Here is a 54,718-nt window from a genome sequence, read left to right as displayed (position 1 = left end):
TGTGCAAATGGATCATCCTCATTAATATATCTACTGTATGTCCATGGAAATGCATAAGGTCTGTTACTAATGTCACATCTTCGATGGCCATGTTTGAATTTTACTATATTTAGCTCATTCAACTTGTATTCAGCTTGAATTCTTAACAAATTATACTTCATCCAACACTACTTTATACTTGATTCAACACTACTTTATACTTGATCCAACACTACTTTATACTTGATCCAACACTACTTTATACTTGATCCAACACTACTTTATACTTGATTCAACACTACTTTATACTTGATCCATCACTACTTTATACCTTATCCAACACTACTTTATACCTTATCCAACACTACTTTATACCTTATCCAACACTACTTTATACTTCATCCAACACTACTTTATACTTGATCCAACACTACTTTATACCTTATCCAACACTACTTTATACTTCATCCAACACTACTTTATACTTCATCCAACACTACTTTATACTTCATCCAACACTACTTTATACTTGATTCATCACTACTTTATACCTTATCCAACACTACTTTATATCTTATCCAACACTACTTTATACTTCATCCAACACTACTTTATACTTGATTCAACACTACTTTATACTTGATCCAACACTACTTTATACTTGATCCAACACTACTTTATACTTGATTCAACACTACTTTATACCTTATCCAACACTACTTTATACCTTATCCAACACTACTTTATACCTTATCCAACACTACTTTATACTTCATCCAACACTACTTTATACCTGATTCAACACTACTTCATACTTCATCCAACACTACTTTATATCTTATCCAACACTACTTTATACTTCATCCAACACTACTTTATACTTGATTCAACACTACTTTATATCTTATCTAACACTACTTTATACCTTATCCAACACTACTTTATACTTGATTCAACACTACTTTATATCTTATCTAACACTACTTTATACTTCATCCAACACTACTTTATACTTGATTCAACACTACTTTATACTTGATTCAACACTACTTTATACCTTATCCAACACTACTTTATACCTTATCCAACACTACTTTATACTTCATCTAACACTACTTTATATTTCATCCAACACCACGTCATACTTCATACAGTATGTGTTTCTTACATTTCTCAACAGAAATGTGAATTTTCTGGCAAAAAAATCAAAAATCATCCAGAAAACAATAGAATGCAAACCTTGAATGCAATCCCCCTGACAGCTGTGGACAAGGCCTTACACGTCTTTAGGTCGAATGTAATCTGACTCCCAAATTCTGTGTAGCATTGGCCTCAGCTCTCAGCTCCTCACACCTGAGAGAGCTGGACATGAGCTACAATCACCTAGGCCGTTCAGGATTTACGCTACTGTCTGCTGCACTGAGAGATCCACACTGTAGACTGGTGAAACTCAAGTATGTAGATATTTGTGTCGACAGTATTCATGTGACATGAATTTTAAGGGTAGTTATCGTTATTGAAATTGTGCCAAACAAACTTTTAACTGATGTTGTTTAGACCTAGACATTGATAGTATAACTCCCATAATGGTAAGAACAGTAGTGTGATAACTGTTTGTTGACCTCTTTTCTTTGCCTTTTAATGTCACAGACCTCTTTAAGGTTGGCTACTATTGAGAGTTGTCACTAATAGGACAGCAGGTATTGGGTGGGACATCGGCGTGTGTCTTTGTGTATGTGATACTGAATGACGATTCATTTTTTTCTACTTTTCTCTACAGTGTGGCCCATAATGGAAAGTTCCGGTTCCAGAAATCTAAGTCTTCATGACTGCAGTGAAAAATAACGATGACAAGTTACAGAATATCCAATGAAATATGAGGAGCGTGGAGGCTCAGAAGACAGATCTGTGTCCACAAAAACTTTGAATCCAAAGAATCCGAGGGGATTCTAGGTATCCTAGATACCGTCTCCTGCCATTGTGACCTTGAGTAAGGTACTTAACCCTAAACGTACAGTAATACTACTACAGTATACTTCTCAACACCTACGGTACTTGTGTTGTGCCTCTTAAGTGGTCTGGTTTCTGGAATCTTTTGGAATTTGTCAGAGGTTTTCTGAAAAGCGTTATTTGAGATTATTAAGTGACATTCTCTTATTTGTCTTGGTCTTCCCCATCAGATGCCTGTGAGCTCACACTGGACCTAAAAACAGCACACAGACTCCTCTCAAAACAATTGGAACAATTGGAAAGGGGATTCATCAGAGAAAATGACTTTACCCCAGTCCTCAGCAGTCCAACCCCTGTACCTTTTGCAGAATATCAGTCTGTCCCTGATGTTTTTCCTGGAGAGAAGTGGCTTCTTTGCTGCCCTTCTTGACACCAGGCCATCCTCCAAAAGTCTTCGCCTCACTGTGCGTGCAGATGCACTCACACCTGCCTGCTGCCCTTCCTGAACAAGCTCTGTACTGGTGGTGTCCCGATCCCGCAGCTGAATCAACTTTAGGAGACGGTTCTGGCGCTTGCTGAACTTTCTTGGGCACCCTGAAGCCTTCTTCACAACAATTGAACCGCTCTCCTTGAAGTTCTTGATGATCCGATAAATGGTTGATTTAGGTGCAATCTTACTGGCAGCAATATCCTTGCCTGTGAAGCCCTTTTTGTGCAAAGCAATGATGACGGCACGTGTTTCCTTGCAGGTAACCATGGTTAACAGAGGAAGAACAATGATTCCAAGCACCACCCTCCTTTTGAAGCTTCCAGTCTGTTATTCAAACTCAATCAGCATGACAGAGTGATCTCCAGCCTTGTCCTCGTCAACACTCACGCCTGTGTTGATGAGAGAATCACTGACATGATGTCAGCTGGTCCTTTTGTGGCAGGGCTGAAATGCAGTGGAAATGTTTTTGGGGGATTCAGTTCATTTGCATGGCAAATAGGGACTTTGCAATTAAATGCAATTCATCTGATCACTCTTCATAACATTCTGGAGTATATGCAAATTGCCATCATACAAACTGAGGCAGCAGACTTTGTGAAATTAATATTTGTGTCATTCTCAAAACTTTTGGCCACGACTGTAATGTATTCGTCACATGCTTCGTAAACAACAGGTGTAGACTAACAGTGAAACATTTGACGTTGCTGCGGGGAGGACGGCTCATAATAATGGCCGGAATGGAGTGATGTGTTTTATACCATTCCATTGACTCCATTCCAGCCATTATTATGAGCCTCCACTGGTGTTGAGCCTTATTTGCATATTTCCCAGCGTCCCTTTCGAGTGAATTTTAGAGTTACAGTATCACCCTTGACTGTGTTTGCTAGTGACAGAGACATGGTTGTTGCATTCATTCATTTTCAGTCCTGTGGCCTTCACCAAGTGAGATCCTAAGTGCTGTTATCATTCAAATGAAATGATTGAAGACAATAAAATACACATTTCCTAAGGCCTTATTCGGGGGGCCTAGTTTTACCCTAATAAAGTGGACTGAAACTCATGGTTTACAGGCCACATCAGGCCTTCAAGTCACATTATGCTGGCTTGCAAAGTAATGTGTAATTTCTATTGGAATCCAGCCAGAGTGGGGATATCCAACATTTAGAATTTTTATTCACCCGCAACCTGCATTCAGAAAGACTGCCAAGGTTAGGAAGACTAAGATATGAGACTACCCAAAGCAGGGGTATTCAACTCTTACCCCACGAGGTCCGGAGACTGCTGGTTTCCTGTTTTTCCTGATAAGTACAGTACTTGTGTTCCAGGTCTAATTAAGTCCCTGATTAGAAGGGAACAATGAAGAAATGCAGTGGAACTGGCTTCAAGGTCCAGAGTTGAGTTTGAGGGACGTAAAGCATCTAAAATGGAACAACCATTTCAATAACAGGTAAAATAAGTCAAAATAATTGATTGGATTAGTTTAGAAAAAATGTATGTTATTTACATTTGAGTAGCATAACATTAATTCATCGATCAATCAACTCAAAAACATAAAATTAAATGAAATCAACCTGCAAAGCAGCATGCTGGGAAATATGATAATGATGGCCATGGTTTTGGTTAAACTCTGGTTATAAATGCTGTGTTCATGTGCTAGTTGGAACTAGGAAACGCAGACATTTCCGACTTGCTAATTTGTTGTTTCCTAGTTCCGACTAGCACGTGAACGTGGCATTACACCAACACTGGGGTTCTTTTACGCCACCGAATGTTAATTGAACTTTTTATTTTCTACTAGTACTGACTTTTCCGATAGCTACTTTATTGAGGAAAAATGTACCTACTATGACTGAGATCTGTGGATGTTCCACCTAGCTATCTTAAGATGAATACACTAAATGTAAGCCGCCCTGGATAAGAGCGTCTGAAAATGTCAAATGTAAAACTCTTCTCAGTGTTAATTTAACTCCTGAATCAACACTAGAAATTTTACACTGAAAAATCAACACTAGTTAAACACTGGCCAATTTGCTGTGTGCTATGAAAGGGATACATTTCAGTAACTTTCAGAATTTTAAAGAACCCTAGATGCCATGTCAAGAACCCCCCCACTTAAATCAAAGTTTTTTTATCGGGCAACAGTTCTCCAAGGAACCTTAAAATCTGAGGAAGAACCATTTAATAACGTTCATTTTTCCCCGTGTAGGTAGAATGTTTATTTGTCAGGTTGACACAACAATACTGTTTCTCAGTGAACTCATTTACACTGAGTGGAATTTTATGTTGAGACATTTGATTTAGCTTTTTTTTTTTAAACCGATGAGAGAACATTATGGCTTTTCAATCAGTCGAGTCCTAACCTACCTGTGCTCTGTACCAATCCTTCAGCCTAAGATTTTTTTCTTGCCATTGAATTGTATTTTTATTTACAAAGGCAACATTGTAAATCAAATGCTTGACAAAGACACCCTCCCTAGGATTTCATATCCCTAGCCTGTCAAACGTATAATAGGTAGCAGAATTCTCCTTCTAAATAAAATAACTGTACCAAGAACGTAATAATTTAAAACATTGTAAATCATTTGTTTCTATGTACTTATGATAGCACTGTGAGCTCATTATCAGAAACACAAAATTGATTTCCAATCAAGGTCATGTTCCCACACACTCCAGACGGTAGATGGCAGTGACAAAGGCCTTTGTTTTAAAGAACTAAATCCCACTTCAAAGGAAAGGGGAAGCCCGCGTGCACGACAAAAACAACTACCGAGGGAGAAGGAAGTTGACAGCTGGTTAATATTTAGTGGTAAGTAACTTTAATTGAGCACCGCAACACTCATTTACCAATCTTTATCGTCACTGCAGTGTGTTGGCTGTAAGGTAAAGTTGACTAGCGAAGTGGGCTACGTTGTTAATATTTATTTGCACGCAAAAACATTTGGCATGGAGGCAAGGTTGTTACAGTGTACACACAGTGTTCGCGCGCGGCAACAAGAACATTGTCACTCTTTCTTGACAGGAATACACTCGAACCATTCGTGACAGACAGGTTCCAAAGCTTGTTCCTAAAATAAAAATATAACTGACTAAAATCTGATAAACTCCAACGGAGTGGAGCAGAGACCTGCGGCGTATTTCCATTACGGGAACCGTTTATAAACCAAACGGAGCAAAACGAGAGTTTTTATATTGGACAAATTATGTTAGGTCCCTCCCCGTTGCGTTCCGTTTGCTTCTGTTTTATAAACGTTTTTGCAACAATTGCCCCAGGGGTGTAATCATTGCGGTAACCGTTTATTGTATAAGAACCACACAGGAGCAGAAGTAAACTACCTGAATTTGTCCAATATAACTATTGTTTGGAGTAAACCGTTTGCAACAGAATTTCATAATGATTACACCCCAGGTTTGGTGGAATTAATAATTAAATTTTTTTGAAGTATTGACCTTGGGTGAATCGATGTAGTTGGAGCTGAATTCCACAAAGCCTGGTCTTTGCTCCACTCCATTGGTGAAGTGGAGCTGGAACTGAGCATGCCCAATTTTGACTGGAGGTCGGACAGAAATGCTCAAAGGCTGAAGCATTGGCCTTCTTGCCTGCTTCCAGTAGCGCTAACGCTCACGCATGGCCGCCCATCATTTATTTAAACAGGAAGTCACATTGAGATTAAAATCTCTTTTACAAGAGAGCCCTGTACACATAACAATAAAAACAGAATATTAAAACAACATACACATGTGTATAAAACAATACAATTCAGCACAATAAGACAATTAAAATGTAAAAACAACAACATTTAATTAAAGCAATCACATTCAGCTACAAATAAGTCCTCAATCAATAATGTAAACTGCCTGAGTGACACCAGCACATCTAACTGCAGTGAACTCTGCAGATTGTTCCACAAATTTGGGGCATAAAAACAAAATGCAGATTTTCCCAAATCTGTGGTGACTGAAGGGATCTCTAGTGTTATCCATTCCTGTGGAACGTTTTTGGTAACTTGTGATTTTTATCTTAATTAATGACGTTACATATGGAGGGAGTTTCTGTCAGATTGCGATTGTATATAACTAAAAGAGAATGCAGCTCTCTTCGTACAGACTGAGAGGTCCATCCCAGGCATTTGTGTGCTGCTATTGCTTAAGCTACTGGCATGGAATTAGCTAAATATTGTCATAAAGAAACTGATAAAACACACAGGTGCAAAATCAAGGTGACTTACTACGTGCACATGATAAAAGAAAGGAATGAGGTGGGTAGCTAATAAGTGTGTCATTGTAGTAAAGTATTTGTAAAAAAAAAAAAAATCAGATATCTTAAGTTTTGTTCATTTTTGTTAGTGTACATACAACTAAATGTTTAAATACTGAGAGCTTTATGTCCATACTAGCCTGTTGTGTCGCACTTCTTGCAAATGCTTCAGTGTATTTCTTTATAGCCTTGAAATAATGGAAGTAATATAGCCTCAATAATACATTTAGTTTTTTCTTAGGTTTCCTGTCTGGCTCCTGACCTATTTAGTGTTTACATGCTGTTTAATATGACATGTAGCCTATTCAGAGTGTTTACATGCTGTTTAATATGACATGTAGCCTATTCAGAGTGTTAATATACTGTTTAATATGACATGTAGCCTATTCAGAGTGTTAATATGCTGTTTAATATGACATGTAGCCTATTCAGAGTGTTTAATATGACATGTAGCCTATTCAGAGTGTTTACATGCTGTTTAATATGACATGTAGCCTATTCAGAGTGTTAATATGACATGTAGCCTATTCAGAGTGTTTAATATGACATGTAGCCTATTCAGAGTGTTTAATATGACATGTAGCCTATTCAGAGTGTTTATATGCTGTTTAATATGACATGTAGTCTATTCAGAGTGTTAATATACTGTTTAATATGACATGTAGCCTATTCAGAGTGTTTATATGCTGTTTAATATGACATGTAGCCTATTCAGAGTGTTAATATACTGTTTAATATGACATGTAGCCTATTCAGAGTGTTTACATGCTGTTTAATATGACATGTAGCCTATTCAGAGTGTTAATATGACATGTAGCCTATTCAGAGTGTTTAATATGACATGTAGCCTATTCAGAGTGTTTACATGCTGTTTAATATGACATGTAGCCTATTCAGAGTGTTAATATGCTGTTTAATATGACATGTAGCCTATTCAGAGTGTTTACATGCTGTTTAATATGACATGTAGCCTATTCAGAGTGTTAATATACTGTTTAATATGACATGTAGCCTATTCAGAGTGTTAATATGCTGTTTAATATGACATGTAGCCTATTCAGAGTGTTTAATATGACATGTAGCCTATTCAGAGTGTTTACATGCTGTTTAATATGACATGTAGCCTATTCAGAGTGTTTACATGCTGTTTAATGTGACATGTAGCCTATTCAGAGTGTTAATATACTGTTTAATATGACATGTAGCCTATTCAGAGTGTTAATATGCTGTTTAATATGACATGTAGCCTATTCAGAGTGTTTACATGCTGTTTAATATGACATGTAGCCTATTCAGAGTGTTTAATATGACATGTAGCCTATTCAGAGTGTTTACATGCTGTTTAATGTGACATGTAGCCTATTCAGAGTGTTAATATACTGTTTAATATGACATGTAGCCTATTCAGAGTGTTTACATGCTGTTTAATATGACATGTAGCCTATTTGAAATGACGAGCGCTTCTAACAGTCACCGTTTCATGTTTATTCAAATACTTTTTAATTCAAATTCATTTTGGTTTCAATACTTAACCAAATGCTAGTTCTGGGTAATCAGAAAAATAGATGGGTATTGGTTAAATTGTGTTTTTTTTTTTTAATGAAAGGAGCGAATTTGGTGCGGCAGTTTTTTTGTTGTTGCGATTTTTAGCAGAGCAGGTGGAAAGGATGTGGAGCACGGGAGCAGTGCGCAGGCACTCCTCCATGAGCTATGAGCGGGATTTCCGACCTCTCAACTCCACTCACACTCCACTCTGAGTGCAGTTCATCAGAAACTTCCTTCACAGTGGAGTTTAGTCAGCTACCTCTAAGCTAAAGTGATGTTTGCTAATATAAGCCATCAGTCAGTGGTGACCTTTTTTTTTTTTTTTACTTCTGTTTCATTGTTTGACAATTGCCTTGTTTTCCCCTTGTAATGTTGCAAGGCCCCCAACTCGCAGGTTGGTTGCATATACAGTAAGCATTTTGTTGTGCGTTCCTCGCTATACAGTAAGCATTTTGTGGTGCGTTCCTCGCTGTACAGTAAGCATTTTTGTCGCGCGTTCCTCGCTGTACAGTAAGCATTGTCATGGGTTCCTCACTGTACAGTAAGCATTTGTCGCTGTACAGTAAGCATTTGTCGCTGTACAGTAAGCATTTGTCACTGTACAGTAAGCATTTGTCACTGTACAGTAAGCATTTTTGTTGCGCGTTCCTCGCTGTACAGTAAGCATTTGTCTCTGTACAGTAAGCATTTGTCTCTGTACAGTAAGCATTATGTCGCGCGTTCCTCGCTGTACAGTAAGCATTATGTCGCGCGTCCCTCGCTGTACAGTAAGCATTATGTCGCGCGTCCCTCGCTGTACAGTAAGCGCGTTCCTCGCGGTACAGTAAGCATTTTGTCGCGCGTTCCTCGCTGTACAGTAAGCATTTTGTCGCGCGTTCCTCGCTGTACAGTAAGCATTTTGTCGCGCGTTCCTCGCTGTACAGTAAGCATTTTGTCGCGCGTTCCTCGCTGTACAGTAAGCATTTTGTCGCGCGTTCCTCGCTGTACAGTAAGCATTTTGTCGCGCGTTCCTCGCTGTACAGTAAGCATTTTGTCGCGCGTTCCTCGCTGTACAGTAAGCATTTTGTCGCGCGTCCCTCGCTGTACAGTAAGCATTTTGTCGCGCGTCCCTCGCTGTACAGTAAGCATTTTGTCGCGCGTCCCTCGCTGTACAGTAAGCATTTTGTCGCGCGTCCCTCGCTGTACAGTAAGCATTTTGTCGCGCGTCCCTCGCTGTACAGTAAGCATTTTGTCGCGCGTCCCTCGCTGTACAGTAAGCATTTTGTCGCGCGTCCCTCGCTGTACAGTAAGCATTTTGTCGCGCGTCCCTCGCTGTACAGTAAGCATTTTGTCGCGCGTCCCTCGCTGTACAGTAAGCATTTTGTCGCGCGTCCCTCGCTGTACAGTAAGCATTTTGTCGCGCGTCCCTCGCTGTACAGTAAGCATTTTGTCGCGCGTCCCTCGCTGTACAGTAAGCATTTTGTCGCGCGTCCCTCGCTGTACAGTAAGCATTTTGTCGCGCGTCCCTCGCTGTACAGTAAGCATTTTGTCGCGCGTCCCTCGCTGTACAGTAAGCATTTTGTCGCGCGTCCCTCGCTGTACAGTAAGCATTTTGTCGCGCGTCCCTCGCTGTACAGTAAGCATTTTGTCGCGCGTCCCTCGCTGTACAGTAAGCATTTTGTCGCGCGTCCCTCGCTGTACAGTAAGCATTTTGTCGCGCGCCCCTCGCTGTACAGTAAGCATTTTGTCGCGCGTCCCTCGCTGTACAGTAAGCATTTTGTCGCGCGCCCCTCGCTGTACAGTAAGCATTATGTCGCGCGCCCCTCGCTGTACAGTAAGCATTATGTCACGGGTTCCTCGCTGTACAGTAAGCATTTGTCACTGTACAGTAAGCATTTTTGTTGCGCGTTCCTCGCTGTACAGTAAGCATTTGTCTCTGTACAGTAAGCATTTGTCTCTGTACAGTAAGCATTATGTCGCGCGTCCCTCGCTGTACAGTAAGCATTATGTCGCGCGTCCCTCGCTGTACAGTAAGCATTATGTCGCGCGTCCCTCGCTGTACAGTAAGCATTATGTCGCGCGTCCCTCGCTGTACAGTAAGCATTATGTCGCGCGTCCCTCGCTGTACAGTAAGCATTATGTCGCGCGTCCCTCACTGTACAGTAAGCATTATGTCGCGCGTCCCTCGCTGTACAGTAAGCATTATGACGCGCGTCCCTCGCTGTACAGTAAGCATTATGTCGCGCGTCCCTCGCTGTACAGTAAGCATTATGTCGCACGTCCCTCGCTGTACAGTAAGCATTATGTCGCGCGTCCCTCGCTGTACAGTAAGCATTATGTCGCGCGTCCCTCGCTGTACAGTAAGCATTTTGTCGCGCGTTCCTCGCTGTACAGTAAGCGCGTTCCTTGCGGTACAGTAAGCATTTTGTCGCGCGTTCCTCGCTGTACAGTAAGCGCGTTCCTCGCGGTACAGTAAGCATTTTGTCGCGCGTTCCTCGCTGTACAGTAAGCATTTTGTCGCGCGTTCCTCGCTGTACAGTAAGCATTTTGTCGCGCGTCCCTCGCTGTACAGTAAGCATTATGTCGCGCGTCCCTCGCTGTACAGTAAGCATTATGTCGCGCGTCCCTCGCTGTACAGTAAGCATTATGTCGCGCGTCCCTCGCTGTACAGTAAGCATTATGTCGCGCGTCCCTCGCTGTACAGTAAGCATTATGTCGCGCGTCCCTCGCTGTACAGTAAGCATTATGTCGCGCGTCCCTCGCTGTACAGTAAGCATTATGTCGCGCGTCCCTCGCTGTACAGTAAGCATTATGTCGCGCGTCCCTCGCTGTACAGTAAGCATTATGTCGCGCGTCCCTCGCTGTACAGTAAGCATTATGTCGCGCGTCCCTCGCTGTACAGTAAGCATTATGTCGCGCGTCCCTCGCTGTACAGTAAGCATTATGTCGCGCGCCCCTCGCTGTACAGTAAGCATTATGTCGCGCGCCCCTCGCTGTACAGTAAGCATTATGTCGCGCGCCCCTCGCTGTACAGTAAGCATTATGTCGCGCGCCCCTCGCTGTACAGTAAGCATTATGTCGCGCGCCCCTCGCTGTACAGTAAGCATTATGTCGCGCGCCCCTCGCTGTACAGTAAGCATTATGTCGCGCGCCCCTCGCTGTACAGTAAGCATTATGTCGCGCGCCCCTCGCTGTACAGTAAGCATTATGTCGCGCGCCCCTCGCTGTACAGTAAGCATTATGTCGCGCGCCCCTCGCTGTACAGTAAGCATTATGTCGCGCGCCCCTCGCTGTACAGTAAGCATTATGTCGCGCGCCCCTCGCTGTACAGTAAGCATTATGTCGCGCGCCCCTCGCTGTACAGTAAGCATTATGTCGCGCGCCCCTCGCTGTACAGTAAGCATTATGTCGCGCGCCCCTCGCTGTACAGTAAGCATTTGTCACTGTACAGTAAGCATTTTTGTTGCGCGTTCCTCGCTGTACAGTAAGCATTTGTCTCTGTACAGTAAGCATTTGTCTCTGTACAGTAAGCATTATGTCGCGCGTCCCTCGCTGTACAGTAACCATTATGTCGCGCGTCCCTTGCTGTACAGTAAGCATTATGTCGCGCGTCCCTCGCTGTACAGTAAGCATTATGTCGCGCGTCCCTCGCTGTACAGTAAGCATTATGTCGCGCGTCCCTCGCTGTACAGTAAGCATTATGTCGCGCGTCCCTCGCTGTACAGTAAGCATTTTGTCGCGCGTTCCTCGCTGTACAGTAAGCATTTTGTCGCGCGTTCCTCGCTGTACAGTAAGCATTATGTCGCGCGTCCCTCGCTGTACAGTAAGCATTATGTCGCGCGTCCCTCGCTGTACAGTAAGCATTATGTCGCGCGTCCCTCGCTGTACAGTAAGCATTTTGTCGCGCGTTCCTCGCTGTACAGTAAGCTCGTTTCTCGCGGTACAGTAAGCATTTTGTCGCGCTTTCCTCGCTGTACAGTAAGCATTTTGTCGCGCGTTCCTCGCTGTACAGTAAGCATTTTGTCGCGCGTTCCTCGCTGTACAGTAAGCATTTTGTCGCGCGTCCCTCGCTGTACAGTAAGCATTTTGTCGCGCGTCCCTCGCTGTACAGTAAGCATTATGTCGCGCGTCCCTCGCTGTACAGTAAGCATTATGTCGCGCGTCCCTCGCTGTACAGTAAGCATTTTGTCGCGCGTCCCTCGCTGTACAGTAAGCGCGTTCCTCGCGGTACAGTAAGCATTTTGTCGCGCGTTCCTCGCTGTACAGTAAGCATTTTGTCGCGCGTTCCTCGCTGTACAGTAAGCATTATGTCGCGCGTCCCTCGCTGTACAGTAAGCATTATGTCGCGCGTCCCTCGCTGTACAGTAAGCATTATGTCGCGCGTCCCTCGCTGTACAGTAAGCATTATGTCGCGCGTCCCTCGCTGTACAGTAAGCATTATGTCGCGCGTCCCTCGCTGTACAGTAAGCATTATGTCGCGCGTCCCTCGCTGTACAGTAAGCATTATGTCGCGCGTCCCTCGCTGTACAGTAAGCATTATGTCGCGCTGTACAGTAAGCATTATGTCGCGCTGTACAGTAAGCATTATGTCGCGCTGTACAGTAAGCATTATGTCGCGCTGTACAGTAAGCATTATGTCGCGCTGTACAGTAAGCATTATGTCGCGCTGTACAGTAAGCATTATGTCGCGCTGTACAGTAAGCATTATGTCGCGCTGTACAGTAAGCATTATGTCGCGCTGTACAGTAAGCATTATGTCTCGCGTCCCTCGCTGTACAGTAAGCATTATGTCGCGCGTCCCTCGCTGTACAGTAAGCATTTTTGTCATGCTTTCCTCAAAGCTGTTAGTATTGTCTGTGCTGTAGATGGCATCTGGGTCAAGGAGTGTTGGAGTATGGAGACTAGAGGGCTTAGGCTATTTCTGTGATGGGTGGCCGGCGGTGGGGCATGAGGTATTGTCATTCCTTGTCTGTACGTTCAGTCCACTCCAGACTATTGAACATAATGATGAACAGATTTGTTAAAGATTTAAGCATTGGAGGCTATTTTGTTTTTAAATATTAAAAAAAAAAAAAAAAAAAATTAAGACATTTTTTAAAATAAATAATAATAATCACCTGTGCACAGTCTCGCTTCTGTCTCAGTGTTCTGATAATAACTGTTAGGCTGTATGAAGTCTGTGTTCTGATAATACCTGTTAGGCTGTATGAAGTCAGTGTTCTGATAGTAACTGTTAGGCTGTATGAAGTCTGTGTTCTGATAATACCTGTTAGGCTGTATGAAGTCAGTGTTCTGATAGTAACTGTTAGGCTGTATGAAGTCAGTGTTCTGATAATAACTGATAGGCTGTATGAAGTCTGTGTTCTGATAATACCTGTTAGGCTGTATGAAGTCAGTGTTCTGATAATACCTGTTAGGCTGTATGAAGTCAGTGTTCTGATAATAACTGATAGGCTGTATGAAGTCTGTGTTCTGATAATACCTGTTAGGCTGTATGAAGTCAGTGTTCTGATAATACCTGTTAGGCTGTATGAAGTCAGTGTTCTGATAATACCTGTTAGGCTGTATGAAGTCAGTGTTCTGATAATAACTGATAGGCTGTATGAAGTCTGTGTTCTGATAATACCTGTTAGGCTGTATGAAGTCAGTGTTCTGATAATAACTGATAGGCTGTATGAAGTCTGTGTTCTGATAATACCTGTTAGGCTGTATGAAGTCAGTGTTCTGATAATACCTGTTAGGCTGTATGAAGTCTGTGTTCTGATAATAACTGTTAGGCTGTATGAAGTCTGTGTTCTGATAATACCTGTTAGGCTGTATGAAGTCAGTGTTCTGATAATACCTGTTAGTCTAAGTGACTAACTAGTCATGATGGCCTACTTTGTTTTCATAGTGAACGCTTCTATGCTGCTGTCAATCAACAGAAGTAAGTGGCTAGTGGCAGACAACAATACTCTGACTGTGCCGGTCTTTGCAACGCCCTTTAATGGACAGCATATGGCTCCTGTATTTGCACAGACGGTTGTCTGTGTCATTGGCAGTGGCAACCCGCCCCTAAAGTATGGTTGGATTATGGATTGTTTTAAATGCTCATAAAAGTGAGGTAAATGTGTACATACAGTGGCAAGAAAAAAGTATGAGAACCTTTTGGAAATACCTGGATTTCTGCATAAATTGGTCCTAAAATTTGATCTGATCTTCATCTAGGTCACAACAATAGACAAACAGTCTGCTTAAACTAATAACACACAAACAATTATACATTATACGTTTTCATGTCTTTATTGAACACACCGTGTAAACATTCACAGTGCAGGGTGGATTTAATAACTGGTTGACCCTCCTTTGGCAGCAATAACCCCAACCAAAAGTTTTCTGTAGTTGCAGATCAGACCTGCACAATGGACAGGAGGAATTTTGGAACATTCCTCTTTACAAAACTGTTTCAGTTCAGAAATATTCTTGGGTTGTCTGGTGTCATCCACTCTCTTGAGGTCATGGCACAGCATCTCAATCCGGTTGAGGTCAGGACTCTGACTGGGCCACTCCAGAAGGTGTATTTTCTTCTGTTCAAGCCATTCTGTTGTTGATTTACTTCTGTGTTTTGGGTCGTTGTCCTGTTGCATCACCCAACTTCTATTGAGCTTCAATTGGTGGACAGATAGCCTAACATTTTCCTGCAAAATGTCTTGCTAACTTGAATTCATTTTTCCGTCGATGATAGCAAGCTGTCCAGGCCCTGAGGCAGCAAAGCAGCCCCAAACCACGATGCTCCCTCCACCATACTTTACAGTTGGGATGAGGTTTTGATGTTGGTGTGCTGTGCCTTTTTTTCTCCACACATAGTGTTGTGTGTTCCTTCCAAACAACTCAACTGTAGTTTCAACATATAGAACATCCAGGTGCACTTTTTCAAACTTTTTTTGGACAGCAGTGGCTTCTTCCGTGGTGTCCTCCCATGAACACCATTCTTGTTTAGTGTTTTACGTATCGTAGACTCGTCAATAGAGATGCTAGCATGTTCCAGAGATTTCTGTAAGTCTTTAGCTGACACTAGGATTCTTCTTAACCTCAATGAGCATTCTGCACTGTGCTCCTGCAGTCATCTTTACAGGATGGCCACTCCTAGGGAGAGTAGCAACAGTGCTGAACTTTCTCCATTTATAGACAATTTGTCTTACCGTGGACTGAAGAACATCGAGGCTTTTAGAGATACTTTTGTAATCCTTTCCAGCTTTATGCAAGTCAACAATTCTTAATCTTAGGTCTTCTGAGATCTCTTTTGTTCAAGGCATGGTTCACATCAGGCAATGCTTCTTGTGAATAGCAAACTCAAATTTTGTGAGTTTTTTATAGTGCAAGTTAACTCTAACCAACACCTCCAATCTCGTCTCATTGATTGGACTCCAGGTTAGCTGACTCCTGACTCCAATTAGCTTTTGGAGAGATCATTAGCCATTAGCTTTTCCCAACCTACACTGTGAATGTTTTAATGATGTATTCAATATAGACAAGAAAAATACAATAATTTGTGTGTTATTAGTTTAAGCACACTGTCTATTGTTGTGACCTAGATGAAGATCAGATCAAATTTGATGACCAATTTATGCAGAAATCCAGGTATTTCTAAAAGGTTCACATACTTTTTCTTGATACTGTATGAAGTTAACTGGCTAGTTGTGACATGTTAGCGAGCTATCCCCGGTCAGATTGCATCTGCATGCTTGTTGCGTTCTCCCTGTGGTGCGTTCGTTCGTTCGTGAGCTGACTGCTCATTCTAAATAGTATAATGTAATCCGTGTCAGCGTGAAGCTGTGTTCATTCGGTTTTTGACATGCAGAAGTAAAATGGGTGTCTTTACGCTGCTGTTCAAATGCACAGATCACTTTATATGTCTTCTCAAAACAAACTCCCGGTAGTTTGAAAGCTTGGTATATTTTATTCATGCTGCTTTGTTGATAACTCCAACCACCTCACTCCCTTAGTATTCAACCAATCAGTGGCCGTCATTGGGCCTGTTATCAGGGAGTGGGATAGTGAGTGCCTTTTCTGAGAGCTCAGTTGATGATCCCTAATCATAAATATTGGTGGAAGCGAGGCCTTTCTACAGGACACTGTCACAAAGGTTACTGTCTCAAAGGTTAAAAGCCTTTATTGGGTTTGTCACACTTTGTCTGACACTGGATCACCTCCACCACCCATACAGTGGGTCGGTCGATGCCCGAGGGAGATGGGGACGTGTTCTGTCAGCCATCTTGGATTTAATTAGTCATAGGCGTCGGAGGAGGAGGAGCGCGTCGGAGGAGGAGGAGGACGTCGTAGGCGTCGGAGGAGGAGGACGTCGGAGGAGGAGGGCGTCGGAGGAGGAGGAGGGCGTCGGAGGAGGAGGAGGGCGTCGTAGGAGGAGGGCGTCGTAGGAGGAGGGCGTCGTAGGAGGAGGGCGTCGTAGGCGTCGGAGGAGGAGGACGTCGTAGGAGGAGGGCGTCGTAGGATGAGGGCGTCGTAGGATGAGGGCGTCGTAGGAGGAGGGCGTCGTAGGAGGAGGGCGTCGGAGGAGGAGGAGGGCGTCGTAGGAGGAGGGCGTCGTAGGAGGAGGGCGTCGTAGGAGGAGGACGTCGTAGGCGTCGGAGGAGGAGGAGGGCGTCGGAGGAGGAGGAGGGCGTCGTAGGAGGAGGAGGACGTCGTAGGAGGAGGAGGACGTCGTAGGAGGAGGAGGACGTCGTAGGAGGAGGAGGACGTCGGAGGAGGACGTCGTAGGCGTCGGAGGAGGACGTCGTCGTCGGAGGAGGAGGACGTCGTAGGAGGAGGAGGACGTCGTAGGCGTCGGAGGAGGAGGACGTCGTAGGCGTCGGAGGAGGAGGAGGACGTCGTAGGCGTCGGAGGAGGAGGAGGACGTCGGAGGAGGAGGAGGAGGAGGACGTCGTAGGCGTCGGAGGAGGAGGAGGACGTCGGAGGAGGAGGAGGACGTCGTAGGCGTCGGAGGAGGACGTCGTAGGAGGAGGAGGATGACGTCGTAGGCGTCGGAGGAGGAGGAGGACGTCGTAGGAGGAGGGCGTCGTAGGCGTCGGAGGAGGACGTCGTAGGAGGAGGACGTCGTAGGCGTCGGAGGAGGACGTAGGCGTCGGAGGAGGAGGAGGGCGTCGTAGGAGGAGGGCGTCGTAGGAGGAGGACGTCGTAGGCGTCGGAGGAGGAGGAGGGCGTCGTAGGAGGAGGGCGTCGTAGGAGGAGGGCGTCGTAGGCGTCGTCGGAGGAGGAGGGCGTCGTAGGAGGAGGGCGTCGTAGGAGGAGGGCGTCGTAGGAGGAGGGCGTCGGCAGAAGTAGTGCCTTTTAATGAAGGCTGAATCTTATAAAAATTGAGATGGTGAGGTAAAGGGATGAATGAAGCACAACAAGGATTGGAGACTAGGAACAAAGATGGAGCCTTGTGCACGCAGGCATTAGGACAGGCACGCAGGCATTAGGACAGGCGTGCAGGCATTAGGACAGGCGGACACGCAGGCATTAGGACAGGCGGACACGCAGGCGTTAGGACAGGCGGACACGCAGGCGTTAGGACGGACGGACGCGCAGGCGTTAGGACGGACGGACGCGCAGGCGTTAGGACGGACGGACGCGCAGGCGTTAGGACGGGCGGACGCGCAGGCGTTAGGACGGGCGGACGCGCAGGCGTTAGGACGGGCGGACGCGCAGGCGTTAGGACGGGCGGACGCGCAGGCGTTAGGAGGGGCGGACGCGCAGGCGTTAGGAGGGGCGGACGCGCAGGCGTTAGGAGGGGCGGACGCGCAGGCGTTAGGAGGGGCGGACGCGCAGGCGTTAGGACGGGCGGACGCGCAGGCGTTAGGACGGGCGGACGCGCATGCGTTAGGGCAGACGGACGCGCAGGCGTTAGGACAGACGGACGCGCAGGCGTTAGGACAGACGGACGCGCAGGCGTTAGGGCAGACGGACGCGCAGGCGTTAGGGCAGACGGACGCGCAGGCTTTAGGGCAGACGGACGCGCAAGCTTTAGGGCAGACGGACGCGCAAGCATTAGGACAGACGGACGCGCAGGCATTAGGACAGGCTGGCATGCAAACATGTAGATATTAGGACAGGCAAACACGCAGGCATTAGGACAGACGGACACGCAGGCTTTAGGACAGGCGGACACGCAGGCATTAGGACAGGCTGACACGCAGGCGTTAGGACAGGCGGACACGCAGGCGTTAGGACGGACGGACACGCAGGCGTTAGGACGGACGGACACGCAGGCGTTAGGACGGACGAACACGCAGGCGTTCGGACGGACACGCAGGCGTTAGGACGGACGGACACGCAGGCGTTAGGACGGGCGGACACGCAGGGGTTAGGACGGGCGGACACGCAGGCGTTAGGACGGGCGGACACGCAGGCGTTAGGACGAGCGGACACGCAGGCGCCTGCGCAAGCATTAGGACAGACGGACGCGCAGGCATTAGGACAGACGGACGCGCAGGCATTAGGACAGACGGACGCGCAGGCATTAGGACAGATGGACGGGCAGGCATTAAGACAGGGATTAGGACAGACGGACGCGCAGGCATTAGGGCAGACGGACGCGCAGGCATTAGGGCAGACGGACGCGCAGGCATTAGGACAGACGGACGCGCAGGCATTAGGGCAGACGGACGCGCAGGCATTAGGACAGACGGACGCGCAGGCATTAGGGCAGACGGACGCGCAGGCATTAGGGCAGACGGACGGCGGACCTAATTCTTTAAAGGGGCAATCTGCAGTTGCTACATCCTGTTTTTTTTGGTACTTTTTAAATGAATGATTTGAAGGGTGTATCGTCATAATAGAATATAACAGTAATATCTACCAGAAAGTCAACCATCATCACTAGTTGTTCAACCATCAACACTAGGTGTTAAACCATCATACATTAGCCATAAATGTGTGAAACTGAAGGGGCCGGCATTCCAGTACCACTATTCTCCTCATCCTCAACCCACCAGTCCTATCTCCCCCAGTCCCTCAAGGCCTGATAGCCTTACTGCTGTGTTTCTTCGAGCGCGGGGGTGTTGAGTGTCTTCACACTGTCGTTGTAGCTATGTATTTATGAGTTTATCTCCCGTCCTCGGGTGTCCGAGATGGGCTTCCACTTGGTTTAGTGCAGCCTGTCCGTGTCAACGCCGTAGAGGAGAGTGATGAATTATGTTTGGGTAGTGTTACTAGTGTAGGCCTCTGCACCCGATACTTTTCTCTACCCTGTCCACCCCTGGCCCTCTTTCAACCCCCCCTGAAAGGAGGGCAGGCTATTCTGGGGACCGGTGTTACCCATGGTCACATGTTATGTGTGACAAAGTTGAGATATGTGTGGGCAGGATCTGTCTGAAAGAAGCATGTGGGTTTAGCTAACGTGCTAGCATTCTATAGCATATCATGAAAGGAGTTGGTTTTGTTTCAAATCAGATACATTTTTCATTTGTCACATGCTTATTAACAAAACGTGTAGACTAACAGTGAAATGCTTACTTACGGGGCCCTTCCCAACAATACAGAGAGGGGGGAAAAAAGAAAGTGAAGTAATATAAAAAATAATATCACAAGGAATAAATCCACAAATGTTTTGTATACGGAGTGTATTTAGCAATCTTATGGCTTGGGGGTAGAAGCTGTTTAGGATCCTGTTGGTACCACTTATGAGACAGCCTAAAGGAAGGAGGTCAGAGACCTGGCAGTGTTGTACCAGGACAACAACCTTTCCCTCAACGTCAGCAAGACAAAGGAGCTGATCGTGGAAACGGAGGGCCGAACACTTTCAAAGCAGAATTACTTTCCTATTGTTCCTCAACTCTAGTGTGTGATGCACCATTTTATAGCACTGAGTCTCTACTTTTATCCAATGTAAAAAACACAATTTAAAATGTTGCTACATAAGACCGACTCGTGCCTGTCGGTCCCATATGATGCCCCGTCAATTTATTAATTCAGTAAATTACTTCGATAACCAGCAAGTTAAACTTAGGGGTCGCGTTAACACATATTTCTTTATTTTTCACGCAGGACAAAACAACCCTTAAGAAATCTCTTGCTGTGTATTTTAAGCGCAGATCTAAAATGCTTATTGTAATTTCTGCTCAGCATCAGCCATTCGGGTAATGACTGTTATTTAGAATTTCAGTGAGCTCATTGGCTTTGGGTGCTGACATGTAGTGTGTACATAGTCATTCTAGCTTTGTGTACGACCAGTGGTAAATCATTTTGTAAAATAGAGAAGAGTAACGGCCCAAGGCATCTGCCCTGAGGGACACCGCACTGTACATATGTGACACGCTCAATTATAATCAGTCGGAAGTTGCAATGGCTAATTTGCATATAAATTATGTCTTTGTCCATTTAGATTGTGTGTTTTGCATTGAGGCTATGTGATTTTGGCTAGAAAATAAGGATGGACTAACTTTAACAAACGACTGTATATCACAGGACACAAAAGAAGGCCCGTTTTAGTAATGCTCTTCACTGCATGTGGCCATAGCAACTCCAAACAGTGGTACGACACCCAGTAGATGAGTAGAGTCGAGTTAGAGAGATGAGGCAGCATTATTAGACAGCATGCGGACTTCTTCACAGGCACTGAACTCAGTCTCTCAGGGTTGGTCTGTTTCTCAGTCTTTCTTTCTGTGTTGTCCTCTGTAGGTGTTGACTGGTGGTGAGACTGGAGGAACCTTTTGTGAACCAGTCATCTCATCGTCCTCAGCCTAGAGCGATGCCACTTTGCAGAATGAGACCCTTCTCCTGACACAGGGAGGGTACTCCTCCCCCAACCTTAGCAACCCGGACGATCTACCTACCTACCTCACCCCTGACCCCCATTGCCTCACCCCTGACTAACCCATAAACCCTCCCCTCTAATTACTACCTCAACTCTCCTCTATGTAAACCTGCTGCTCTTAAACCGCTCTGTCCCCACCCTCCTGAGTATTACATTACATTCAACACACCAACAGGGGGAATTTAAAAAAGCATGGTCAGTGCCTACTCCCTGGTGTCCATTTTGTGCCCAGAGTGGAGTCATCAGTAGGGTGCTCTAAGCCTGTGTACTGGCACGCGACTGTGCTGCTGAACTTCGAGTGACGTCCCCACTCTGTGATGTCAGAGGCTGGAGGAGAGGGGCGGGACCAGAGTGGGAATCTCACGTTTGTGGTTGGCTGTGTCGATGAAGACCACCGAGGCTCAGAAGAAGGAGGAAGAATGAAGAACGAGGGAGTGATGCGAAAAGGAGAGGAGGAGGACGACAAGGATTATGACTCGGTGTGTACGTGGAAGCAGAAAAAAAACAGAGTCTTTCATTGATTCCTTTGCTTCCTCACCTCCTTCTCAAACCGCATTTGAGGGGAAGAATCCAAGATCCCTCTCCTTGGACCTTTTCCTCCAATGCTTTTTGAAAAGGAGGAGAGATGACAGGGCAGGAAAACATTTCCTTTGCCTTCACAAGTAATCTTATAACACATCATGTACATTAAATGACAAACGGTGAATCTTTACATCCACCCCTCCCATTCTCTCTGGTTCCCCCAGCCTCCAGAGAGGCAGATCGTGGTGGGCATCTGCTCCATGATGAAGAAGTCCAAGTCCAAACCCATGACCCAGATCATGGAAAGGCTGTGTAAGTTTGAGTACATCACAGTGGTCATCTTCCCCGAGGAGGTCATCCTCAACCAGCCCGTGGACAAATGGCCCCTGTGTGACTGCCTCGTCTCCTTCCACTCCAAAGGTACAAACCAGCGTACGTATGTGGACCCACCGTACACTATTGAGTGCATCCGGTACTGGTTTTCTCACATGCATGCACATTGCACAGCTACAGATGAATACTGTATATGCCTGTAGTATACATGCATACACAATCTCTACATTAAGCATGCACAAAGGAAGGAAATACAGAATGTACACACACACACACACACACACACACACACACACACACACACACACACACACACACACACACACACACACACACATACACACACACACACTCACACACATATTCCCGTCTTGCCAGTGTTTAGCCGTAGTATGCGTCTGACCTGGTTTATGTTGGCCTGGTCTTAGAACAGAGTTCAGACAAATGTAATGTACATGGAAATGTATTTAGCATGTATACAGACCCATGGAACAATAATGTCATGTATTTAGCCTGTATATAGACCCATGGAACAATAATGTCATGTATTTAGCCTGTATACAGACCCATGGAACAATAATGTCAAGTATTTAGCCTGTATATAGACCCATGGAACAATAATGTCAAGTATTTAGCCTGTATATAGACCCATGGAACAATAATGTCATGTATTTAGCCTGTATACAGACCCATGGAACAATAATGTCATGTATTTAGCCTGTATATAGACCCATGGAACAATAATGTCATGTATTTAGCCTGTACGGAACAATAATGTCATGTATTTAGCCTGTATATAGACCCATGGAACAATAATGTCATGTATTTAGCCTGTATACAGACCCATGGAACAATAATGTCATGTATTTAGCCTGTATACAGACCCATGGAACAATAATGTCATGTATTTAGCCTGTATATAGACCCTTGGAACAATAATGTCATGTATTTAGCCTGTACGGAACAATAATGTCATGTATTTAGCCTGTATACAGACCCATGGAACAATAATGTCATGTATTTAGCCTGTATACAGACCCATGGAACAATACTGTCATGTATTTAGCCTGTATACAGACCCATGGAACAATACTGTCATGTATTTAGCCTGTATACAGACCCATGGAACAATACTGTCATGTATTTAGCCTGTATACAGACCCATGGAACAATAATGTCATGTATTTAGCCTGTATACAGACCCATGGAACAATACTGTCATGTATTTAGCCTGTATACAGACCCATGGAACAATAATGTCATGTATTTAGCCTGTATACAGACCCATGGAACAATACTGTCATGTATTTAGCCTGTATACAGACCCATGGAACAATACTGTCATGTATTTAGCCTGTATACAGACCCATGGAACAATAATGTCATGTATTTAGCCTGTATATAGACCCATGGAACAATAATGTCATGTATTTAGCCTGTATACAGACCCATGGAACAATAATGTCATGTATTTAGCCTGTATATAGACCCTTGGAACAATAATGTCATGTATTTAGCCTGTATACAGACCCATGGAACAATAATGTAATGTATTTAGCCTGTATATAGACCCATGGAACAATAATGTCATGTATTTAGCCTGTATATAGACCCATGGAACAATAATGTCATGTATTTAGCCTGTATATAGACCCATGGAACAATAATGTCATGTATTTAGCCTGTACGGAACAATAATGCCATGTATTTAGCCTGTATACAGACCCATGGAACAATAATGTCATGTATTTAGCCTGTATACAGACCCATGGAACAATAATGTCATGTATTTAGCCTGTATACAGACCCATGGAACAATACTGTCATGTATTTAGCCTGTATACAGACCCATGGAACAATAATGTCATGTATTTAGCCTGTATATAGACCCATGGAACAATAATGTCATGTATTTAGCCTGTACGGAACAATAATGCCATGTATTTAGCCTGTACGGAACAATAATGTCATGTATTTAGCCTGTATATAGACCCATGGAACAATAATGTCATGTATTTAGCCTGTACGGAACAATAATGCCATGTATTTAGCCTGTATACAGACCCATGGAACAATAATGCCATGTATTTAGCCTGTATACAGACCCATGGAACAATAATGCCATGTATTTAGCCTGTACGGAACAATAATGCCATGGTTAAGACCTCTATTTCCTGTATTTATTTACATGGTTGTGTTTATGTATGTGTGGGTGTGTAGGTTTCCCATTGGATAAAGCGGTAGAGTACGCCAAACTCAGAAACCCACTTCTCATCAATGACCTGAACATGCAGTACTACATACAAGACAGGTATGATGGTAAACAGTCATTCCTGGCCTGTTCATACTTTGTAAAAGTCTACTGACTCGTTCCACCATATAAACGTTGTATTCTGTCCCCTCAGGAGGGAGGTGTATCGTATCTTGCAGGAGGAGGGCATTGATCTTCCTCGTTACGCTGTGTTAACCCGAGACCCAGACAGACCTGAAGGTAAGTGTTACAACGCAACTTGTCTCTTGTGACAGACTGGTACTATTAAATCAATTAGCTAGCTAGCATGCACCCAAGATTTGGTTCTGGGTGCCAGGATTACAAGTGTAGCCACTTGCACTGCTGAATGTGGCCTTTTTCCATAGCGCGATTGGTTAGAATGCTTCAGGAGGGCGGTTCAATGTGCGTGAGTCTCGGTATGAGCTAAATCGAGAGGAAGTGTTGCGACTAAGGAAGCACAGCGACTTCCTTTAAATATGTACTTTCTGTAGACCACAAGTTCCGCCTAGCCTAATGAAGATAAAGGCTGTTACCGTATCACCAACCCCTACCCAATGGGGCATAATTCAAGTGTGCTTCGAGGCCCTGTCTCTGATTGGCTGGGTGGCATGTCATTCTAGAGTGTAACCTGGTGGAGGGGGAGGATCATGTGGAGGTGAACGGGGAGGTGTTCCCCAAACCCTTTGTGGAGAAGCCTGTGAGTGCTGAGGACCATAACGTTTACGTCTACTACCCCACCTCAGCTGGAGGCGGCAGCCAGAGACTCTTCCGCAAGGTACTGAGGGACTAGGGAGGGACAGTCAGACGCTGTATTGTATAGGAACTGCTGTTGGAATTATAGTGGATGGGTGGAGTTTTTTTGGAGCCATGCTGTACAGAATGGGCCGAAACTCAACTGTACACACTTAGTACTCAAACCAAACTTTCAACCCCATATTTAGATATTTTAGCTGCACTTTATTTGATTTTCCCCCACTTGAAAGAATCCAACAAATGGAATAGTCCCAAAAGTGCAAAATCCCATCTGGCTGGCTCAATCAAGCGCTCTGTCGATACTATTTGAACCCAGGTCTGATTGTCTCCTCTCTCTTGTAGATAGGGAGCCGCAGCAGTGTGTACTCCCCAGAGAGCTGTGTGAGGAAGACTGGCTCCTACATATACGAGGAGTTCATGCCAACGGACGGCACTGATGTCAAGGTATCATCTTAAGTGTGTATTGGTGTGTGAGCCTGGTTGCAGTCAGTCGTTTGTTTGATCGGCTGTATGGGGTGTGTCTTTTGTTGATGTTTAGGTTCATCGATTGGTGGACTGTATACACTGCCTCCGGAAAATATTCAGACCCTTTGACTTTTTCCACATTTTGTTGCGTTACGTCCTTATTCTAAAATTGATTAAATTGTTTTTTCCTCATCAATCTACACACAATACCCCATAATGACAAAGCAAAAATGTGTTTTTAGAATTTTATTGCTAATTTATAAAAAAATAAATGAGGATATATTTACATAATTATTCAGACCCTTTAATCAGTACTTTGTTGAAGCATCTTTGGCAGCGGTTACAGCCTTGAGTCTTCTTGGGTATAACACTATAAGCTTGGCACACCTGTATTTGGGGAGTTTCTCCGTACATTTAAAAAAAAATACTATATCATGTGTACACTGTGGGGACTAGGGCTGTGAATTTTCAGCGACATCACGATATATCACCATACCAAGGTGCTGATAGGATATGTATTGCGATTTAGAAACGGTGATTTAATAAAAACTAAACATTGCTCACCTTATGTCTGCTGCAGAGGGACACGATAGATGCCATGGGAAAACAACAAGTATTGATCAATACTAGTGCAAAAATAATATTGTCAAAACAATACGATATTTCATCCAATATAATATCCCCATATGTCACTGTATTGTTTCCCCCCACCCCCCCATCACTACTGTGGCACTGACTACGTGTCTATGATATGATGTCTGGTGAACACAGTGGGCCCTGACTATGATATGATGTCTGGTGAACACAGTGGGCCCTGACTATGCTATGATGTCAGGTGAACACAGTGGGCCCTGACTATGATATGATGTCTGGTGAACACAGTGGGCCCTGACTATGATATGATGTCTGGTGAACACAGTGGGCCCTGACTATGATATGATGTCTGGTGAACACAGTGGGCCCTGACTATGATATGATGTCTGGTGAACACAGTGAGCCCTGACTATGTGTCTATGATGTCTGGTGAACACAGTGGGCCCTGACTATGATATGATGTCTGGTGAACACAGTGGGCCCTGACTATGATATGATGTCTGGTGAACACAGTGGGCCCTGACTATGTGTCTATGATGTCTGGTGAACACAGTGGGCCCTGACTATGATATGATGTCTGGTGAACACAGTGGGCCCTGACTATGATATGATGTCTGGTGAACACAGTGGGCCCTGACTATGATATGATGTCTGGTGAACACAGTGGGCCCTGACTATGATATGATGTCTGGTGAACACAGTGGGCCCTGACTATGATATGATGTCAGGTGAACACAGTGGGCCCTGACTATGATATGATGTCAGGTGAACACAGTGGGCCCTGACTATGATATGATGTCTGCTGAACACAGTGGGCCCTGACTATGATATGATGTCTGGTGAACACAGTGGGCCCTGACTATGTGTCTATGATATGATGTCTGGTGAACACAGTGGGCCCTGACTATGATATGATGTCTGGTGAACACAGTGGGCCCTGACTATGTGTCTATGATATGATGTCTGGTGAACACAGTGGGCCCTGACTATGATATGATGTCTGGTGAACACAGTGGGCCCTGACTATGTGTCTATGATATGATGTCTGGTGAACACAGTGGGCCCTGACTATGTGTCTATGATATGATGTCTGGTGAACACAGTGGGCCCTGACTATGATATGATATCTGGTGAACACAGTAGGCCCTGACTATGTGTCTATGATATGATGTCTGGTGAACACAGTGGGCCCTGACTATGATATGATGTCAGGTGAACACAGTGGGCCCTGACTATGATATGATGTCAGGTGAACACAGTGAGCCCTGACTATATGTCTATGATATGATGTCTGGTGAACACAGTGGGCCCTGACTATGATATGATGTCAGGTGAACACAGTGGGCCCTGACTATGATATGATGTCGGGTGAACACAGTGGGCCCTGACTATGATATGATGTCTGGTGAACACAGTGGGCCCTGACTATGATATGATGTCTGGTGAACACAGTGGGCCCTGACTATGATATGATGTCAGGTGAACACAGTGGGCCCTGACTATGATATGATGTCGGGTGAACACAGTGGGCCCTGACTATGATATGATGTCTGGTGAACACAGTGGGCCCTGACTATGATATGATGTCTGGTGAACACAGTGGGCCCTGACTGATATGATGTCTGGTGTACACAGTGGGCCCTGACTATGATATGATGTCTGGTGAACACAGTGGGCCCTGACTATGATATGATGTCTGGTGAACACAGTGGGCCCTGACTATGATATGATGTCAGGTGAACACAGTGGGCCCTGACTATGATATGATGTCTGGTGAACACAGTGGGCCCTGACTATGATATGATGTCAGGTGAACACAGTGGGCCCTGACTATGATATGATGTCAGGTGAACACAGTGGGCCCTGACTATGATATGATGTCAGGTGAACACAGTGGGCCCTGACTATGATATGATGTCTGGTGAACACAGTGGGCCCTGACTATGATATGATGTCTGGTGAACACAGTGGGCCCTGACTATGTGTCTATGATATGATGTCTGGTGAACACAGTGGGCCCTGACTATGATATGATGTCTGGTGAACACAGTGGGCCCTGACTATGTGTCTATGATATGATGTCTGGTGAACACAGTGGGCCCTGACTATGATATGATGTCTGGTGAACACAGTGGGCCCTGATTATGTGTCTATGATATGATGTCTGGTGAACACAGTGGGCCCTGACTATGATATGATGTCAGGTGAACACAGTGGGCCCTGACTATGATATGATGTCAGGTGAACACAGTGGGCCCTGACTGATATGATGTCTGGTGTACACAGTGGGCCCTGACTATGTGTCTATGATGTCTGGTGAACACAGTGGGCCCTGTCTATGATATGATGTCAGGTGAACACAGTGGGCCCTGACTATGATGTCTGGTGAACACAGTGGGCCCTGACTATGATATGATGTCGGGTGAACACAGTGGGCCCTGACTATGATATGATGTCAGGTGAACACAGTGGGCCCTGACTATGTGTCTATGATATGATGTCTGGTGAACACAGTGGGCCCTGACTACGTGTCTATGATATGATGTCAGGTGAACACAGTGGGCCCTGACTATGATATGAAGTCTGGTGAACACAGTGGGCCCTGACTGATATGATGTCAGGTGAACACAGTGGGCCCTGACTATGATATGATGTCTGCTGAACACAGTGGGCCCTGACTATGATATGATGTCTGGTGAACACAGTGGGCCCTGACTATGTGTCTATGATATGATGTCTGGTGAACACAGTGGGCCCTGACTATGATATGATGTCTGGTGAACACAGTGGGCCCTGACTATGTGTCTATGATATGATGTCTGGTGAACACAGTGGGCCCTGACTATGATATGATGTCTGGTGAACACAGTGGGCCCTGACTATGTGTCTATGATATGATGTCTGGTGAACACAGTGGGCCCTGACTATGTGTCTATGATATGATGTCTGGTGAACACAGTGGGCCCTGACTATGATATGATGTCTGGTGAACACAGTAGGCCCTGACTATGTGTCTATGATATGATGTCTGGTGAACACAGTGGGCCCTGACTATGATATGATGTCAGGTGAACACAGTGGGCCCTGACTATGATATGATGTCAGGTGAACACAGTGAGCCCTGACTATATGTCTATGATATGATGTCTGGTGAACACAGTGGGCCCTGACTATGATATGATGTCAGGTGAACACAGTGGGCCCTGACTATGATATGATGTCGGGTGAACACAGTGGGCCCTGACTATGATATGATGTCTGGTGAACACAGTGGGCCCTGACTATGATATGATGTCTGGTGAACACAGTGGGCCCTGACTATGATATGATGTCAGGTGAACACAGTGGGCCCTGACTATGATATGATGTCGGGTGAACACAGTGGGCCCTGACTATGATATGATGTCTGGTGAACACAGTGGGCCCTGACTATGATATGATGTCTGGTGAACACAGTGGGCCCTGACTGATATGATGTCTGGTGTACACAGTGGGCCCTGACTATGATATGATGTCTGGTGAACACAGTGGGCCCTGACTATGATATGATGTCTGGTGAACACAGTGGGCCCTGACTATGATATGATGTCAGGTGAACACAGTGGGCCCTGACTATGATATGATGTCTGGTGAACACAGTGGGCCCTGACTATGATATGATGTCAGGTGAACACAGTGGGCCCTGACTATGATATGATGTCAGGTGAACACAGTGGGCCCTGACTATGATATGATGTCAGGTGAACACAGTGGGCCCTGACTATGATATGATGTCTGGTGAACACAGTGGGCCCTGACTATGATATGATGTCTGGTGAACACAGTGGGCCCTGACTATGTGTCTATGATATGATGTCTGGTGAACACAGTGGGCCCTGACTATGATATGATGTCTGGTGAACACAGTGGGCCCTGACTATGTGTCTATGATATGATGTCTGGTGAACACAGTGGGCCCTGACTATGATATGATGTCTGGTGAACACAGTGGGCCCTGACTATGTGTCTATGATATGATGTCTGGTGAACACAGTGGGCCCTGACTATGTGTCTATGATATGATGTCTGGTGAACACAGTGGGCCCTGACTATGATATGATGTCTGGTGAACACAGTGGGCCCTGACTATGTGTCTATGATATGATGTCTGGTGAACACAGTGGGCCCTGACTATGATATGATGTCAGGTGAACACAGTGGGCCCTGACTATGATATGATGTCAGGTGAACACAGTGGGCCCTGACTGATATGATGTCTGGTGTACACAGTGGGCCCTGACTATGTGTCTATGATGTCTGGTGAACACAGTGGGCCCTGTCTATGATATGATGTCAGGTGAACACAGTGGGCCCTGACTATGATGTCTGGTGAACACAGTGGGCCCTGACTATGATATGATGTCGGGTGAACACAGTGGGCCCTGACTATGATATGATGTCAGGTGAACACAGTGGGCCCTGACTATGTGTCTATGATATGATGTCTGGTGAACACAGTGGGCCCTGACTACGTGTCTATGATATGATGTCAGGTGAACACAGTGGGCCCTGACTATGATATGAAGTCTGGTGAACACAGTGGGCCCTGACTGATATGATGTCTGGTGTACACAGTGGGCCCTGACTATGTGTCTATGATGTCTGGTGAACACAGTGGGCCCTGTCTATGATATGATGTCAGGTGAACACAGTGGGCCCTGACTATGATGTCTGGTGAACACAGTGGGCCCTGACTATGATATGATGTCAGGTGTACACAGTGGGCCCTGACTATGCCCATGCTGAGGCAAGGAAGTCCCCCGCCCTGGACGGTAAGGTGGAGAGGGACAGCGAGGGGAAGGAGATCCGCTACCCTGTCATGCTCTCCGCCATGGAGAAACTGGTGGCCCGCAAGGTCTGCCTGGCCTTCAAGGTGAGTCTTTTCAACCAATCAGACCACTCGCTGTGTGTGTGTGTCATCTCACCCACTCAACCTGAAGCCATCTTAAACTCGCGGTGCATCTCAATAGTCTGAAGAGGCTTCCTCTCCTCAACCTCGTCTTATCTCCTTTATCTGCAAGAGCTGCGTCGGTAAAAGCATCTGTCGTGTTTTCTCAGGTAAGTGCAGATGAAGGGAGGAACCCTCTTTAGACTACTAGGATGCACTCCACTTGATTGTCTACATTCAGTTTCAATGTCTGACAGTGACACTCTCTTTCTATCCCAGCAAACTGTGTGTGGCTTCGACCTCTTGAGAGCAAACGGCCACTCCTTCGTCTGTGACGTCAACGGCTTCAGCTTTGTGAAGAACTCCATGAAGTACTATGACGACTGTGCCAAAGTCTTGGGGTAGGTGAGGCAGGCTGTCATGCTGAAGGTTCAACTAGCGCTCATCCATCTCCGTTCATTTAGTACGTTTTAGTTTTACAGGGACCGTGCGCACTTGAATCAACATTACTATGAAAGTGCCAGTTTTAGCCAGCCGCCTAATTTCCAACTGCAGTCCCTGATTTAGCCCCCTGATTTCCACATTGCTACCCAGGGGACAGCTGGGTAACTAGTCATACTGTACATTGACATCCAGGGGACAGCTGGGTAACTAGTCATACTGTACGTTGACACCCAGGGGACAGCTGGGTAACTAGAGCCATACTGTACGTTGCTACCCAGGGGACAGCTGGGTAACTAGTCATACTGTACGTTGACACCCAGGGGTCAGCTGGGTAACTAGAGCCATACTGTATGTTGACAAAGTAAAAGTGTCTTTTAGCCACAACTCATTCCTTGAACTAGCTAGAATCCAAACTCTGCTATAGCTCACACTATTAGTTGTTTCCCCCCCACCCCACACAGGAACATAGTGATGCGAGAGCTGGCCCCTCAGTTCCACATCCCCTGGTCCATCCCCCTGGAGGCTGAGGACATACCCATAGTCCCCACCACCTCGGGAACCATGTGAGTACTCCTCTCCGCTTCCTTTTTTTCATTTCTCCTCTCATCCTCCTGCTTCTTTCTCCTCTTCTTCCTGTCCCCCCTCTTCCTTGCTCATCTCTTCTAGAGGTATTCTGAGGTGGTTTAGTGAACTATACTCACGTGGTGATTAACCTCTCTTGAGACTTGAAGACTTGTTAGCTCCCACAGCTAACTCCTAGGCTTCATCTCATTGGGCTAAACACAGTCCTGAGTCACATAAATGACCTAGTTTGAAACCCGGTGTATATAACTGATTTCCATGTCCATTAGCCTATTGGTTTTTCAGCCCTCAGCCTATTGAGATTCTCAATAATTAAGGATGAGTACAGTAAACAACTCTATAATGTCACCTGTCCCACAGGATGGAGCTGCGCTGTGTCATCGCCATCATCCGCCACGGAGACCGCACCCCCAAACAGAAGATGAAGATGGAAGTCCGACACCCTCTGTGAGTCTATATACCTCAAATACCCCATTTGTCTATATATCTATATACCGCAAATACCCTCTGTGAGTCTATATATCTATATACCTCAAATACCCCCTCGGTGAGTCTATATACCGCAAATACCCCCTCTGTGAGTCTATATACCGCAAATACCCTCTATATACCTCAAATACCCCATCTGAGTCTATATATTTATATACCTCAAATACCCCCTCTGAGTCTATATACCTCAAATACCCCCTCTGTGAGTCTATATATCTATATACCGCAAATACCCCTTTTTGAGTCTAGATATCTCAAATACCCCCTCTGTGAGTCTATATACCTCAAATACCCCCTCTGTGAGTCTATATACCTCAAATACCCCCTCTCCCCATTCACAGTGGGCAACATTTTACCCCGCTGACAAAATGAATGACTTCATTTTCTGTTCGTCCATATAACAAATACAACTTGTAATTCACCTTCCCCAGTCTTGTTGCATTTCAGTGTTGAATCTGTTGTTTAGATTCCATGTTTGAATCTGTTGTTTTTAGATTCTTTGCGCTGTTTGAAAAGTATGGAGGCTACAAGTCAGGGAAACTGAAGTTGAAGAAGCCCAAACAGCTACAGGTCAGTCCAAGTATATCTTCTTTTCCCATAACACAGAAACCCTCTGTTGAGCGGAAGCCTATTTGTGGTGTTGGGGAAGCTATTCTGAAAATATAGTTTACCAAGCTACCAATGACTTTACACTGGAAGAAGTTAAGCTACATTAAAGCTAGACTTAAGAAAAATATAGTTTGTTTACTTAAGTTATTTTGAAAAAGTAGTTCACTACATTTAAACTACAGTACTTTGTGATTATTATGAAAAATGATCATATGGAAATCTGAAATGGTGTGAATTAGGCAAGTCTAATGTCGAAAAATATAGTTAATTATTGCCCATATGTGACCGACCGGCTTGATTCAATCTTATGTAGCAAAATTTTTAATTGTGTTTTTTACATTGGATAAAAGTAGAGACACAGTGCTATAAAATGGTATATCACACACTAGAGTTGAGGAACAATAGGAAAGTAATTCTGCTTTGAAAGTTGATAAACTTGTAACCTCCAGTGTGCAAGTTTTGATGACTGCGTTGATGACTGCACCTGTGCTGCTGGCAACAATTTTAATTAAGCTTTGTTTTTGCCAATGTTTACTGACACCGGCCATCAACGGGTGTTGAGCGTTCATAAATTCGTCAGTTATTCTGCGCTTTGGCACACTCAGACGAGAGGGCTCTGAAATCAGAGTAGATAGCCAGAGCGAATTTACCAGCTACGTCTATTGACAAATGTTGCAGTGACATCATAACTTTCTATTGAAATGGTTACTTGCATAGTGGAGTCTTTTTGTTTAGACATGTAGCTAGCTAGCTAAACAATGAACCATAATCCCAACTCATAACGGTACTAACCTGCATTAATCTGCAGGTAACTAACCAACCAGGTTCAATGTTATCTAGCTTACATTAGGCTATAACTAGCAATGCAAATGGCTCAGATACGAATAATACTACTACACAGATCATACACGTAACGTTACCTAGCGAGGCAGCCAGCTAACGTTAGCTAGCTAGCTAACAGTACACTTTAACTTTAAATGAAAAATACTTTGACAAAATTAGAAATGTGTAATATCTGAAAATATAGCTAGCTAGACTATCTTACCCATATACATGGATGGACACTTCTCCCGCTCTGTCACCGATGCCGTGGTTGCCATTTAGTTTGAAGATGTAATCCGGAGACAGGTTATACAACAGCCCTCTGCGTTCTCTTTTCGACTCCGTCTGCATATTTGCAATCAAAGGCCAGAATGTTCTCCATCTCCTTAGCTATCATACTATAATTCTACTGATTTCAAATCTCGGTCCTCCAGAAAGTGGAGAGCAACACTTATGCAGTTCTACTACGTGATATCTTTCAAAAAAGCTGCGTTAGAAAGGATGACCTACACCAGCTCATGTTATAGACAGAAGCATGCTATATGGCAGACCAATCCAAACTCATCTCTCGGCATGTCCAGCCGACTCATTATCTCAGCCAATCATGGCTAGCGGGAAGGTTGCTGACTTTTTCCGTGGCTAAACCAACTAGGCTCGTAATTTATCAATTTTATTCGTATTTACAGATGGCATGGTAAAACAGTAGTGTGTAGTTCCAGTAGTTAGCTACACCCCTACATGGTAAAACAGTAGTGTGTAGTTCCAGTAGTTAGCTACACCACTACATGGTAAAACAATATTGTGTAGTTCCAGTAGTTAGCTGCACCGGTTCATGGCAAAAAAGTAATTAACTACTGAAAACACTATATAGATTTGAATTTAGTTCAACTACCACTAAGCTACTGGAAAATGTAATTCATTTACTAGTTGAACTACATGTACTACACTACTCCCCAACACTGCCTATTTGTGACAATAAGATAATACTGTATATGGTTGCTACCTCTAATCCAGTTCTTTTCAAGGTTTCCAACACCTGGAAAATGTCCTGCCACTGTCGCCTCTTTGTAGGGGGTTTTCAGTTTTGTAATGTAGGAGAATATAACACATTAGATCTGGTAAAAGATGTTCCATCTTTGAAATGCAAGAGAAAGGCCACAATTTATTATTCCAGTTTAGGCGCAATTTAGATTTTGGCCACTAGATGGCAGCTGTTTGTGCGCAAAGTTTTAGACTGATCCAATGAACCATTGCTTTTCTGTTCAAAATATTGTATCAAGTCTGCCAAAATGTGCCTAATTGGTTTATTAATACATTTTTCAAGTTCATAACAGTGCACTTTCCTCAAACAATAGCATGGTATTATTTCACTGTAATAGCTACAGTAAATTGGACAGTGCAGTTAGATTAGCAAGAATTTAAGCTTTCTGCCCGTATCAGATATGTCTATGTCCTGGGAAATGTTCTTGTTACTTACAACCTCATGCTAATCACATTAGCGCACGTTAGCTCAACCGTCCCGTGGGGGTGGGGGTCACCGATCCCGTAGCGGTTAAGCACTTTGTGACAAATGTCAGTTCAATTTGACTGTTGTGTGTGTTTTGTGTAGGAAGTGCTGGACATTGCCCGGCTCCTACTGGCTGAGTTGGGACAGCACACAGACTGTGAGATCGAGGAGAAGAAGGGTAAACTGGAGCAGCTCAAGACGGTTCTAGAGATGTGAGAGACTCTTATGGGCACACCACACACACCAGGATTGTCAGGTGACCAGTATTGCGATACTCAGAAGTATCGTGGCAAGGAAACAAAACATGAAGTAGACTTCATTTCTTATGGAAAACAGTCCTAATGTTGACGAGGAACAAAGTCTGCTTTGTTTTGTTTTTGTTTTTTTGCCATGGAAAATCTGGTATCCTAGTATACACTTGCGCACTCACACACACGTCATGCTCCTCCTCCGTGTTGCTGTGTCTGTAGTCCAGTGTAGAAACCTCCTCCGTGTTGCTGTGTCTGTAGTCCAGTGTAGAAACCTCCTCTGTGTTGCTGTGTCTGTAGTCCAGTGTAGAAACCTCCTCCGTGTTGATGTGTCTGTAGTCCAGTGTAGAAACCTCCTCCGTGTTGCTGTGTCTGTAGTCCTGTGTAGAAACCTCCTCCGTGTTGCTGTGTCTGTAGTCCAGTGTAGAAACCTCCTCCGTGTTGCTGTGTCTGTAGTCCTGTGTAGAAACCTCCTCCGTGTTGCTGTGTCTGTAGTCCAGTGTAGAAACCTCCTCCGTGTTGATGTGTCTGTAGTCCAGTGTAGAAACCTCCTCCGTGTTGCTGTGTCTGTAGTCCAGTGTAGAAACCTCCTCCGTGTTGATGTGTCTGTAGTCCAGTGTAGAAACCTCCTCCGTGTTGCTGTGTCTGTAGTCCAGTGTAGAAACCTCCTCCGTGTTGCTGTGTCTGTAGTCCAGTGTAGAAACCTCCTCCGTGTTGATGTGTCTGTAGTCCAGTGTAGAAACCTCCTCCGTGTTGCTGTGTCTGTAGTCCAGTGTAGAAACCTCCTCCGTGTTGCTGTGTCTGTAGTCCAGTGTAGAAACCTCCTCCGTGTTGATGTGTCTGTAGTCCAGTGTAGAAACCTCCTCCGTGTTGCTGTGTCTGTAGTCCAGTGTAGAAACCTCCTCCGTGTTGCTGTGTCTGTAGTCCAGTGTAGAAACCTCCTCCGTGTTGATGTGTCTGTAGTCCAGTGTAGAAACCTCCTTCGTGTTGCTGTGTCTGTAGTCCAGTGTAGAAACCTCCTCCGTGTTGATGTGTCTGTAGTCCAGTGTAGAAACCTCCTCCGTGTTGCTGTGTCTGTAGTCCAGTGTAGAAACCTCCTCCGTGTTGATGTGTCTGTAGTCCAGTGTAGAAACCTCCTCCGTGTTGCTGTGTCTGTAGTCCAGTGTAGAAACCTCCTCCGTGTTGCTGTGTCTGTAGTCCAGTGTAGAAACCTCCTCCGTGTTGCTGTGTCTGTAGTCCAGTGTAGAAACCTCCTCCGTGTTGCTGTGTCTGTAGTCCAGTGTAGAAACCTCCTCCGTGTTGCTGTGTCTGTAGTCCAGTGTAGAAACCTCCTCCGTGTTGCTGTGTCTGTAGTCCAGTGTAGAAACCTCCTCCGTGTTGCTGTGTCTGTAGTCCAGTGTAGAAACCTCCTCCGTGTTGCTGTGTCTGTAGTCCAGTGTAGAAACCTCCTCCGTGTTGCTGTGTCTGTAGTCCAGTGTAGAAACCTCCTCCGTGTTGCTGTGTCTGTAGTCCAGTGTAGAAACCTCCTCCGTGTTGCTGTGTCTGTAGTCCAGTGTAGAAACCTCCTCCGTGTTGCTGTGTCTGTAGTCCAGTGTAGAAACCTCCTCCGTGTTGCTGTGTCTGTAGTCCAGTGTAGAAACCTCCTCCGTGTTGCTGTGTCTGTAGTCCAGTCAATCAATCAATCAAGTTTATTTTATATAGCCCTTCGTACATCAGCTAATATCTCGAAGTGCTGTACAGAAACCCAGCCTAAAACCCCAAACAGCAAGCAATGCAGGTGTAGAAGCACGGTGGCTAGGAAAAACTCCCTAGAAAGGCCAAAACCTAGGAAGAAACCTAGAGAGGAACCAGGCTATGAGGGGTGGCCAGTCCTCTTCTGGCTGTGCCGGGTGGAGATTATAACAGAACTATGCCAAGATGTTCAAAAATGTTCATAAGTGACAAGCATGGTCAAATAATAATCATGAATAATTTTCAGTTGGCTTTTCATAGCCGATCATTAAGAGTTGAAAAACAACAGGTCTGGGACAGGTGGCGGTTCCATAACTGCAGGCAGAACAGTTGAAACTGGAATAGCAGCAAGGCCAGGCGGACTGGGGACAGCAAGGAGTCATCATGCCCGGTAGTCCTGACGTATGGTCCTAGGGCTCAGGTTCTCAGAGAGAGAGAAAGAAAGAGAGAACGAGAGAATTAGAGAGAGCATACTTAAATTCACACAGGACACTGGATAAGACAGGAGAAGTACTCCAGGTATAACCAACTGACCCTAGCCCCCCGACACATAAACTACTGCAGCATAAATACTGGAGGCTGAGACAGGAGCGGTCAGGAGACACTGTGGCCCCATCCGAAGATACCCCCGGACAGGGCCAAACAGGAAGGATATAACCCCACCCACTTTGCCAAAGCACAGCCCCCGCACCACTAGAGGGATATCTTCAACCACCAACTTACAATCCTGAGACAAGGCCGAGTATAGCCCACAAAGATCTCCACCACAGCACAAACCAAGGGGGGGGCGCCAACCCAGACAGGAAGATCACGTCAGTAACTCAACCCACTCAAGTGACGCACCCCACCTAGGGACGGCATGAAAGAGCACCAGTAAGCCAGTGACTCAGCCCCTGTAATAGGGTTAGAGGCAGAGAATCCCAGTGGAGAGAGGGGAACCGGCCAGGCAGAGACAGCAAGGGCGGTTCGTTGCTCCACACATTGAATTAGCCTAGTCCCTGTATTCCTGAAACACACCGTAGCCTAGCAGCTTTCACTTTGTGGACAACCCCCATCCTCCTTGTGTCTCTAATTCTCTTTTCCTCGCTCCTTTCTCTCTCTCTCCTCCTCTTTCCAAAGGGAATCCAGCTTGAATGACACTCGGTATACACCCCCCCCCCTTCCCCCGGTTCACTCCTCCCCCCCTCCCCTGGTTCACTCCTCCCCCTCCCCCGGTTCACTCCTCCCCCTCTCCAGCCCCCCCCCCCCCCCCCCCCCCCCTCTCCCCGGTATACACCCCCCCCTCCCCCGGTTCAGTCCTCCTCGCTCTGTAACCACCACTGCCATTAACTTCCAGTCATAACGAGGGATTTTATACTGACCATTAGAATCAGGGACCGCTAGCCACATCCATGTGTGTGTGTGTTTTTGAACGAGTGCTGTGTTTGTCTGTGATGCATGTCGTTCTGAAAGTTGCCCTCTAATCTCACTACACCTTCGTCCTCTCACTCTTCTCATTCTCTGTGTACTGTATGTAATCTTCCTGGTTAAACTCGTTGATAATGGTATGGGATTGCATATTAACCACAATTCAATGCAAATGGCACCTCTTTGACAGTAACCAAGGATCAAACACACAGGTCCATGATCTGTGAGGGTTATTGATCTGTGTGGGTTATTGATCTGAGAAGGTGCGGGAACGGGGAATCCAGGATCGGTTGTAAAACACAGACTGTATCGCCTATCAAACCCATTTTCACGGGGCTGTCATGTGCTTGGTCTGTACGTTGTGTCAAACCAGATGCTTGTCCCAAGGACTCTTTTCTATTAGAGGAAGGTATGTTTTACATTAGTGACGGATATGCTAAATGATTATAATTGCCGGAGCATTGAGCAGCAGTAGGTAGCCTATCACTGTCACATCAATGTATCGCAAACCACAGGGGAGGTAGAGATGGTGGGTGGGGTGTTATGCACTTTTACCAAAAGCCTGTCACATCCTGAAGGACAGCGCTGGTATGGCACATAAGGGATTACCAGTAACACAGTGACCACAGGCTTCCACGGGTCATACACAACAACCCAAAACATGTTTCCAGAAACCAGGCAGCTAGTTTAGCCTAGCCTGACTGACTGAGCACTTGCTAGCTAGCGTTTGAAGCTGGTTGAAGACCTCTGAACCATGGTTCTGAAATGAAATGTCGTGTCCGATAGGGTCTGAGTCAGTTCCATTTAAAAATTGCCAATTCCATCCAGTAATTAATTGATTTTAGTCCAAGAAAAGTTTTTTAATTTAAAAAAAAGGATATTTAAAATGTACTTCCTAAATTGACAGAGTTCGGATGGAGTTGAGCTCAACGCTGAGCTCTTGACATATGTCACATGTCTGTAAGGAGTGTGTACTGCCCCTGTATAATGTTGCCTGGTGCTTCATTAAGGGTAGATACCTGCCCCTGTATAATGATGCCTGGTGCTTCATTAAGGGTAGATACCTGCCCCTGTATAATGATGACTGGTTCTTCATTAAGGGTAGATACCTGTCCCTGTATAATGATGACTGGTTCTTCATTAAGGGTAGATACCTGCCCCTGTATAATGATGCCTGGTTCTTCATTAAGGGTAGATACCTGCCCCTGTATAATGATGACTGGTTCTTCATTAAGGGTGGATACCTGCCCCTGTATAATGATGACTGGTTCTTCATTAAGGGTGGATACCTGCCCCTGTATAATGATGACTGGTTCTTCATTAAGGGTAGATACCTGCCCCTGTATAATGATGACTGGTTCTTCATTAAGGGTGGATACCTGCCCCTGTATAATGATGACTGGTTCTTCATTAAGGGTAGATACCTGCCCCTGTATAATGCTGACTGGTGCTTCATTAAGGGTAGATACCTGTCCCTGTATAATGCTGACTGGTGCTTCATTAAGGGTAGATACCTGCCCCTGTATAATGCTGACTGGTGCTTCATTAAGGGTAGATACCTGCCCCTGTATAATGATGACTGGTTCTTCATTAAGGGTAGATACCTGCCCCTGTATAATGATGACTGGTTCTTCATTAAGGGTGGATACCTGCCCCTGTATAATGATGACTGGTTCTTCATTAAGGGTAGATACCTGCCCCTGTATAATGCTGACTGGTGCTTCATTAAGGGTAGATACCTGCCCCTGTATAATGATGACTGGTTCTTCATTAAGGGTAGATACCTGCCCCTGTATAATGCTGACTGGTGCTTCATTAAGGGTAGATACCTGCCCCTGTATAATGCTGACTGGTGCTTCATTAAGGGTAGATACCTGCCCCTGTATAATGCTGACTGGTGCTTCATTAAGGGTAGATACCTGCCCCTGTATAATGATGACTGGTTCTTCATTAAGGGTAGATACCTGCCCCTGTATAATGATGACTGGTTCTTCATTAAGGGTGGATACCTGCCCCTGTATAATGATGACTGGTTCTTCATTAAGGGTAGATACCTGCCCCTGTATAATGCTGACTGGTGCTTCATTAAGGGTAGATACCTGCCCCTGTATAATGATGACTGGTTCTTCATTAAGGGTAGATACCTGCCCCTGTATAATGATGACTGGTTCTTCATTAAGGGTAGATACCTGCCCCTGTATAATGATGACTGGTTCTTCATTAAGGGTGGATACCTGCCCCTGTATAATGATGACTGGTTCTTCATTAAGGGTAGATACCTGCCCCTGTATAATGCTGACTGGTGCTTCATTAAGGGTAGATACCTGCCCCTGTATAATGATGACTGGTTCTTCATTAAGGGTAGATACCTGCCCCTGTATAATGCTGACTGGTGCTTCATTAAGGGTAGATACCTGCCCCTGTATAATGCTGACTGGTGCTTCATTAAGGGTAGATACCTGCCCCTGTATAATGCTGACTGGTGCTTCATTAAGGGTAGATACCTGCCCCTGTATAATGATGACTGGTTCTTCATTAAGGGTAGATACCTGCCCCTGTATAATGATGACTGGTTCTTCATTAAGGGTGGATACCTGCCCCTGTATAATGATGACTGGTTCTTCATTAAGGGTAGATACCTGCCCCTGTATAATGCTGACTGGTGCTTCATTAAGGGTAGATACCTGCCCCTGTATAATGATGACTGGTTCTTCATTAAGGGTAGATACCTGCCCCTGTATAATGATGACTGGTTCTTCATTAAGGGTAGATACCTGCCCCTGTATAATGATGACTGGTTCTTCATTAAGGGTAGATACCTGCCCCTGTATAATGATGACTGGTTCTTCATTAAGGGTGGATACCTGCCCCTGTATAATGATGACTGGTTCTTCATTAAGGGTAGATACCTGCCCCTGTATAATGATGACTGGTTCTTCATTAAGGGTAGATACCTGCCCCTGTATAATGATGACTGGTTCTTCATTAAGGGTAGATACCTGCCCCTGTATAATGATGACTGGTTCTTCATTAAGGGTAGATACCTGCCCCTGTATAATGATGACTGGTTCTTCATTAAGGGTAGATACCTGTCCCTGTATAATGATGACTGGTTCTTCATTAAGGGTAGATACCTGCCCCTGTATAATGATGACTGGTTCTTCATTAAGGGTAGATACCTGCCCCTGTATAATGATGACTGGTTCTTCATTAAGGGTAGATACCTGCCCCTGTATAATGATGACTGGTTCTTCATTAAGGGTAGATACCTGCCCCTGTATAATGATGACTGGTTCTTCATTAAGGGTAGATACCTGCCCCTGTATAATGATGACTGGTTCTTCATTAAGGGTAGATACCTGCCCCTGTATAATGATGACTGGTTCTTCATTAAGGGTGGATACCTGCCCCTGTATAATGATGACTGGTTCTTCATTAAATTAAGGGTGGATACCTGTCCCTGTATAATGATGACTGGTTCTTCATTAAATTAAGGGTGGATACCGGTCCCTGTATAATGATGACTGGTTCTTCATTAAGGGTGGATACCTGCCCCTGTATAATGATGACTGGTGCTTCATTAAGGGTAGATACCTGCCCCTGTATAATGATGACTGGTTCTTCATTAAATTAAGGGTGGATACCTGCCCCTGTATAATGATGACTGGTGCTTCATTAAGGGTGGATACCTGCCTCCTGTATAATGATGACTGGTGCTTCATTAAGGGTGGATACCTGCCTCCTGTGTGCATGTCTCTTCCAGGTACGGCCATTTCTCAGGCATCAACAGGAAGGTGCAGCTCACCTACCTGCCCAATGGACAGCCCAAAGCCTCCAGTGAGGAAGAAGGTAGGGACGAGGAGTCGCAGGCATTCACCATCTCTGCTCATGTTCATGATTAACTTCTTACACATACAGTTGAAGTCGGAAGTTTACATACACCTTAGCCAAATACATTTAAACTCAGTTTTTCACAATTTCTGACATTTAATCCTAGTAAAAATTCCCTGACTTAGGTCAGTTAGGATCACCACTTTATTTTAAGAATGTGAAATGTCAGAATAATAGTAGAGAGAATGATTTATTTCAGCTTTTATTTCTTTAATCACATTCCCAGTGGGTCAGAAGTTTACACTCAATTCATATTTGGTAGCATTGGCTTTAAATTGTTTAACTTGGGTCAAACGTTTCGGGTAGCCTTCCACAAGCTTCCCACAATAAGTTGGGTGAATTTTGGCCCATTCCTCCTGACAGAGCTGGTGTAACTGAGTCAGGTTTGCAGGCCTCCTTGTTCGCACATGCTTTTTCAGTTCTGCCCACGAATTTTCTATGGGATTGAGATCAGGGCTTTGTGATGGCCACTCCAATACCTTGACTTTGTTGTCCTTAAGCCATTTTGCCACAACTTTGGAAGTATGCTTGGGGTCATTGTCCATTTGGAAGACAAAGCTTGGAATGGAACTTCCTGACTGATGTCTTGAGATGTTGCTTCAATATATCCACATAATTTTCCTGCCTCATGATACCATCTATTTTGTGAAGTGCACCAGTCCCTCCTGCAGCAAAGCACCCCCGCAACATGATGCTGCCACCCCTGTGCTTCACATTCAATTTTTTTTTCATCAAACCAGAGGACATTTCTCCAAAAAAGTACGATCTTTATCCCCATGTGCAGTTGTAAACCGTATTCTGGGTTTTTTATGGTTGTTTTGGAGCAGTGGCTTCTTCCTTGCTGAGCGGCCTTTCAGGTTATGTCGATATAGGACTCGTTTAACTGTGGATATACATAGTTTTTATACCTGTTTCCTCCAGCATCTTCACAAGGTCCTTTGCTGTTGTTCTGGGATTGATTTGCACTTTTTGCACCAAAGTACGTTCATCTCTAATAGACAGAACACGTCTCTTTCCCGAGCGGTATGACGGCTGCGTGGTCCCATGGTGTTTATACTTGCGTACTATTGTTTGTACAGATGAACGTGGTACCTTCAGGCGTTTGGAAATTGCTCCCAAGGATGAACCAGACTTGTGGAGGTCTACAGATTTTTTTCTGAAGTCTTGGCTGATTTCTTTTGATTTTCCCATGATGTCAAGCAAAGAGGCACTGAGTTTGAAGGTAGGCCTTGAAATACATCCACAGGTAAACCTCCAATTGACTCAAATTATGTCAATTAGCCTATCAGAATCTTCTAAAGCCATGACATAATTTTCTGGAATATTTCAAGCTGTTTAAAGGCACAGTCAACTTCGTGTATGTAAACTTCTGACCCACTGGAATTGTGATACAGTGAATTAATCTGTCTGTAAACAATTGTTGGAAAAATTACTTGTCATGCACAAAGTAGATGTCCTAACCGACTTGACAAAACTATAGTTTGTTAACAATACATTTGTGGAGTGGTTGAAAAACGAGTTTTAATGACTCCAACCTAAGTGTATGTAAACTTCTGACTTCAAATGTACCTTTAACATGCACATTCTTGGCCTGCAGGAACTAATGCAGTCATTTGTGTGTGTGTGTTCAGAGGGTCCAAAGGAGGGTCCGTCTCTGCTGCTGGTGTTGAAGTGGGGAGGGGAGCTGACCCCGGCAGGCAGGGTACAGGCTGAGGAGCTGGGCAGGGCCTTCCGCTGCATGTACCCTGGAGGTCAAGGTACAGTACTCTACTACTGGATATTCCTACTACCTCTGGTTACACTCCTCACCTCTACACTATATACTACCTCTACACTATATACTACCTCTACACTATATACTACCTCTACACTATATAGTACCTCTACACTATATAATACCTCTACACTCCTCACCTCTACACGATATACTACCTCTACACGATATACTACCTCTACACTATATACTACCTCTACACTATATACTACCTCTACACTCCTCACCTCTACACTATATACTACCTCTACACTATATACTACCTCTACACTCCTCACCTCTACACTATATACTACCTCTACACTCCTCACCTCTACACTATATACTACCTCTACACTATATACTACCTCTACACTATATACTACCTCTACACTATATACTACCTCTACACTCCTCACCTCTACACGATATACTACCTCTACACGATATACTACCTCTACACTATATACTACCTCTACACTCCTCACCTCTACACGATATACTACCTCTACACTCCTCACCTCTACACGATATACTACCTCTACATGATATACTACCTCTACACGATATACTACCTCTACACTATATACTACCTCTACACTCCTCACCTCTACACTATATACTACCTCTACACTCCTCACCTCTACACTATATACTACCTCTACACTATATACTACCTCTACACTCCTCACCTCTACACTATATACTACCTCTACACTATATACTACCTCTACACTATATACTACCTCTACACTCCTCACCTCTACACTATATACTACCTCTACACTATATACTACCTCTACACTCCTCACCTCTACACGATATACTACCTCTACACGATATACTACCTCTACACGATATACTACCTCTACACTCCTCACCTCTACACGATATACTACCTCTACACGATATACTACCTCTACACTCCTCACCTCTACACGATATACTACCTCTACACGATATACTACCTCTACACTATATACTACCTCTACACTCCTCACCTCTACACTATATACTACCTCTACACTCCTCACCTCTACACTATATACTACCTCTACACTATATACTACCTCTACACTCCTCACCTCTACACGATATACTACCTCTACACTCCTCACCTCTACACGATATACTACCTCTACACGATATACTACCTCTACACTATATACTACCTCTACACTATATACTACCTCTACACTATATACTACCTCTACACTATATACTACCTCTACACTCCTCACCTCTACACTATATACTACCTCTACACTATATACTACCTCTACACTCCTCACCTCTACACTATATACTACCTCTACACTATATACTACCTCTACACTATATACTACCTCTACACTCCTCACCTCTACACGATATACTACCTCTACACGATATACTACCTCTACACGATATACTACCTCTACACTATATACTACCTCTACACTCCTCACCTCTACACTATATACTACCTCTACACTCCTCACCTCTACACTATATACTACCTCTACACTATATACTACCTCTACACTATATACTACCTCTACACTCCTCACCTCTACACTATATACTACCTCTACACGATATACTACCGCTACACTATATACTACCTCTACACTATATACTACCTCTACACTATATACTACCTCTACACTCCTCACCTCTACACTATATACTACCTCTACACGATATACTACCTCTACACTATATACTACCTCTACACTATATACTACCTCTACACTATATACTACCTCTACACTATATACTACCTCTACACTCCTCACCTCTACACGATATACTACCTCTACACGATATACTACCTCTACACGATATACTACCTCTACACGATATACTACCTCTACACTATATACTACCTCTACACTATATACTACCTCTACACTATATACTACCTCTACACTATATACTACCTCTGGTTACACTCCTCACCTCACCTTTACACAATTTAGTAAAACCCAAATGATTTGACATCAAACTCAGCTCTGGTCTCAATTGAATTCAGTTGAACTAATGCTCCAAACGTCAGTTGAATTACATGTAGATAACACTGTAAAGTGTTTGATAAGAAAACTTCCCTTCATATTCTGTCTGTCCACACATACAGTAACACCTTTCTAGAGCCCTGGGTTTCTCTTCATGAGGTCACATGGTCAGCGAGAACTTGGGACGTATTGGCCCAAATCATAATGTAAGATCCATGTGTTTAACTCAGTTTTTAGTGAATCATAATGTAAGATCCATGCATTTAACTCAGTTTTTAGTGAATCATAATGTAAGATCCATGCGTTTAACTCAGTTTTTAGTGAATCATCATAATGTAAGATCCATGCGTTTAACTCAGTTTTTAGTGAATCATAATGTAAGATCCATGCGTTTAACTCAATTTTTAGTGAATCATAATGTAAGATCCATGCGTTTAACTCAGTTTTTAGTGAATCATAATGTAAGATCCATGCGTTTAACCCAGTTTTTAGTGAATCATAATGTAAGATCCATGCGTTTAACCCAGTTTTTAGTAAATCTTGCGTTGAGATTTTTGTATGAGCTTAAATTATGCATGCAGCTCTAAAGTTGGGATTCGTTCCAGCGTCACGTCTGCCTTTTCTCATTGCTGAAGGGAAATCAAATCTCAAACAAAGACAAACGTCGTCTTGTGTTGACATGTACTTGAGGCGCTCTCAGTCCTCTTGGTGGACACACCTTTTCTTTGTGTTTGACATTTTACACTCTGTGATTCCCCACCACCACCACCACCACCACCACGACCATGACGTCACGTTGCAACTGCTCTGTAACATACAGGGTGTCATTAAAGGGCTTGTTCTAGGTTCAGTGGAAGAGACCCTCAAGCTTCCTGAACCATCTGCCTGCTGCTTTGTCTCTCTTCCTTAATCATATGGACATTTTTAGAAGACGCTCTGTATTGCCAAGATGATCATTAGTCCAACTCAATTCATTCCAAAAGTTGTGCAATTTTGTTGCGTGGGCGTACGCCAATGTTTACGTTTATGAGGGAGAAATAGTTGAAGACGCGCATGGAAGACTATGAAACTCATTGCAGGCTTATTAAAAAAAAGTTTACATTTTTTAGTGAACCTTTAATTAACTAGGCAAGTCAGTTGAGATCACATTGGGCCAATTGTTCGACGCCCTGTGGGACTTCCAATCACAGCCGGTTGTGATACAGCCTGGATTCAAACCAGGGTGTCTGTAGCGACGCCTCTAGCACTGAGAGGCAGTGCCTTAGACCGCTGCGCCACTCGGGAGTATTCATTATGGAAGACTAGTAAACAACCTGCAGGAGGATTCATTATGGAAGACTAGTAAACAACCTGCAGGAGGATTCATTGTGGAAGACTAGTAAACAACCTGCAGGAGGATTCATTGTGGAAGACTAGTAAACAACCTGCAGGAGGATTCATTGTGGAAGACTAGTAAACAACCTGCAGGAGGATTCATTGTGGAAGACTAGTAAACAACCTGCAGGAGGATTCATTGTGGAAGACTAGTAAACAACCTGCAGGAGGATTCATTGTGGAAGACTAGTAAACAACCTGCAGGAGGATTCATTGTGGAAGACTAGTAAACAACCTGCAGGAGGATTCATTGTGGAAGACTAGTAAACAACCTGCAGGAGGATTCATTGTGGAAGACTAGTAAACAACCTGCAGGAGGATTCATTGTGGAAGACTAGTAAACAACCTGCAGGAGGATTCATTGTGGAAGACTAGTAAACAACCTGCAGGAGGATTCATTGTGGAAGACTAGTAAACAACCTGCAGGAGGATTCATTGTGGAAGACTAGTAAACAACCTGCAGGAGGATTCATTGTGGAAGACTAGTAAACAACCTGCAGGAGGATTCATTGTGGAAGACTAGTAAACAACCTGCAGGAGGATTCATTGTGGAAGACTAGTAAACAACCTGCAGGAGGATTCATTGTGGAAGACTAGTAAACAACCTGCAGGAGGATTCATTGTGGAAGACTAGTAAACAACCTGCAGGAGGATTCATTGTGGAAGACTAGTAAACAACCTGCAGGAGGATTCATTGTGGAAGACTAGTAAACAACCTGCAGGAGGATTCATTGTGGAAGACTAGTAAACAACCTGCAGGAGGATTCATTATGGAAGACTAGTAAACAACCTGCAGGAGGATTCATTATGGAAGACTAGTAAACAACCTGCAGGAGGATTCATTATGGAAGACTAGTAAACAACCTGCAGGAGGATTCATTATGGAAGACTAGTAAACAACCTGCAGGAGGATTCATTATGGAAGACTAGTAAACAACCTGCAGGAGGATTCATTATGGAAGACTAGTAAACAACCTGCAGGAGGATTCATTATGGAAGACTAGTAAACAACCTGCAGGAGGATTCATTATGGAAGACTAGTAAACAACCTGCAGGAGGATTCATTATGGAAGACTAGTAAACAACCTGCAGGAGGATTCATTATGGAAGACTAGTAAACAACCTGCAGGAGGATTCATTATGGAAGACTAGTAAACAACCTGCAGGAGGATTCATTATGGAAGACTAGTAAACAACCTGCAGGAGGATTCATTATGGAAGACTAGTAAACAACCTGCAGGAGGATTCATTATGGAAGACTAGTAAACAACCTGCAGGAGGATTCATTATGGAAGACTAGTAAACAACCTGCAGGAGGATTCATTATGGAAGACTAGTAAACAACCTGCAGGAGGATTCATTATGGAAGACTAGTAAACAACCTGCAGGAGGATTCATTATGGAAGACTAGTAAACAACCTGCAGGAGGATTCATTATGGAAGACTAGTAAACAACCTGCAGGAAGATTCATTATGGAAGACTAGTAAACAACCTGCAGGAAGATTCATTATGGAAGACTAGTAAACAACCTGCAGGAAGATTCATTATGGAAGACTAGTAAACAACCTGCAGGAGGATTCATTATGGAAGACTAGTAAACAACCTGCAGGAGGATTCATTATGGAAGACTAGTAAACAACCTGCAGGAGGATTCATTATGGAAGACTAGTAAACAACCTGCAGGAGGATTCATTATGGAAGACTAGTAAACAACCTGCAGGAGGATTCATTATGGAAGACTAGTAAACAACCTGCAGGAGGATTCATTGTGGAAGACTAGTAAACAACCTGCAGGAGGATTCATTGTGGAAGACTAGTAAACAACCTGCAGGAGGATTCATTGTGGAAGACTAGTAAACAACCTGCAGGAGGATTCATTGTGGAAGACTAGTAAACAACCTGCAGGAGGATTCATTGTGGAAGACTAGTAAACAACCTGCAGGAGGATTCATTGTGGAAGACTAGTAAACAACCTGCAGGAGGATTCATTGTGGAAGACTAGTAAACAACCTGCAGGAGGATTCATTGTGGAAGACTAGTAAACAACCTGCAGGAGGATTCATTGTGGAAGACTAGTAAACAACCTGCAGGAGGATTCATTGTGGAAGACTAGTAAACAACCTGCAGGAGGATTCATTGTGGAAGACTAGTAAACAACCTGCAGGAGGATTCATTGTGGAAGACTAGTAAACAACCTGCAGGAGGATTCATTGTGGAAGACTAGTAAACAACCTGCAGGAGGATTCATTGTGGAAGACTAGTAACAAACCTGCAGGAGGATTCATTGTGGAAGACTAGTAAACAACCTGCAGGAGGATTCATTGTGAAGACTAGTAAACAACCTGCAGGAGGATTCATTGTGGAAGACTAGTAAACAACCTGCAGGAGGATTCATTGTGGAAGACTAGTAAACAACCTGCAGGAGGATTCATTGTGGAAGACTAGTAAACAACCTGCAGGAGGATTCATTGTGGAAGACTAGTAAACAACCTGCAGGAGGATTCATTGTGGAAGACTAGTAAACAACCTGCAGGAGGATTCATTGTGGAAGACTAGTAAACAACCTGCAGGAGGATTCATTGTGGAAGACTAGTAAACAACCTGCAGGAGGATTCATTGTGGAAGACTAGTAAACAACCTGCAGGAGGATTCATTATGGAAGACTAGTAAACAACCTGCAGGAGGATTCATTATGGAAGACTAGTAAACAACCTGCAGGAGGATTCATTATGGAAGACTAGTAAACAACCTGCAGGAGGATTCATTATGGAAGACTAGTAAACAACCTGCAGGAGGATTCATTATGGAAGACTAGTAAACAACCTGCAGGAGGATTCATTATGGAAGACTAGTAAACAACCTGCAGGAGGATTCATTATGGAAGAACACCTGCAGGGATAAACAACCTGCAGGAGGATTCATTATGGAAGACTAGTAAACAACCTGCAGGAGGATTCATTATGGAAGACTAGTAAACAACCTGCAGGAGGATTCATTATGGAAGACTAGTAAGCAACCTGCAGGAGGATTCATTATGGAAGACTAGTAAGCAACCTGCAGGAGGATTCATTATGGAAGACTAGTAAGCAACCTGCAGGAGGATTCATTATGGAAGACTAGTAAACAACCTGCAGGAGGATTCATTATGGAAGACTAGTAAACAACCTGCAGGAGGATTCATTATGGAAGACTAGTAAACAACCTGCAGGAGGATTCATTATGGAAGACTAGTAAACAACCTGCAGGAGGATTCATTATGGAAGACTAGTAAACAACCTGCAGGAGGATTCATTATGGAAGACTAGTAAACAACCTGCAGGAGGATTCATTATGGAAGACTAGTAAACAACCTGCAGGAGGATTCATTATGGAAGACTAGTAAACAACCTGCAGGAGGATTCATTATGGAAGACTAGTAAACAACCTGCAGGAGGATTCATTATGGAAGACTAGTAAACAACCTGCAGGAGGATTCATTATGGAAGACTAGTAAACAACCTGCAGGAGGATTCATTATGGAAGACTAGTAAACAACCTGCAGGAGGATTCATTATGGAAGACTAGTAAACAACCTGCAGGAGGATTCATTATGGAAGACTAGTAAACAACCTGCAGGAGGATTCATTATGGAAGACTAGTAAACAACCTGCAGGAGGATTCATTGGAAACTGGATCATTATGAAGACTAGTAAACAACCTGCAGGAGGATTCATTATGGAAGACTAGTAAACAACCTGCAGGAGGATTCATTATGGAAGACTAGTAAACAACCTGCAGGAGGATTCATTATGGAAGACTAGTAAACAACCTGCAGGAGGATTCATTATGGAAGACTAGTAAACAACCTGCAGGAGGATTCATTATGGAAGACTAGTAAACAACCTGCAGGAGGATTCATTATGGAAGACTAGTAAACAACCTGCAGGAGGATTCATTATGGAAGACTAGTAAACAACCTGCAGGAGGATTCATTATGGAAGACTAGTAAACAACCTGCAGGAGGATTCATTATGGAAGACTAGTAAACAACCTGCAGGAGGATTCATTAGTGGAAGACTAGTAAACAACCTGCAGGAGGATTCATTATGGAAGACTAGTAAACAACCTGCAGGAGGATTCATTATGGAAGACTAGTAAACAACCTGCAGGAGGATTCATTGTGGAAGACTAGTAAACAACCTGCAGGAGGATTCATTGTGGAAGACTAGTAAACAACCTGCAGGAGGATTCATTGTGGAAGACTAGTAAACAACCTGCAGGAGGATTCATTGTGGAAGACTAGTAAACAACCTGCAGGAGGATTCATTGTGGAAGACTAGTAAACAACCTGCAGGAGGATTCATTGTGGAAGACTAGTAAACAACCTGCAGGAGGATTCATTGTGGAAGACTAGTAAACAACCTGCAGGAGGATTCATTGTGGAAGACTAGTAAACAACCTGCAGGAGGATTCATTGTGGAAGACTAGTAAACAACCTGCAGGAGGATTCATTGTGGAAGACTAGTAAACAACCTGCAGGAGGATTCATTATGGAAGACTAGTAAACAACCTGCAGGAAGATTCATTATGGAAGACTAGTAAACAACCTGCAGGAAGATTCATTATGGAAGACTAGTAAACAACCTGCAGGAGGATTCATTATGGAAGACTAGTAAACAACCTGCAGGAGGATTCATTATGGAAGACTAGTAAACAACCTGCAGGAGGATTCATTATGGAAGACTAGTAAACAACCTGCAGGAGGATTCATTATGGAAGACTAGTAAACAACCTGCAGGAGGATTCATTATGGAAGACTAGTAAACAACCTGCAGGAGGATTCATTATGGAAGACTAGTAAACAACCTGCAGGAGGATTCATTATGGAAGACTAGTAAACAACCTGCAGGAGGATTCATTATGGAAGACTAGTAAACAACCTGCAGGAGGATTCATTATGGAAGACTAGTAAACAACCTGCAGGAGGATTCATTATGGAAGACTAGTAAACAACCTGCAGGAGGATTCATTATGGAAGACTAGTAAACAACCTGCAGGAGGATTCATTATGGAAGACTAGTAACAACCTGCAGGAGGATTCATTATGGAAGACTAGTAAACACCTGCAGGAGGATTCATTATGGAAGACTAGTAAACAACCTGCAGGAGGATTCATTATGGAAGACTAGTAAACAACCTGCAGGAGGATTCATTATGGAAGACTAGTAAACAACCTGCAGGAGGATTCATTATGGAAGACTAGTAAACAACCTGCAGGAGGATTCATTATGGAAGACTAGTAAACAACCTGGAGGAGGATTCATTATGGAAGACTAGTAAACAACCTGGAGGAGGATTCATTATGGAAGACTAGTAAACAACCTGGAGGAGGATTCATTATGGGAGACTAGTAAACAACCTGGAGGAGGATTCATTATGGAAGACTAGTAAACAACCTGCAGGAGGATTCATTGTGGAAGACTAGTAAACAACCTGCAGGAGGATTCATTGTGGAAGACTAGTAAACAACCTGCAGGAGGATTCATTGTGGAAGACTAGTAAACAACCTGCAGGAGGATTCATTGTGGAAGACTAGTAAACAACCTGCAGGAGGATTCATTGTGGAAGACTAGTAAACAACCTGCAGGAGGATTCATTGTGGAGACTAGTAAACAACCTGCAGGAGGATTCATTATGGAAGACTAGTAAACAACCTGCAGGAGGATTCATTATGGAAGACTAGTAAACAACCTGCAGGAAGATTCATTATGGAAGACTAGTAAACAACCTGCAGGAGATTCATTATGGAAGACTAGTAAACAACCTGCAGGAGGATTCATTATGGAAGACTTAAACAACCTGCAGAGGATACATTATGGAAGACTAGTAAACAACCTGCAGGAGGATTCATTATGGAAGACTAGTAAACAACCTGCGGAGGATTCATTATGGAAGACTAGTAAACAACCTGCAGGAGGATTCATTATGGAAGACTAGTAAACAACCTGCAGGAGGATTCATTATGGAAGTAGTAAACCCTGCAGGAGGATTCATTATGGAAGACTAGTAAACAACCTGCAGGAGGATTCATTATGGAAGACTAGTAAACAACCTGCAGGAGGATTCATTATGGAAGACTAGTAACAACCTGGAGGAGGATTCATTATGGAAGACTAGTAAACAACCTGGAGGAGGATTCATTATGGAAGACTAGTAACACAACCTGGCAGGAGGATTCATTATGGAAGACTATAAACAACCTGGAGGAGGATTCATTATGGAAGACTAGTAACACCCTGGAGGGAGGATTCATTATTGAAGACTAGTAAACAACCTGGAGGAGGATTCATTATGGAAGACTAGTAAACAACCTGCAGGAGGATTCATTGTGGAAGACTAGTAAACAACCTGCAGGAGGATTCATTGTGGAAGACTAGTAAGCAACCTGCAGGAGGATTCATTGTGGAAGACTAGTAAACAACCTGCAGGAGGATTCATTGTGGAAGACTAGTAAAACACCTGCAGGAGGATTCATTGTGGAAGACTAGTAACAACCTGCAGGAAGGATTCATTATGGAAGACTAGTAAACAACCTGCAGGAAGATTCATTATGGGAAGACTAGTAAACAACCTGCAGGAGGATTCATTATGGAAGACTAGTAAACAACCTGCAGGAGGATACATTATGGAAGACTAGTAAACAACCTGCAGGAGGATTCATTATGGAAGACTAGTAAACAACCTGCAGGAGGATTCATTATGGAAGACTAGTAAACAACCTGCAGGAGGATTCATTATGGAAGACTAGTAAACAACCTGCAGGAGGATTCATTATGGAAGACTAGTAAACAACCTGCAGGAGGATTCATTATGGAAGACTAGTAAACAACCTGCAGGAGGATTCATTATGGAAGACTAGTAAACAACCTGCAGGAGGATTCATTATGGAAGACTAGTAAACAACCTGCAGGAGGATTCATTATGGAAGACTAGTAAACAACCTGCAGGAGGATTCATTATGGAAGAC

At 44.2% G+C, this 54,718-nt stretch overlaps 1 protein-coding gene across 1 annotated transcript; it reads left to right on the top strand.

Moving 5' to 3' along the window:
* Positions 1–5,159: 5,159 nt before the first annotated feature.
* LOC120037338 (inositol hexakisphosphate and diphosphoinositol-pentakisphosphate kinase 2-like) lies at positions 5,160–44,347 on the top strand (the record flags this gene model as incomplete). Its single annotated transcript, XM_038983491.1, has 15 exons — positions 5,160–5,225; positions 20,859–21,473; positions 21,741–21,936; positions 24,070–24,160; positions 24,255–24,340; positions 24,742–24,896; positions 25,217–25,318; positions 30,684–30,845; positions 31,140–31,261; positions 31,766–31,867; positions 32,247–32,333; positions 32,870–32,945; positions 35,416–35,525; positions 42,463–42,548; positions 44,222–44,347. Coding segments are annotated over exons 2-15 (1,663 nt in total), but the record flags the coding sequence as incomplete, so codon positions are not given.
* Positions 44,348–54,718: the final 10,371 nt, after the last annotated feature.

Source organism: Salvelinus namaycush, unplaced genomic scaffold (genome assembly GCF_016432855.1).
Source record: "Salvelinus namaycush isolate Seneca unplaced genomic scaffold, SaNama_1.0 Scaffold1702, whole genome shotgun sequence".
In the NCBI taxonomy this organism is placed as follows: Eukaryota; Metazoa; Chordata; class Actinopteri; order Salmoniformes; family Salmonidae; genus Salvelinus; species Salvelinus namaycush.
The sequence above is the reverse complement of the archived record's forward strand: the minus strand, read 5'-3'. Positions and strand labels throughout refer to the sequence as shown.